The sequence below is a fragment of the Siphateles boraxobius genome, unplaced genomic scaffold, assembly GCF_051911475.1.
Source record: "Siphateles boraxobius isolate OS27281-9 unplaced genomic scaffold, OSU_SipBor_1 5, whole genome shotgun sequence".
Classification (NCBI taxonomy): domain Eukaryota; kingdom Metazoa; phylum Chordata; class Actinopteri; order Cypriniformes; family Leuciscidae; genus Siphateles; species Siphateles boraxobius.
Window position 1 is genome coordinate 34141777 of NW_027509141.1, and position 60781 is coordinate 34202557.

The 60781-nt window shown below is 37.7% G+C and overlaps 2 protein-coding genes and 1 long non-coding RNA gene across 4 annotated transcripts; 2 read left to right on the plus strand and 1 right to left on the minus strand.

The window, feature by feature from the left end:
- The first annotated feature begins 5411 nt into the window (after nt 1-5411).
- On the plus strand, nt 5412-12992 carry errfi1a (ERBB receptor feedback inhibitor 1a). Of its 2 annotated transcripts, none has more exons than XM_077204128.1 (4): nt 5412-5600; nt 9491-9689; nt 9867-9949; nt 10118-12992. In XM_077204128.1, the coding sequence occupies exons 2-4, from the start codon at nt 9541-9543 to the stop codon at nt 11233-11235; spliced, it is 1350 nt and encodes a 449-aa protein (XP_077060243.1). In that variant the 5' UTR covers nt 5412-5600; nt 9491-9540; the 3' UTR covers nt 11236-12992. The 2 variants fall into 2 exon arrangements, with proteins under 2 accessions (XP_077060243.1, XP_077060244.1); XM_077204129.1 differs by having other exon boundaries at nt 5425-5600; nt 9894-9949.
- A 3074-nt stretch (nt 12993-16066) lies between these two features.
- Nucleotides 16067-22774, minus strand: LOC143711407 (uncharacterized). The gene is made up of 11 exons (XM_077202852.1): nt 22619-22774; nt 21346-21416; nt 19981-20732; nt 19488-19609; nt 19065-19126; nt 18777-18979; nt 18399-18564; nt 17006-17164; nt 16851-16912; nt 16636-16726; nt 16067-16444 (listed from the first exon to the last, which is right to left on the minus strand). Coding segments are annotated over exons 1-11 (1845 nt in total). The 3' UTR covers nt 16067-16443.
- Nucleotides 22775-54213: 31439 nt separating this feature from the next.
- Nucleotides 54214-55311, plus strand: LOC143711938 (uncharacterized). Its single transcript, XR_013194939.1, has 2 exons — nt 54214-54365; nt 54982-55311. It is a non-coding gene; the product is annotated as an uncharacterized LOC143711938 (long non-coding RNA).
- The last annotated feature ends 5470 nt before the right edge of the window (nt 55312-60781 follow it).

Here is a 60781-nt window from a genome sequence, read left to right on the forward strand (position 1 = left end):
ACATCATAGAGGAAAAGTTTATAATTTTTTTATCACTTTTTTTCAAATCACATGTTTTAGGTCCTGTAACTTTAAACATTCAAGTGATTTTAAACCATTTGAGTGCAGAAGTAGTCAATTCTGAACCCACACGCTGAATTCTGTTCTCTTTCGCTACTATTTGTGGTTGAATGGACACATGCATGCAAATTATGTCAAAATACCGGTCTGGGAAAGTATCCTCGTAAACACAGTCGCCTATGGCTTAGGTGACCATAAATAATTGAGAATTATTATGCTATCATTATATTGGATCTGTGCATTCAGTCTTAAAGTGACAGCAGCCTTATATACCCACATATTTTAATCATGCAACTAAATACAAGAAAATCATATATATCATATAATCATATAATATATTTAATTTATACAGTCATATTAAGAATATGCAATGTTATTTTACTTTTGATTATTCAATTTCTGTACCTGAATACTGTTTAGAATTACATGAAAAAGATAAATCCCTGTTATTCTATATAAATCACTTTGTTTTATTGTATTTATTTATGCTAGAAATTTGTTTATTATTTTTTATGCAGATTCACTTCCTACAAAATCACCCCAATCATTCTAGAATTATTCATTCTTTCCAAAATAGAGCTATTCATGTCATCTGGTGAAATTGTTTTTATATCGCAATATATTTAGATGAAAAACAAAACATTGCTAAGTCAGTTTTTTTTCAATATTGTGCAGCCCTATTTCAAATCCCCCAGTTCGCCATCTCCAAAAAGCCAAGCCTATGTTGATTCTTGTTTTATTGCGAGCTCTGTCTCGTTCTCTTTTCTCCAGCAGACTCTCCTCTGTGTGGCGTTCGGAGATTTAGCTGCTCCATGTCAACCTTTCTCGCTTGTTGTGACAACTAACCTCTGCCACTCTCACACCATACACGCGTCGAAGCAGCCGGAGTAGCTATTTACGGATATAACGAGACACGCACAGGCAAGGGACGTATGTATGCAATTTCCCGCCAAAAGTATCCAGACAGCTCTAAAATATAAACACTTTTAATAGGCTTACCATAGTGAACCAGGTTAAGACAAAAACATGTTTTGGAAGAAGGATTGATGATGTATTGACTCTTTTAAATGTTGTTAACTGAACAAAAAAAGTTACATGTACCTTTAAGATGTAAACTGAAATATAAAAATAAATAAATCAGACTTTATGCATTTAAAGTTATTTTAAAGCCATGTTTGCCCTTTAAAAATCGCTTTGAATCCAGATCAGTATTCCTTATGCGTCTGCCAACCTTATGTGATGTTATTGTTTAAACATTTCAAGCAGGTGTTCCTTCAAACCTGGTTAATTGACCCTTTCTGCTCCAAAGGTGCATAGCCTGACTTTATAAGGCACTTCCTATGTGTGCATACGATGACATCATATCAACAGTGGACTGTGTGTTCGTGCTATGTGTGTGTGTGTGTGTGTGTGTATGAGAAGCGGGAGTTGGGAGGGATCTGGCTAGGAGGAAAGTTCATGGCCGTGTTTCTATCAACACAAGGCAATCTGAGCTGAGATCAGTTCAGTTCTGTCTACACACCTGACTGCAAAGCGAGGTGCATCGAATGACACAGGAACAGTTGACTTTTATTCATGTGACAATGCATCCGGAAAGCCATTTTGGGATGGACAAACTCTGACTTAGCTTGGTTAATGTATAGACACATTTGCATTGAATGCACATGTGCACTGATTCACAATTAAATACAAACCATTCTGTTATAGACCCGTATGTAGCCTACACTCACAAACTTAACAAGTGCACAGCCAGCGATTCACGCATGCACGTTCACCATTCTGTGAATCACCACTAGCACAATGTCAAAAATCGACAGTTCATTCGCTCTCCTGCTGGCCACAACTGTCCGCTGGAATCTGTGGAATGTTCTTGAAATTATAAGGGGATTAAAGCTAGTCGGCTCATCCACGGCCAAATATCGGATGATAAGCCTGTTGGGTTTGGGGGGCCAAGGCCAGACACGGAGATTTGCAACACTGTAACAAGCACATTTTGTTCCTGCTGCATTCCTGCCTCTCGGCTCTGTTTGTTTAGCACTTTTGAGTTTTTTTTTTTTGTGGCTTTGTGTTTGACCGTATGCAAAGCTTCACACTCAGTATACAAGTTAAAGTAGTCTTATTAGTGAGCTGCCAAATTTTATTTAACACTTTTAAAATTTTGTTGTATTTAGTGGTGGGTTCATACAGACCAAACCAATGCAGCTTGTTAAAAAAAAAAACAACAACATGAAAACATAAACCATGTTTGTCCTAATTTTAGCTTGTATTTAATGTATTCTGTGTTGCATGTTCTCTTATCTCAAGAAGTTTTCATGGTTTTTGAGGATGAGTGAATGTCACTCATCTTGTCCAAGTTGGCCTGTATATTTTAACTGAATTTGTACCACAGTTATTATTGTTATCTAAAACTATTAAAAACATTTCTGTTAATTAAAATAAAGCTGAAATAAAACTTAAATAAATATTTAAAATATTTAAATAAATTATTTGAAAAACTTAAACTAAATGAAAATGAGAAACATTACCTTGACAATAAACTGAAATAAGTTGAAGCACTAAAATTATTAACTGTAAATAAACAAAAACTATAACTAAGGGGCCGTTTACACGACACTTTTTTTTAACCAGAAATTGACATTTTTATATGTGTTTTGGCTGCTCATTTACACGACAACAGTGTTTTGAGGGCCTGAAAATGCAAACTTTTGAAAATGGGATTCAAAGTGCACGTTTTTGAAACCGATACATTATTGTAATAATGTATTATATACATTATAATACATTATTGTCCCCGTGCAAACTAAAAAAACTTGTACATTTGTGAAAGCGGTGACTTCATGCGCATGTGTGTTTTGTCTATAGGCGTGTAGTGTTTCTTTACAAAGTGACATCGTCAACTACTGGCCTGGCTGCAGAATACAGTTTTTTCAATTGTTTTCGCGGATCCGTGTGGACGGGGATCGTTTTGACAACGCTGTCTTTTGTACACGAAAAACGCAAAGAAAAACCCTTTCATCATTGTCACGTAAACATACCACCGCTATCTCATGACAAATTCGTACGAATTTGTACGAGTGATTAAAAAGTGGCTAATTTGTCTAAACACACGTGATGGGTAGGTTTAGGGGCGGGGTCAAGAGCAGGTCATTCGTACAAATTCATACGAATTGGGCAACTCGTAAAATATGTACGATTTAGCAAAAATCTTACTAATTCGTACGTATGAGGTCGTATGAATTCGTACGAATTAGCCACCTCGTAAAATTCGTACGAATTGCCGTGAGATCGGGTTGAACATACCCAAAAACTGGGGGAGGGTTTTTAATTATCTAAATAATAATTAAAAAATTATAATAAAATGACATGAGCACATAAGGAAATTATGAAAAATAATGAAATACTAATTAGCTAAAATTAACATGGAAACTTAAATTATAAAAATGAAAGCTGAGTAATAAAACGAAAATAATACTAATTTCTAACCAACTGCTGTAGTTTTTTATCGGACACAGCTTCTGACATCAACAACAAAAGGTATGAGAACTGTTTTTCCATGTTTGTAAGCCTGTAACATTATCTATCATCTTACCGTGCACAACCGACCTGCACCCCGATTGAAGTCGGCTGTAAACACGCACAAACACTGGAATGACATCTGTTCATCTCATGTCCACATGGGCATCTGGATAAGACTGAATCAGATGTGTATTATATGATATAACAGTTGTTATCTACACCACAGACCATAATGAAGAGACATCACCAATATCCCTCTAGCCTGCAGACAGTACGGGCTCCATCTCGACAGGCAGGTAAATATAATGCAGCAGTAAAACATCGCAGTGTTTGCTGTATGTTCTTTCTTATCAGCAATGGAGCCACCTTTATGTCTGTCTCAATGTCTGTGTGGATTCACCGGGGCCGTGATCCCTTATTTTCTTCATTCTGTGCATTAAATGCCTCTCTTTGCACGTCTCACTGAGGTTCTTTAGCCTTGTATGGTCTTGTCTGTCTGTTCAAACAAGTCTTTTTGACTCCAGGGACTCTAGACTGTCATGTCATGTTAGCAGTCTGTCTGGTTTTAGGTATCTAATGTTTATTTGCTGTGATGTCTGCCTCAAAGCCACATTTTTGATACTTTATGGTTATATCATGTTTTAATATTTCTGATGCACAGGTTTGTTTAAACTATAGCTCTGAAACAAATCCTAAATAATCTATTTTCTGATTCAGTTATTGTGTTTTTAATAATAGAGAGGAAAAGGTGATTTCGATTTTAATAGCTCTTTACTTTAGGAAAAAACAAAGGCAAGTTTCTATTTAAGCAAAAAAGAACATTTGTTAAGGCTAATAGTCTAAACTAAAAAAAAATGGTTTATCTTTTTGGAAATGCATTTTTGTTAACTGTTGTGGATAAGTGGATGCGTGCTGTTTTTTTTTTAAGTGTCATTTTGAATATTTTGATGAGTTTATATAGCATATTGTATTATTTACTGTTGAATATATCATGTATATGATGATCCTTCAGAGATCATTCTAATATTTGCTGCTCAAGAAACATTTATTAATGTTACACTTTTTTTCCAGGACTCTTTGATGAATAGAAAGTTCAAAATAACTGCTTTTATTCAAAATAGAAATCTTTTCTATCAAAATAAGTCTTTACTATCCCGTTTTATCAATTTAACACATCCTTGCTGAATAAAAGTAATAATTTCTTAAAAAAAAAAAAAAAAAGAAAGAAAGAAAAAAATTACTGATCCCAAACTTTTGAACGGGAGTGTATATTGTTACAAAATATTTCTATTTTAAGTAAAAGCTGTTATTTTAAACGTTTTATTCATCAAATAATCCGATAAAAAGTATAGCAGGTTATAAAAAAAATGTAAGCAGCACAACTGTTTTGAACATGGATAATAAATCAGCATATTAGAATGATTTCTGAAGGATCACTGAAGATACTGAAAATTCAGCTTTGCAACACAGAAATATATTATATTTTTAGGTATATTAAAATAGAAAAGCATTATTTTAAATTGTAATAATATTCACAATATTACTGTTTTTTTCACTGTATTGTGATCAAATAAATTCAGGCTTGATGAGCACAATAGACTTTTTCAAAGACATTAAAAACAGTACTGTTTCCAAACTTTGGACCATATATATATATATATATATATATATATATATATATATATATATATATATATATATATATATATTGTCTAAACAAATACATAACACACTGGAAGGGTAACAATGATGCAGAGACATTCACAAAATATAACACCATTGTGCGCACTGTGTCTTTAAATCCCGTCTGAAGGGGCGTGGCTTGTGCGTCCTCTGACTGCAGTGAGTGAGCATTTAAAGCACCGCGCACACTGAGACCCGTTTAACGAAGCTCTCGACCCGCTGTAATGAAAGTTCTCGCGCATCCACAGAGGTACAGTACAGCTTTCAAACGGACCGAACGGGATCATTACGGCATTATGAACATTTAAAACCGGACACCTAGAATCTCCCAGAAGATTAAGGTGAATTTTAATGTGTTTGGTACAGTGTTTGTGGTCTGTCTGTCTCTCTCTCTTGTGTGTGTGTGTGTGTGTGTGTGTGTGTGTGTGTGTGTGTGTGTTGTGTGCGTGCGTGAGTGTTCAGTGTTGATGACGATAGTGACGTGTGTAACGATATTATCAGATTCTGTGACAGACATCCGATAAAGAGTGTGTGTTCAATTAGGAGGGAAGCACAGGAACCGTTCCAAAACAATTTAATTTATTAATTAATTTATTATTTATTTAATTTATATTTTCATTTAATTTTTAGATTTTTAAGCGTTTTTTATTTTAATAACAACAAAACTGATGATTATCAGCCGACAAAAATCCCATTGCTGTGTCATAATATGTGACGTTGAAATACTTGTTGCTTCATCTCGTGGAACATCAGTCTTTTTTCTGAAAGAAATGTGTGAGGTGTGTTTTGTCAGGTGTGATAGAGTTCAAGTGACTCATCCCGCCAGTTTGCGGAAGCGGACAGGTAGATCGGGTATGGTTGCCTGGAAACCGCGGCGGGGTGTGAACGCGCGAGACTGTCTCTCCTTCATACCTTCTTACAGTGTCATATTGGTTGTGTGTCAGGATGCAGATATTTCGCAATTTGTGTCCATGTATAATGACTTTACACTTTATTATTGGACTTCTTTTTGAAATATTTTTTGTTTAAAATAAAGGGACGGAATGGGTGTTTGTGTTCTGAATATGCACACATTACAGTAGATGGGCATTAGAACCGCTTTTGATGTGCTGTGTGTTCATAAGCAGTATTTCCGGTATTTCCATCAGATCCATTGTATGCTAGTCTGTCAAGAACATGTCCACATTTCACTGCAAAATTAAGACATTGTATATTGCATTAAGCCTATTTCGAGAACCATACTATTTTTGCTAACACTTTACATTAAGGTCCCATTAGTTATTGTTATAGAAATGAACAGTGAGCAAAGTATTTATTAATCATTGCTAATAATAACAATACAGCCTATTATTTTTTATTCGTGTTAGCTCTGGTTAATTTAATAATAATAATAATAACAGATACAAATTTTGTTTTTAATAATGTGTTTGTAAATCTTGGAATTAACTAACTAAAATGAATAAATGCTTTAGAATTGTTTTTCATTGTTAGTTCATGTTAACAAATGGAACCTTACTGTAACGTATAAAGTATTTTATTTTCATTCTGACACGATTTTCACAATAATCAAGACATCCAAATACAAAAATGTCTTGTTTTCTGTACTAATTTATTTACTGTAGTGCAAAAAAAAAAAAGAATATTTATTGTATCATTGCAGTATATGTTGAATGTGGCCCTAATGCTGATTTAATTTAAATAAATAAATAATTGTGCTTAATTGTCATGAACATAATGTCACAATCTTAGTAATACTAAAATAAGCTTTGAGTGAAATGTGATGCATTTCTTACTCAATGCAACCAAATATCTCCATAGTCTCAGATTTAAATGCAAAAGAGGGTAGAATTAGTAAATGTGTGTCTGTAAGTGTTTTGAAGGAGGTTTTATGGGGTTTACGCCACAGCGAACAACATTTGGCACGCTTTGTTTACTTAACGTCTGTGCAACACACTGGCATTGTCTTCCCGAAAGCATTGAGAAATGTCTGTGCCGGACACTAGGAGGTCTGTCCGTCTTGCACCTGTTGTGAGAGGAAGCGCTTGTCCCATGGGTTTCTTTATCACAGATCAGGTTGCATTGTGTGCTCATAGTGACCGTATCCAAGGTCCAAAGCTTTCAGGAGGCAGAACTGCATTTATGCACCGGATCAGGGACGGTCAACAGAAATGCACGTCCCTGTTGAACCAATTGACCCGGTTTAAGCACATACCCATTTATGAAGTGGCATTGCATTGCTTTCTTTGACTTATTCTGTGCATCATGTACAAATCTGTATTGGTTATTCTTGAAATGTGTAATATTGATTAAATTGCTAGATCCTGTTAATGCACCAGTTGGATATCACACACAGCCCTGCAGAAATGCATTGCCTTGTAAAACAGCCCTGCAATAAATTGTTCTATAAAAATGCTAATTGCTCTGTAATTGGGTACATGAGTTATTTTATCTCTGGAAGACTGTCGTAATGTTGGTGATTTGATAGCTTGTGAGCGTGATATGTGTTTGTAAGCTAAAACCAGGATGTACCTTGCCTCCAGGTCCATCACTCTTCAAGTTCTCAAGGGTGTAAAGCTGGTTTCTCAAAGAGTGAAAAGTGTTTTATTGGATTCTACTCTAGAAGCAACTGCTGTAGACCATCTCTAGTGTTACACTAAATAGTAATAGTAGATGCAATTTCCTTTAAACATAAGATGTGTTCCCAAGGCATGAAATTTGAGACTTATTTGCATATATAATTTGATATTAGACTTCCTCTGTGAGAATAGCATTTGCACAAGACTCTCAGAATGTCATTGTGCTTGCAGACAAAATTACAGTGCAATATTTCATCTCAACACAGAAAACTGATAAATTGTGCACAACAGTATTTTTTGAGCATGAGTCTTGCAATGAACTGTGAGCTGTTTTGTATGTGTGTGACATTGTGTGAGAGCATTCAGTTTGGCACTATCCTCAAGGCTTTTGGGGCATACATGCCGTTTAGTGCTGTCAAACTGAACGCTTGTCATACCACAGGCTGGGAAGCTCAGCAGAATGTTGCTCAATGTTCTTCTCTGAAAGAGCGCGACTGGAGTGCTGTGCACATGGCTGACTGCATTGCAAAGCGAGGGGAAGTGAGGAGGTGCATTGGATGGGGTGCTGATAGCCCTGGGCTCCATAAACAACTAGACAAAATGTCTCAGTTTTTCCACAACAATAACAAAACCATTGCAATGATCCCTAGGTGATCTCAATTAGGTTTGAGTGTTCGGTAACACTTGAGTTTAGGGTCCAATTCCCATTGCTTATTAGCATGCATATTACTAGGATATTGGCTGATTATTAGTACTTATAAAGCACATATTAATGCTTTATTCTGCATGACCATATTCTACATCCCCTAATCCGTCCCAATACCTTAACTTAACCACCTTACTTACTATTAATAAACAGTAATTAGCAGTTTGAGGCAAAGGTTGTAGTTAATAGTGAGATCGCACTGGAAAATGTCACTGCCCAAAGGTTGCTTTCTCATAGCTTAGGAGAATGAATGGAGCTCTTGGCTGTATTTTTTTTTTTAAGTATCTTCCTGTAGCTAAATCAGTAGAGCAAGGCACTAGCAACACTAAGGTCATAGGTACGATTCCCAGGGAAAGCAAGAACTGATAAAAAGTGTGTACCTTGAATGCAATACAAGTCGGTTTGGATAAAAGCATCTGCCAGATGCATAATTGTAATTGTAAATCTTGGACATTTCTCTTAAAATTCATTAACAGAAATGTAAAATAGACACAAAAAGACAATAGCTGATGTACAGTTAGAGTAGAGAGTTAGGCTATATAATGGAAGTGGGTCAGTTTGATTTAGAAATCTTTGAGTACATATTGAGATCTTTTGAGTTTAAACCATCCATTGGGTTTCCTCTTGAGTTTCAGAAGAGACCTCAACGTGAGAGATTAGTAGGGCATTTTTCATCAGAAAGTCTCAATTTGATCTCCATTTAAGCTCATTGCAGTATAGGAGAAACAAATGAGATGTTAGAAAGATCTCCTTTGAGTTTTGTCCTATTTCAATCATAATCTTAGTGTAAGAGCTCTTGTGAAACTCTAGATAAGATGCATTACAATTTAGGTCCTTTTCTCTTTAAGAAAGAAAATCTGAGAAGCAGGACTAAATACATTTAATTGTATTCCTGTGTAGGAGGTATTACAGAGATTCATGCTCTTGTCCTCTCATGGCTGTGTTTCAGGTACAGGCCAGCAGCTGCCAGCTTGGCGGGAGGAACATTTCCTGGCCTGAATGCGAACCGACTGCAGCTGGAGCATGTCCACTGCAGGCTTGACTGCCCAGGAGATCTGTTTACCCGCGCAAAGCCTTTTCCTGCGGGGCAGCCACTGGCATAGCATGGCCGGAGCTAAGCCCTCTTGGAAATACCATGATCTACACAAGTAAGTGAAAATTTTTCACATGTTTTCAGAGTTGAAAATGTTTTGATTTTATAAGACCCTGGGCATGCACTGCATGACTGAATAGAAAAACAGGAAATGGTCTGCAACTTTTCATGATGTAAATGAACCTTGGATTTGTGCATCAATCTGATTAGCTTTCCTGTTCTTAATTTGCAGCTTATGCTTCACCATTGATTCTTCTAGGGATTTTAACAATCAATCCCAGCAACAGGTGCTGCCGTCATTTTCAGGAGCGGACAGTAAGTAACATAAGTTTCATCATCATTAAAAGTTCACTCAAAAATGACTCGATCTTTACACAGTTGACAGTGGGGTTATTTGTATAGTTTGCATAAAAGAACAATTGATTAATTTCAGTCTTAAAAACTGCTGTATTCTCATTCTCTGACATCTTTCCATTTAAACAGAACTGCAGACTCATCTTCAATCAACAAACAGCCCAGGAGGCCAGCCCTTGCCCCCCAAAAAGCCCAGACCTTGCCAGCTCACCTTGCACACAGACCTTTCTACGTCTAGCCCTGCCAAAAACGACCAAGTGGTTCCCTGCTTTCAACGTCTAACCGTATCTGACCGCATCAGTCCTCCCCAGACGCCCAGCCGAGTCACCAAACCCCTTCCCCCAATTCCCGGTTCAGCTGAGCTTTCCCCCGATCAGGCTGTGGACAGTGAAGTAGAGTTCTTCAACGGAGATGACAATCGCTGCCTGGTTTCCGAACCTTGCTCCAAAAATTCTCCTTTCCGGTACGGAATGCCTAGTAGGAGGAGTTTCAGGGGCTGTGGACAGATTAACTATGCCTACTTTGAAGGTCCAAGTTCCCAGCAGAAGCAACAGTCACAGAAGTTGAGACAGGAGCGGGAAACCCAGCAGAGGGAACAGGAGCTCCGCGACCACCACCAGCAACAGCAGCAGAACTGTCTCAGACAGCAGGAACGTACGCAAAGAAAGCTGCGGCGCTCCCATTCTGGCCCTGCCGGCTGCTTCAACAAACCCACCTCCTTCCGACTATCCAGTCACCACTGGAATACACAAGGTCTGGATAAACCAGAAGTTCCTCCGAGAGTTCCTATTCCCCCACGACCTATCAAAACGGGAGACTACCGGCGCTGGTCAGCCGAAGTCTCATCGGGAGCCAACAGTGACGATGACCGACCTCCCAAAGTTCCCCCTAGAGAACCTTTTTCCGCCTGTAGTTCCCGCACCCCGAGCCCAAAGAGCCTCCCAATGTACCTCAACGGGATCATGCCCCCTACGCAGAGCTTTGCCCCAGATCCCAAATACGTCAGTCGCGGTCTGCAACGACAGAATAGCGAAGGCTCCCCATGCATTCTGCCCGTCATGGAGAATGGCAGGAAAGCCAGCAACACGCACTACTTCCTTTTGCCACAACGCCCACCATACCTGGACAAACATGAGAAGTATTTAACGGACAGCACAGCGTGTCGAGGCACGGATGCCTCCGATTCGAGTTTGGACTGGGACTGTCAAAGCAAAAGGAAAATGACGCACCAAATAGACTTGGTATGAAATAAGCGAGCTATCACCTAGGACACGTTTGTCCGAAGACTTTGTCGCTGCTTTGTTGCAGTTTTGCTGTAGTGCTCGTAAAATTCGAGCGTGTTACTTATGAATTGCAGTTACTGGGATTTCTCTTGTTTTGCTCTCAACCTGAAAACCGTTCTAAGAGTTCTATTAGAGCGAGCTCGGGAATTATGTTTTTTGTTTCATTGTTATGTGAAATGTAAGTGTTGAAATGATGACATGGTGCAGTTGTTGGGTATTAGCTGGTCTGGTACCTCCATACTTCAGTGTTGTAAATTTTCGTAGTCTCATTTTATATTGCATTGATGAAAAATTTTATGTCTTGGAGCGTTCATATGATCATTGGGACATAGGGTCAGTAATGCTTCTGTACGTTTATGTCGTCTACCATATATGAAGTATAAAAACAGCCTGGCTTTTTTTGCGGCCGGCATTTTAAGTGAAGGTTATTCCATCTTTTTGCATTGCATACTGCATGCAAGCATGAAATCTGACACATGCACACTATTTCGCAGCTCTTCTGTTATATTTCTCTCAGCCTTTGTCAGGACACTTTTTTGTGCGATTTTATGTGGCCTGTCTTTATAACTTGTAGTCTTGAGTGTGTGTTACATAGGAGCAGGCTAAGTATTGCTTTTCTGCTCTGAGTTGAGTGTGTGAGTGATACGAGAGCTGAATGTGTTACATTTGCCCAATTTTGGCACTGCTTTTATAAGCTGCTTAAAACGGCAGCTGAAATGTTGCCCTCTGAATGAACGGAGTATTTCTGAACCCTGGCTTCTTGCTAAGGTGTAGTGTGTTCTTTTGTTGCACAAAAAGCAATACTTACAAAACCTGTGAACGTGTTTATCTCCTCTTTTAAAGTGCTGTCTCCACGTGAAGCTGTGAGCCATTGTCTGGAATAGGATTTTTTTGAGTACTACCTCCCATTATAGTTCTAGTTCTTAAATTCCCAACTACGGATTACAAAGACTCAACGAACACAATCTCCCTTGACGCATGCAAGGAAACAATTGCCCCTGATCTGTGTTTCTTTATGTTTTGCCCATTCTCTACAGTCAGTCATTAACACTTCCTCAATGAAAACTCATCTTCGACCGATTTTTAAGAGCTATATGGAGTTAAAGTCCATATGTGTTGATTTTGGCCAAGCTCACACATACTGATCTTCCTGTTACTGTATGTGCATTCCTGTTAGACGTGATTACAATGGGTGTGGGCACCTGAGACTTTGGCTGCTGGCAGCTGGTGAATGAGATGTTTTATTATTCTATATTGTTTCCAGAACCATCATGATAACTCAGTAAATGTAGCAAGTTCCATGCAATTTGAAGAAAAAAGAAAAGAGGAAAGTAAGACTATTAAAAACATGCTGTTTGGAAGCTCTGAGGTCAAGTACAACTTTCCACCTCACAAAGGGATTTGAACTCATTTGATGCCATTATTTTTCTAAAACCAGTTGTTTTACTATTTTCTGTATCAAAAAATGTTTACATTGTTTTTATTTTCCTTATGCAGTCTTACCTAAAAATGAAGGCAAGTTCAAGAAGAAATAGACATCTCTGCTGTGTTGCGTGTATGTGTGTGTATATATAAAAATATATATAAAGCAAAGTGCACTGATAAAACAGTATGTTGTGATGTGTAAAAGTATTTAACATTGTCCTCTTACCCAAACTGAATAGTTCTTAGTGGATTGTATCCTTTAAAGTAATAGAAATAAATACTTATTTATGAATCAAGTTTGTTTTTATCTGATATTCTGCAGTATTTCGTTCTGTGAAGTATGTCGTATCTCTGTGGAACACAGATATAGCTGTTTTGCCTGTTTTATCACATCCACGCCTCTGCGCTCTGCCTCATTGCTACTGGCCTGGCTCCAGACAGGAGGAAGGTGAACTGGTCTTTTGCACTTTAAAACCGATCTTGGATCAGGTCTGTGGTTTAAAGGGATGTGTGTCTTTGGAGCTGCTTTACAGGGCACTATCTAGCAAACCTGGGAATTAGTCACATATACTGGTATTTTCTGCCTTGATGATTGGGGAAAATGCTGTTTCTCTGGTCTTTTTTTTGGCTCTAAAGCCTTGGATGAAACGATAAGCTGCTGAAATAAGCGAACTATAATGTCCATAAACCGATCCATTTAACAAATTTGGCTCGGATAACAGGAAATTAAGTCATGTTTTTCACCTTCTGCTGCATTTACCTTTTTATATTTCAGTTTTCATTTTAATTTATTGCAAGGTTTAGGATTTGTAATTTTAGTCATCTTTAATATTTTTAATAAACTTATTTGTTTTAGTTAGTTGCCATGGCAAGATTTCTATAAGTCTCTTCTTTTATTCCAGCTTTATTTCTAACAAAAATAATTGTAAAAATGTTGTTTTTGTTTACAATAATAACACTTTTGAAGACTTCTAAGGAACATTGAACAGTGTGAAGTTGATGCTGTCTAAGCTTTATAAAACCAAACTAATCTCTGTTACCTTAAATTATATGTTTATCTCTGTAAAAAGCTGCTTTGAAACAATCTACATTGTTAAAAGCGCTATATAAATGAGGATGACTTGACAAACAAAATTCATAGCTAACAACAGGAAATATTATTTTTTATCTTTTTGAAATATGTGCTAAAATATACAGTAATGACACAGAGTAGTAATTTCAGTGATGTAAGTCGATTCACCTCACATGTGAAATGGAAATGACTCTTTGCAAACCAGTAATTCAACTTTTACAGGAAGATAAGCTTCCTGATCAAAAGCAGACAAAAGGGAAGAACTGAAGATGGTTGAACCACATATATTAAGGTCTATAAAAAGCAAGCAACTTGTTTAGATGGCCTTGACTCAAATCTATTTCCTGTCAACCCTATGAAAACATTCACTTGATTCACACACACACACACACACACACGCGCGCGCGCACACGCACACGCACGCACGCACACACACACACGGTTACTTGGTTATCTAAACGAGGACATACCGTATTGTTTTATATACATCTAATTATGATGATTACAGACTAACCCAAGCCCACACCCTTAACCTGTTCCTAAAAGAAAATGGTTTACATTTTTTGAATTTAACACATTTACTCGTCATATAAAACAATGCATTTCATTTCCAGGTCAAAAAAATGTGAATGAGTTCCTTCCTGCGGTCAAAAGAATTAAAGTGATCAGTTACACCCATTTAACAGTGAACACCTTACAAATATATAGCCAGTGACCCAACGCTCACACTCGTGATTATAGTTTATATAAGTTGTGCTATTGAAATGATTGATTAGTGAAATCATCACAAAGTTATGTTAAGTTTTGCAAGAATGATTAACTTCCTAGTCAGTGCTGAGGAAAATCGACTAAATGTGAATTATTTTTAATTCAGTATTCTCTGAATGTCTCATGATGCCATGTACAGTAGGCCTATATAGACTTTAGTTCATATCTCTGTTGTCTTCTGCAATCCTGCAGGTGTGGCCCACTGACAATGAATTGCCCATTTGCATGCAGCCATACAGCGGTGGAGTGGCCAAGTGGTTAAACCTCCTTCCTGGGCTGGCAACTGAAAGGTAGTAGGTTCAAACAATACAATCCATGAACTACCACCATTGTGTCCTGGTCTGGAGCAACACAACTTACCAAGGGGACTGTCCCTGAATTAAAGTGTAACTTTGGATAAAAGCCTTCGTTAAATGACAAGACAGTAAACCAGGGACTGTTAGCAAAATTAGGGAAATGGTTTGTTAAAGTTTAAGAGAATAGGCTACAGTAATATTTACAAGAAAAAGACTCCTTTGATGAGAAGCAGCAGCCAAATGACAGGTGAAGATTAGCTGCCGTGTAATTAAGTCTGCAGCGCCTCCTAGTGATCTTAGAACGACATTGCAACAAACGTCAACAAAAGTCCACTAAAGTCAGCATGATGGCCCACAATAGTCAATATATGCTTTATTTTAAGAATTTCAGTTGCAAACATGTATTCAACACAATTATTTTCTTTATAAATATTAACGTAACAATCTATTAATGTGGTTCTCAATGTAAAGCAATACCCTGCTATCATATCAAAAGGCATATAAATATATGTAAATGTACAACAAAAACAATCAATAAAAACAACAATCAACATAAATAATTAATTACTAGCTACTAATTACAAAATGTAATTAGATTACTATAAACCTACTCATTATACTCTCTATAAATTGCATTATTGCTTTCTAAGTCCCATATCAACATTGAGCAGTTGAACAAATACAAGGATATATATGAAACTGCTCTTTTAATTATTTCAAATAAATAATGTAGAATTGCATGAATAATTCTCGAGCCTACCAAAGTATTTAAAGAGTTACATAAAAATATAGCAAACATTTTTATATTAGACGTTAAATCCACTATTGTTTTATATAGGCCTAGAATTGTATAGTCTATACAATATTTAATGCAATTACATCAGAAGTAACTGTAATTCAATTACAGAAACATGAAGAGTAATCCCTTAAAATACTTTTCAAGGGAAAATAATTCAATTACAGTAATTATTTAGATAATAATGCATTACACCCAACACTGATTATGATTGTTTATTTATGATGATTATTATTAAAAGTCTTTTTTTATTCCCAGAGTATCACCCTCTCATACCAGGATTTGTTTTTCTTTTTATTCTTCTCTGCATAAATCTTTAGCTCACGTTTCCTAATCTAGGTTTAAATGTATCCTTTGGATAAAAGCGTCTGCTAAATGCATGAATATAATACAACGTAAATATCATCAACAAGCGATGAGCAATATGTGTTTTATATATGTGTGTGTGTGTGTGTGTGTGTGTGTGTGTTTGAGCAGGAAGCCCCGCCCCAATCACAGCTCATTGGACCAATTTGCAGATCCTGAAGTATATTAATGACAAACATGGAGAGTGATTGCGTAAAGTTTACAAGAGGATGTTACATGATAAACCATTGAAAGCATGCCCTAGTGAAGCATCACAGAAGTCATAAACATACAAGGTATGTGTGCTTAGTTTTAAGAGCGATAGGATGTGCAAACAGAGAGGATTGTTCTGATTGACCGTGTTTTGTGATTGATTGTGTCGGCGAGGGGGGTGGGGGAATGGGAGTATATATATACATCTGTCATCTCTTTTCATCAGACACCCATCACTTCAGTTGCTCTGGTCTTTATCTGTTGCAAAGAGGAAAAAAAGATTAGAATATTGTGATTAAATAATCAATCAAATAACAACCACAAATACATCAAGACATATCGTGTCATAATGATCTTATCCTAGTTAATTTTGACTGGGGATTTTAGGTTTTGCTATATTTTTTTATCTTCTCATATATCATAAAATGATATAGAATTTCTCATCTTACCACGCAGATGAATGATCATTGTTCGCTCCATAAGACCCGGATTCTGAGTCTTCTGTGGCTGAAAAGTTTTGATGTCCATAGTCTATGGATCCTGCAATAATATAGTTAATATTTTCAATTATAAAATATCACATCATTTCTAATGTTTGAGAGTCTGCACTTCTGCTGGAGAATATCTACTAAAGCATGCATATAGCAATAAAATGACATTATACCTCTTGATGTAAAATCAAAGACGACATCATCAAAAAACGAGAACCTCCTTTTTCTTGACTTTCTGTTGAAATTAGATTATTGAGTTAATTGTTGATTGATTTTTTTTTTTTGGGTCATCTTTGAATGCTTAAGTCACAGAAAAATGTATACAGACCTCTTGGCCCTGTAGAGCACCACAACCATCACAGCTGAAACAATGATAAGTAGAGCAAAAGCTGCTAAACTGCCGAAGAGTACTGCGTAGAAACCAGCGCCTCTGCTGTACAGCTCACACTGAGTTCCATGGTACTTCTCAAAGTATGAACTTTCACACCTGGACATTGGCAAATGAGTAGGAGAGGATGTCATTAAGAAAGTATTTCTTAGGGTACGTTTATACAACAATGACGTAGGCTACTTGAGGGGCCCTTTACATTACACTGTTTTCAACTAAAAAATGGAAAAAAAATTATGCGTTTTGGCCGTTCATTTAGCTACACAAAGGCATTTTGGAAACCTGCAAAAGCAAAATTTTGATAATTTGTTTCAAAGTGCAAGTTTTTGAGAACAATGCTGTTATCGTCTCTGTATAAAATACAAAAATGTGAATTTGTGAAAATGTGACGTCATGTGCATGTGCATTACGTGTTCAGTCTATAGGCTTGTACGAGTACTTGACAACCAACACGACAATGGCAGACTACAGGACTGTGTTTTTGCTACTCAAGATACTGAGTTTATTAACTCTTCTCCAGTGTAGATTTACTGCACCACTACTACGACCAATGGATACTCACTATTTACATAAGCCAAATTCTAACATCGTCAACTAATTCTAATTCTGACCATGTCAACTACTGGCCTGGCATGCATTATACAGCGTTTTTAGTCGTTTTCACAGATCTGTGTGAACGGGGATTTTTTGACAACATTGTCGTCCATACACAAAATGTTTCAAAAACGCAAAAAAGGAAAAACTTTTCAGTTTTTAAGTACATCGCTGTTCCGTAAACATACCCTAAAAACTGAAATGTTTTTCCTTTTTTGCGTTTTTGAAAAGTTTCGCTTTTAAGTTTTTCGTTGTCAAACTGATACCCGTTTTGACAACACACAGGTTCCTGAAGATATTGCATTTTGCAGACATTTCATTTTCGCCCATCATATTAAAATGCGTGATTATTATTTAATTGCTTATTTAAATATGAGGTTAACAAATTTTTTTTACCGAGGTGGTCCTAAAAAAAGTACTAGGTACTATGTACTGTACAGAGCGGAAAACCCCAAAAAGTGAGCCCTACCGAGCACTACCATGGAGTGGAAAAGCACCAAAAGTGATTCAGAATAAGACAAAAACATGGTTTGTTTGGAAGATGGATTCATTGAATTTAAAAATGTAACCCAGCCATTGGGTTTGTTAATATTTGACCCAAAGTTGGGTTGAAACAACCCAGCATTTTTTAGAGTGTACTCTCTTAAAAAATAAAGTTACATAGTGTACCTTTAAATAAATATCCTTTGATTAACTGAAGACTGTGCAGTTTGTAATTATTAGAATTTGAAGCACTTACTTGCACAGTGGTCCTTTTATTTCATTTTGGCATTCACCATGTTGATTGCAGAAGTTGAGATTTTTTTTGCATGATCCCACACATACCCATACTCCATTTTCAATCTCCTCCGTGAAGTTTGCAAAATTCGCAGGGCAGGACACATATGGTTTTAGATCTGAAATATCTACACATCACAGAGATTAAAAACATGATATGCAAATTAAAGATCTCAATAAATGAATGCAAAAGACATCTGGAGCCATATTACAGAAACATTAAAAACAATAGTGGAACAGTAATCCATGTGTCCCTTAAAGGAAGTCTACCTTTTGTGTTTTACTAAAATATGTTAAATGATGATATCTTATCTGTTTTTAAAATAAAAAGGTAACTTACTAAATATTTTAGATTCCTCCAAGGTAATTTGGCCAACTTTGATGGTAACATTACCGAGAGCTGCGCTGAGATTGTCCAGTGAATTTGAGTCATTAAATATTTCTCCCAGTATGCGTTCCAGATTTTCATTTAGAAACATTATTTCTGAGTTGTTGTTGGGATAGTTATATTCTGCAACACTTTCAGCAATGACACTTCCCTCCCTTGAAGAAGTACATGCCACATATTAATATGATTTTGCTTTGCAAATATTTGTAAATGTATGAAATTCAAGATAAATTAACTTACTTTAGCCCAAGAATGCGCACTTCTTTGAAGTTATGTGTTGCTCTTTTGCAAAGGACTGAAAGCTGTTAAAAAAACAAAAATAAGTTTTTTTCCTGCATATAAATATTTATACAATATATTTTGCAAATATGCACAAAAATAACTTATGCAATTAACTAAATTTGTTACAGATTTGAAAAAGAATTTATCTAATTTGATTTCAGACCTGTTCTGTTCTGTTAAATAAATAAAAAATCCAATGCAAATAACGTATATATATATTGACGTTCATATAGATTTTCTTTTATTTATTTTATATGTTTGGCTTTATACTGGCTGAATACTTTTTGGTCCACTGTATTAAGAATTTTTATTTATTTTTTGTACAAAATTTGTGAGCTTTAAATTACTTCAATGAAAATAAAAATGAATTAGAAAATGTACCTCTTGTTTTAAGATGGAAATTATCTTTATTGATTGGGATGAGTTCAAATTTCCATACTCTGGAAGATAGTCCATCAACATTCGAAGAGAGATATTTGCCTTCCTTGTGGGTATTCCTTCAGCTGCAAATAAATAATAGATTTAGAAAGATTAGAAAGACTTAAATATTTGAACATGAGGGACATAAGTGAGCTGCAAATAATTGAAACTATTGTGGTAAATCTTTTGTAATGAAAGACCTTTAAGGACATCAAGTATGTCTATGCGTTGTGTGACATTTTAGCTCTAAAATATTAATCCAGGAACTAACTTTACTGTCAGATGAACAACTTATTGGCTACAAGTATCTTAGGGGCTGATTTTCTTTTGATTCGATACCCACTGTACAGTCAAATAATTATTTACAATGAATGTGGAAAATAAGAAAGGATATAGAGAACACCAACAACAAGTGCAATAATTATAATATGAGAAAAGTATGATAAAAACTTACACAAATTAGCCGTAGAAGAGTCATATGCAAGATTGCAAGAAACTCCATAAGTGGGAGGTTTGCAATCACATTCACATTTCCCAGATGTTACATTGAAGATGCATGGAGATCCATTACACTGACATTGGTCCAGACAGCTTGGAGTTGTTGGAACTGAACTAAAAGTTGTGAATGAAGGAGGTTTTGATGTTGATGTTGAAGTTTTTTGGGTACTCGATTGAGCAGAGGACAATGTTTCAGGTGTGGGGCTTGAATGAGATGTGGTAGAAATGCTAAACGTTTGGGATGTAGCCGTTGATTCTAATGTGGTTGTGCTCATAGGGGACATAGCTGTTGTAAATGATGTTTGAGTTGACTGTTGGCTTGTTGTTTGTTCTACACTAGATGAAGATATTTGGGTTGTAGATGAAGTCAATTCTGATGTGCTTTCTGTTGTAGAAGATGGAGAGGTACCTGCTGTGGATAATGGAGTTTCCAGTGTTGAACCACTTTCACTTGTAGATGATTCTACTGTGGTTGTGCTCATAGGGGACATAGCTGTTGTAAATGTTGAGTAAGCTGTCGTTGTAGATCCTTTTTCTGTGCTAGAAGTTTCTGGAGGGGTTTGTGTCTGCGTGCTTGTTGTTTGTTCTACACTAGCTGAAGATATTTCTGTTGTAGATGAAGTCAATTCAGATGTACTTTCTGCTGTGGAAGATGGTGAAGATGGAGAGGTACCTGTTGTGGATAATGGAGTTTCCAGTGTTGAACCACTTTCACTTGTAGATGATTCTAATGTGGTAGTGCTCATAGGGGACATTGTTGTAAATGATGTTTGAGTTGACTGTTGGCTTGTTGTTTGTTCTACACTAGCTGAAGATATTTCTGTTGTAGATGAAGTCAATTCTGATGTACTTTCTGTTGTAGAAAAAGGTGAAGATGGAGAGGTACCTGTTGTGGATAATGGAGTTTGCAGTGTTGAACCACTTTCACTTGTAGATGATTCTAATGTGGTTGTGCTCATAGGGGACATAGCTGTTGTAAATGATGAGTAAGCTGTCGTTGTAGATCCTTTTTCTGTGCTAGAAGTTTCTGGAGGGGTTTGTGTCTGCGTGCTTGTTGTTTGTTCTACACTGGCTGAAGATATTTTTGTCGTAGATGAAGTCAATTCAGATGTACTTTCTGTTGTAGAAGATGGAGAGGTACCTGTTGTGGATAATGGAGTTTCCAGTGGTGAACCACTTTCACTTGTAGATGATTCTAATGTGGATGTGCTCAAATGGGACAGAGCTGTTGTAAATGATGTTTGAGTTGACTGTTGGCTTGTTGTTTGTTCTACACTGGCTGAAGATATTTCTGTTCTAGATGAAGTCAATTCAGATGTACTTTCTGCTGTGAAAGATGGTGAAGATGGAGAGGTACCTGTTGTGGATAATGGAGTTTCCAGTGTTGAACCACTTTCACTTGTAGATGATTCTAAAGTGGTTGTGCTCATAGGGGACATAGCTGTTGTAAATGATGTTGGAGTTGACTGTTGGCTTGTTGTTTGTTCTACACTAGCTGAAGATATTTCTGTCGTAGATGAAGTCAATTCAGATGTACTTTCTGCTGTGAAAGGCGGTGAAGATGGTGAGGTACCTGTTGTGGATAATAGAGTTTCCAGTGTTGAACCACTTTCACTTGTAGATGATTCTAATGTGGTAGTGCTCATAGGGGACAAAGCTGTTGTAAATGATGTTGGAGTTGACTGTTGGCTTGTTGTTTGTTCTACACTAGCTGAAGATATTTCTGTTGTAGATGAAGTCAATTCAGATGTACTTTCTGTTGTAGAAGATTGAGAGGTACCTGCTGTGGATAATAGAGTTTCCAGTGTTGAACCACTTTCACTTGTAGATGATTCTAAAGTGGTTGTGCTCATAGGGGACATAGCTGTTGTAAATGATGTTGGAGTTGACTGTTGGCTTGTTGTTTGTTCTACACTGGCTGAAGATATTTCGGTTGTAGATGAAGTCGATTCTGATGTACTTTCTGTTGTAGAATTTTGAGAGGTACCTGTTGTGGATAATGGAGTTTCCAGTGTTGAACCACTTTCACTTGTAGATGATTCTAATGTGGTTGTGGTCATAGGGGACATAGCTGTTGTAAATAATGTTTGAGTTGACTCCTGGCTTGTTGTTTGTTCTACACTAGTTGAAGGTATTTCGGTTGTAGATGAAGTCAATTCTGATGTACTTTCTGTTGTAGAAAATGGTGAAGATGGAGAGGTACCTGTTGTGGATAATGGAGTTTCCAGTGTTGAACCACTTTCACTTGTAGATGATTCTAATGTGGTTGTGCTCATAGGGGACATAGTTGTAAATGTTGAGTAAGCTGTCATTGTAGATTCTTTTTCTGTGCTAGAAGTTTCTGGAGTGGTTTGTGTCTGCGTGCTTGTTGTTTGTTCTATACCAGTTGAGAATATTTCGGTTGTAGATGAAGTCAATTCTGATGTACTTTCTGTTGTAGAAGATGGAGAAGATGGAGAGGTACCTGTAGTGGATAATGGAGTTTCCAGTGTTGAACCACTTTCACTTGTAGATGATTCTAATGTCGTTGTGCTCATAGGGGACATTGTTGTAAATGATGTTTGAGTTGACTGTTGGCTTGTTGTTTGTTCTACACTAGATGAAGATATTTCGGTTGTAGATGAAGTCGATTCTGATGTACTTTCTGTTGTAGAAGATGGAGAGGTACCTGTTGTGGATAATGGAGTTTCCAGTGTTGAACCACTTTCACTTGTAGATGATTCTAATGTGGTAGTGCTAATAGGGGACATAGCTGTTGTAAAAGATGATTGAGTTGACTGTTGGCTTGTTGTTTGTTGTACACTAGTTGAAGGTATTTCGGCTGTAGATGAAGTCAATTCTGATGTACTTTCTGTTGTAGAAAATAGTGAAGATGGAGAGGTACCTGTTGTGGATAATGGAGTTTCCAGTGTTGAACCACTTTCACTTGTAGATGATTCTAATGTGGTAGTGCTCATAGGGGACATAGCTGTTGTAAATGATGTTTGAGTTGACTGTTGGCTTGTTGTTTGTTCTACACTGGCTGAAGATATTTCGGTTGTAGATGAAGTCGATTCTGATGTACTTTCTGTTGTAGAATTTTGAGAGGTACCTGTTGTGGATAATGGAGTTTCCAGTGTTGAACCACTTTCAATTGTAGATGATTCTAATGTGGTAGTGCTCATAGGGGACATAGCTGTTGTAAATGATGTTGGAGTTGACTGTTGGCTTGTTGTTTGTTCTACACCAGCTGAAGATATTTCTGTTGTAGATGAAGTCAATTCAGATGTACTTTCTGCTGTGAAAGATGGTGAAGATGGAGAGGTACCTGTTGTTGATAGAGTTTCCAGTGTTGAACCACTTTCACTTGTAGATGATTCTAATGTGGTAGTGCTCATAGGGGACATAGCTGTTGTAAATGATGTTTGAGTTGACTGTTGGCTTGTTGTTTGTTCTACACTGGCTGAAGATATTTCGGTTGTAGATGAAGTCGATTCTGATGTACTTTCTGTTGTAGAATTTTGAGAGGTACCTGTTGTGGATAAAGGAGTTTCCAGTGTTGAACCACTTTCACTTGTAGATGATTCTAATGCGGTTGTGCTCATAGGGGACATAGTTGTAAATGTTGAGTAAGCTGTCATTGTAGATTCTTTTTCTGTGCTAGAAGTTTCTGGAGTGGTTTGTGTCTGCGTGCTTGTTGTTTGTTCTATACCAGTTGAGAATATTTCGGTTGTAGATGAAGTCAATTCTGATGTACTTTCTTTTGTAGAAGATGGAGAAGATGGAGAGGTACCTGTTGTGGATAATGGAGTTTCCAGTGTTGAACCACTTTCACTTGTAGATGATTCTAATGTCGTTGTGCTCATAGGGGACATTGTTGTAAATGATGTTTGAGTTGACTGTTGGTTTGTTGTTTGTTCTACACTAGATGAAGTTATTTCGGTTGTAGATGAAGTCAAGTCTGATGTACTTTCTGTTGTAGAAAATGGTGAAGATGGAGAGGTACCTGTTGTGGATAATGGAGTTTCCAGTGTTGAACCACTTTCACTTGTAGATGATTCTAATGTGGTTGTGCTCATAGGGGACATAGATGTTGTAAATGATGTTGGAGTTGACTGTTGGCTTGTTGTTTGTTCTACACTAGCTGAAGATATTTCTGTTGTAGATGAAGTCAATTCAGATGTACTTTCTGTTGTAGAAGATGGAGAGGTACCTGCTGTGGATAATAGAGTTTCCAGTGTTGAGCCACTTTCACTTGTAGATGATTCTAAAGTGGTTGTGCTCATAGAGGACATAGCTGTTGTAAATGATGTTGGAGTTGACTGTTGGCTTGTTGTTTGTTCTACACTAGCTGAAGATATTTCTGTCGTAGATGAAGTCAATTCAGATGTACTTTCTGCTGTGAAAGATGGTGAAGATGGAGAGGTACCTGTTGTGGATAATAGAGTTTCCAGTGTTGAACCACTTTCACTTGTAGATGATTCTAATGTGGTAGTGCTCATAGGGGACATAGCTGTTGTAAATGATGTTTGAGTTGACTGTTGGCTTGTTGTTTGTTCTACACTGGCTGAAGATATTCCGGTTGTAGATGAACTCGATTCTGATGTACTTTCTGTTGTAGAATTTTGAGAGGTACCTATTGTGGATAATGGAGTTTCCAATGTTGAACCACTTTCACTTGTAGATGATTTTAATGTGGTTGTGCTCATAGGGGACATAGTTGTAAATGTTGAGTAAGCTGTCATTGTAGATTCTTTTTCTGTGCTAGAAGTTTCTGGAGTTGTTTGTGTCTGCGTGCTTGTTGTTTGTTCTATACCAGTTGAAAATATTTCGGTTGTAGATGAAGTCAATTCTGATGTACTTTCTGTTGTAGAAGATGGAGAAGATGGAGAGGTACCTGTTGTGGATAATGGAGTTTCCAGTGTTGAACCACTTTCACTTGTAGATGATTCTAATGTGGTTGTGCTCATAGGGGACATAGCTGTTGTAAATGATGTTTGAGTTGACTCCTGGCTTGTTGTTTGTTCTACACTAGTTGAAGTTATTTCGGTTGTAGATGAAGTCAAGTCTGATGTACTTTCTGTTGTAGAAAATGGTGAAGATGGAGAGGTACCTGTTGTGGATAATGGAGTTTCCAGTGTTGAACCACTTTCACTTGTAGATGATTCTAATGTGGTTGTGCTCATAGGGGGCATAGCTGTTGTAAATGATGTTGGAGTTGACTGTTGGCTTGTTGTTTGTTCTACGCTAGCTGAAGATATTTCTGTTGTAGATGAAGTCAATTCAGATGTACTTTCTTTTGTAGAAGATGGAGAGGTACCTGCTGTGGATAATGGAGTTTCCAGTGTTGAACCTCTTTCACTTGTAGATGATTCTAATATGGCTGTGCTCATAGGGGACATAGCTGTTGTAAATGATGTTGGAGTTGAATGTTGGCTTGTTGTTTGTTCTACGCTAGGTGAAGATGTTTCGGTTGTAGATGAAGTCAAGTCTGATGTACTCTCTGTTGTAGAAAATGGTGAAGACGGAGAGGTGCCTGTTGTGGATAATGGAGTTTCCAGTGTTGAACCACTTTCACTTGTAGATGATTCTAATGTGGTTGTGCTCATAGGGGACATAGCTGTTGTAAATGATGTTGGAGTTGACTGTTGGCTTGTTGTTTGTTCTACACTAGCTGAAGATATTTCTGTTGTAGATGAAGTCAATTCAGATGTACTTTCTGTTGTAGAAGATGGAGAGGTACCTGCTGTGGATAATAGAGTTTCTAGTGTTGAACCTCTTTCACTTGTAGATGATTCTAAAGTGGTTGTGCTCATAGGTGACATAGCTGTTGTAAATGATGTTGGAGTTGATTGTTGGCTTGTTGTGTGTTCTACACTAGCTGAAGATATTTCTGTCGTAGATGAAGTCAATTCAGATGTACTTTCTGCTGTGAAAGTTGGTGAAGATGGAGAGGTACCTGTTGTGGATAATAGAGTTTCCAGTGTTGAACCACTTTCACTTGTAGATGATTCTAATGTGGTAGTGCTCATAGGGGACATAGCTGTTGTAAATGATGTTTGAGTTGACTGTTGGCTTGTTGTTTGTTCTACACTGGCTGAAGATATTTCGGTTGTAGATGAAGTCAATTCTGATGTACTTTCTGTTGTAGAATTTTGAGAGGTACCTGTTGTGGATAATGGAGTTTCCAGTGTTGAACCACTTTCACTTGTAGATGATTCTAATGTGGTTGTGCTCATAGGGAACATAGCTGTTGTAAATGATGTTTGAGCTGACTCCTGGCTTGTTGTTTGTTCTACACTAGTTGAAGGTATTTCGGTTGTAGATGAAGTCAATTCTGATGTACTTTCTGATGTAGAAAATGGTGAAGATGGAGAGGTGCCTGTTGTGGATAATGGAGTTTCCAGTGTTGAACCACTTTCACTTGTAGATGATTCTAATGTGGTTGTGCTCATAGGGGACATAGCTGTTGTAAATGATGTTGGAGTTGACTGTTGGCTTGTTGTTTGTTCTACACTAGCTGAAGATATTTCTGACGAAGATGAAGTCAATTCAGATGTACTTTCTGCTGTGAAAGATGGTGAAGATGGAGAGGTACCTGTTGTGGATAATAGAGTTTCCAGTGTTGAACCACTTTCACTTGTAGATGATTCTAATGTGGTAGTACTCATAGGGGACATAGCTGTTGTAAATGATGTTTGAGTTGACTGTTGGCTTGTTGTTTGTTCTAAACTGGCTGAAGATATTTCTGTTGTAGATGAAGTCAATTCAGATGTACTTTCTGTTGTAGAAGATGGAGAGGTACCTGCTGTGGATAATAGAGTTTCTAGTGTTGAACCTCTTTCACTTGTAGATGATTCTAAAGTGGTTGTGCTCATAGGGGACATAGCTGTTGTAAATGATGTTTGAGTTGACTCCTGGCTTGTTGTTTGTTCTACACTAGCTGAAGATATTTCTGTCGTAGATGAAGTCAATTCAGATGTACTTTCTGCTGTGAAAGATGGTGAAGATGGAGAGGTACCTGTTGTGGATAATAGAGTTTCCAGTGTTGAACCACTTTCACTTGTAGATGATTCTAATGTGGTAGTACTCATAGGGGACATAGCTGTTGTAAATGATGTTTGAGTTGACTGTTGGCTTGTTGTTTGTTCTAAACTGGCTGAAGATATTTCTGTTGTAGATGAAGTCAATTCAGATGTACTTTCTGTTGTAGAAGATGGAGAGGTACCTGCTGTGGATAATAGAGTTTCTAGTGTTGAACCTCTTTGACTTGTAGATGATTCTAAAGTGGTTGTGCTCATAGGTGACATAGCTGTTGTAAATGATGTTGGAGTTGACTGTTGGCTTGTTGTGTGTTCTACACTAGCTGAAGATATTTCTGTCGTAGATGAAGTCAATTCAGATGTACTTTCTGCTGTGAAAGATGGTGAAGATGGAGAGGTACCTGTTGTGGATAATAGAGTTTCCAGTGTTGAACCACTTTCACTTGTAGATGATTCTAATGTGGTAGTGCTCATAGGGGACATAGCTGTTGTAAATGATGTTTGAGTTGACTGTTGGCTTGTTGTTTGTTCTACACTGGCTGAAGATATTTCGGTTGTAGATGAAGTCAATTCTGATGTACTTTCTGTTGTAGAATTTTGAGAGGTACCTGTTGTGGATAATGGAGTTTCCAGTGTTGAACCACTTTCACTTGTAGATGATTCTAATGTGGTTGTGCTCATAGGGGACATAGCTGTTGTAAATGATGTTTGAGCTGACTCCTGGCTTGTTGTTTGTTCTACACTAGTTGAAGGTATTTCGGTTGTAGATGAAGTCAATTCTGATGTACTTTCTGTTGTAGAAAATGGTGAAGATGGAGAGGTGCCTGTTGTGGATAATGGAGTTTCCAGTGTTGAACCACTTTCACTTGTAGATGATTCTAATGTGGTTGTGCTCATAGGGGACATAGCTGTTGTAAATGATGTTGGAGTTGACTGTTGGCTTGTTGTTTGTTCTACACTAGCTGAAGATATTTCTGACGAAGATGAAGTCAATTCAGATGTACTTTCTGCTGTGAAAGATGGTGAAGATGGAGAGGTACCTGTTGTGGATAATAGAGTTTCCAGTGTTGAACCACTTTCACTTGTAGATGATTCTAATGTGGTAGTACTCATAGGGGACATAGCTGTTGTAAATGATGTTTGAGTTGACTGTTGGCTTGTTGTTTGTTCTAAACTGGCTGAAGATATTTCTGTTGTAGATGAAGTCAATTCAGATGTACTTTCTGTTGTAGAAGATGGAGAGGTACCTGCTGTGGATAATAGAGTTTCTAGTGTTGAACCTCTTTCACTTGTAGATGATTCTAAAGTGGTTGTGCTCATAGGGGACATAGCTGTTGTAAATGATGTTTGAGTTGACTCCTGGCTTGTTGTTTGTTCTACACTAGTTGAGAATATTTCGGTTGTAGATGAAGTCAATTCTGATGTACTTTCTGTTGTAGAAGTTCGAGAAGATGGAGAGGTACCTGTAGTGGATAATGGAGTTTCCAGTGTTGAACCACTTTCACTTGTAGATGATTCTAATATGGTAGTGCTCATAGGGGACATAGCTGTTGTAAATGATGTTTGAGTTGACTGTTGGCTTGTTGTTTGTTCTACACTGGCTGAAGATATTTCGGTTGTAGATGAAGTCGATTCTGATGTACTTTCTTTTGTAGAAGATGGAGAGGTACCTGCTGTGGATAATGGAGTTTCCAGTGTTGAACCTCTTTCACTTGTAGATGATTCTAATATGGTTGTGCTCATAGGGGACATAGCTGTTGTAAATGATGTTGGAGTTGAATGTTGGCTTGTTGTTTGTTCTACGCTAGGTGAAGATGTTTCGGTTGTAGATGAAGTCAATTCAGATGTACTTTCTGTTGTAGAAAATGGTGAAGATGGAGAGGTACCTGTTGTGGATAATGGAGTTTCCAGTGTTGAACCACTTTCACTTGTAGATGATTCTAATGTGGTTGTGCTCATAGGGGACATAGCTGTTGTAAATGATGTTTGAGTTGACTCCTGGCTTGTTGTTTGTTCTACACTAGTTGAAGTTATTTCAGTTTTAGATGAAGTCGATTCTGATGTACTTTCTGTTGTAGAAGATTGAGAGGTACCTGTTGTGGATAATGGAGTTTCCAGTGTTGAACCACTTTCACTTGTAGATGATTCTAATGTGGTTGTGCTCATAGGGGACATAGCTGTTGTAAATGATGTTTGAGTTGACTCCTGGCTTGTTGTTTGTTCTACACTAGTTGAAGTTATTTCGGTTGTAGATGAAGTCAAGTCTGATGTACTCTCTGTTGTAGAAAATGGTGAAGATGGAGAGGTGCCTGTTGTGGATAATGGAGTTTCCAGTGTTGAACCACTTTCACTTGTAGATGATTCTAATGTGGTTGTGCTCATAGGGGACATAGCTGTTGTAAATGATGTTGGAGTTGACTGTTGGCTTGTTGTTTGTTCTACACTAGCTGAAGATATTTCTGACGAAGATGAAGTAAATTCGGATGTACTTTCTGCTGTGAAAGATGGTGAAGATGGAGAGGTACCTGTTGTGGATAATAGAGTTTCCAGTGTTGAACCACTTTCACTTGTAGATGATTCTAATATGGTAGTGCTCATAGGGGACATAGCTGTTGTAAATGATATTTGAGTTGACTGTTGGCTTGTTGTTTGTTCTACACTAGTTGAAGTTATTTCGGTTGTAGATGAAGTCAATTCTGATGTACTTTCTGTTGTAGAATTTTGAGAGGTACCTGTTGTGGATAATGGAGTTTCCAGTGTTGAACCACTTTCACTTGTAGATGATTCTAATGTGGTTGTGCTCATAGGGGACATAGCTGTTGTAAATGATGTTTGAGCTGACTCCTGGCTTGTTGTTTGTTCTACACTAGTTGAAGGTATTTCGGTTGTAGATGAAGTCAATTCTGATGTACTTTCTGTTGTAGAAAATGGTGAAGATGGAGAGGTGCCTGTTGTGGATAATGGAGTTTCCAGTGTTGAACCACTTTCACTTGTAGATGATTCTAATGTGGTTGTGCTCATAGGGGACATAGCTGTTGTAAATGATGTTGGAGTTGACTGTTGGCTTGTTGTTTGTTCTACACTAGCTGAAGATATTTCTGACGAAGATGAAGTCAATTCAGATGTACTTTCTGCTGTGAAAGATGGTGAAGATGGAGAGGTACCTGTTGTGGATAATAGAGTTTCCAGTGTTGAACCACTTTCACTTGTAGATGATTCTAATGTGGTAGTACTCATAGGGGACATAGCTGTTGTAAATGATGTTTGAGTTGACTGTTGGCTTGTTGTTTGTTCTAAACTGGCTGAAGATATTTCTGTTGTAGATGAAGTCAATTCAGATGTACTTTCTGTTGTAGAAGATGGAGAGGTACCTGCTGTGGATAATAGAGTTTCTAGTGTTGAACCTCTTTCACTTGTAGATGATTCTAAAGTGGTTGTGCTCATAGGGGACATAGCTGTTGTAAATGATGTTTGAGTTGACTCCTGGCTTGTTGTTTGTTCTACACTAGTTGAGAATATTTTGGTTGTAGATGAAGTCAATTCTGGTGTACTTTCTGTTGTAGAAGTTCGAGAAGATGGAGAGGTACCTGTAGTGGGTAATGGAGTTTCCAGTGTTGAACCACTTTCACTTGTAGATGATTCTAATATGGTAGTGCTCATAGGGGACATAGCTGTTGTAAATGATGTTTGAGTTGACTGTTGGCTTGTTGTTTGTTCTACACTGGCTGAAGATATTTCGGTTGTAGATGAAGTCGATTCTGATGTACTTTCTTTTGTAGAAGATGGAGAGGTACCTGCTGTGGATAATGGAGTTTCCAGTGTTGAACCTCTTTCACTTGTAGATGATTCTAATATGGTTGTGCTCATAGGGGACATAGCTGTTGTAAATGATGTTGGAGTTGAATGTTGGCTTGTTGTTTGTTCTACGCTAGGTGAAGATGTTTCGGTTGTAGATGAAGTCAATTCAGATGTACTTTCTGTTGTAGAAAATGGTGAAGATGGAGAGGTACCTGTTGTGGATAATGGAGTTTCCAGTGTTGAACCACTTTCACTTGTAGATGATTCTAATGTGGTTGTGCTCATAGGGGACATAGCTGTTGTAAATGATGTTTGAGTTGACTCCTGGCTTGTTGTTTGTTCTACACTAGTTGGAGTTATTTCAGTTGTAGATGAAGTCGATTCTGATGTACTTTCTGTTGTAGAAGATTGAGAGGTACCTGTTGTGGATAATGGAGTTTCCAGTGTTGAACCACTTTCACTTGTAGATGATTCTAATGTGGTTGTGCTCATAGGGGACATAGCTGTTGTAAATGATGTTTGAGTTGACTCCTGGCTTGTTGTTTGTTCTACACTAGTTGAAGTTATTTCGGTTGTAGATGAAGTCAAGTCTGATGTACTCTCTGCTGTAGAAAATGGTGAAGATGGAGAGGTGCCTGTTGTGGATAATGGAGTTTCCAGTGTTGAACCACTTTCACTTGTAGATGATTCTAATGTGGTTGTGCTCATAGGGGACATAGCTGTTGTAAATGATGTTGGAGTTGACTGTTGGCTTGTTGTTTGTTCTACACTAGCTGAAGATATTTCTGACGAAGATGAAGTAAATTCGGATGTACTTTCTGCTGTGAAAGACGGTGAAGATGGAGAGGTACCTGCTGTGGATAATAGAGTTTCCAGTGTTGAACCACTTTCACTTGTAGATGATTCTAATATGGTAGTGCTCATAGGGGACATAGCTGTTGTAAATGATGTTTGAGTTGACTGTTGGCTTGTTGTTTGTTCTACACTGGCTGAAGATATTTCGGTTGTAGATGAAGTCAATTCTGATGTACTTTCTGTTGTAGAATTTTGAGAGGTACCTGTTGTGGATAATGGAGTTTCCAGTGTTGAACCACTTTCACTTGTAGATGATTCTAATGTGGTTGTGCTCATAGGGGACATAGCTGTTGTAAATGATGTTGGAGTTGACTGTTGGCTTGTTGTTTGTTCTACACTAGCTGAAGATATTTCTGACGAAGATGAAGTCAATTCAGATGTACTTTCTGCTGTGAAAGATGGTGAAGATGGAGAGGTACCTGTTGTGGATAATAGAGTTTCCAGTGTTGAACCACTTTCACTTGTAGATGATTCTAATGTGGTAGTACTCATAGGGGACATAGCTGTTGTAAATGATGTTTGAGTTGACTGTTGGCTTGTTGTTTGTTCTAAACTGGCTGAAGATATTTCTGTTGTAGATGAAGTCAATTCAGATGTACTTTCTGTTGTAGAAGATGGAGAGGTACCTGCTGTGGATAATAGAGTTTCTAGTGTTGAACCTCTTTCACTTGTAGATGATTCTAAAGTGGTTGTGCTCATAGGGGACATAGCTGTTGTAAATGATGTTTGAGTTGACTCCTGGCTTGTTGTTTGTTCTACACTAGTTGAGAATATTTCGGTTGTAGATGAAGTCAATTCTGATGTACTTTCTGTTGTAGAAGTTCGAGAAGATGGAGAGGTACCTGTAGTGGATAATGGAGTTTCCAGTGTTGAACCACTTTCACTTGTAGATGATTCTAATATGGTAGTGCTCATAGGGGACATAGCAGTTGTAAATGATGTTTGAGTTGACTGTTGGCTTGTTGTTTGTTCTACACTGGCTGAAGATATTTCGGTTGTAGATGAAGTCGATTCTGATGTACTTTCTTTTGTAGAAGATGGAGAGGTACCTGCTGTGGATAATGGAGTTTCCAGTGTTGAACCTCTTTCACTTGTAGATGATTCTAATATGGTTGTGCTCATAGGGGACATAGCTGTTGTAAATGATGTTGGAGTTGAATGTTGGCTTGTTGTTTGTTCTACGCTAGGTGAAGATGTTTCGGTTGTAGATGAAGTCAATTCAGATGTACTTTCTGTTGTAGAAAATGGTGAAGATGGAGAGGTACCTGTTGTGGATAATGGAGTTTCCAGTGTTGAACCACTTTCACTTGTAGATGATTCTAATGTGGTTGTGCTCATAGGGGACATAGCTGTTGTAAATGATGTTTGAGTTGACTCCTGGCTTGTTGTTTGTTCTACACTAGTTGAAGTTATTTCAGTTGTAGATGAAGTCGATTCTGATGTACTTTCTGTTGTAGAAGATTGAGAGGTACCTGTTGTGGATAATGGAGTTTCCAGTGTTGAACCACTTTCACTTGTAGATGATTCTAATGTGGTTGTGCTCATAGGGGACATAGCTGTTGTAAATGATGTTTGAGTTGACTCCTGGCTTGTTGTTTGTTCTACACTAGTTGAAGTTATTTCGGTTGTAGATGAAGTCAAGTCTGATGTACTCTCTGTTGTAGAAAATGGTGAAGATGGAGAGGTGCCTGTTGTGGATAATGGAGTTTCCAGTGTTGAACCACTTTCACTTGTAGATGATTCTAATGTGGTTGTGCTCATAGGGGACATAGCTGTTGTAAATGATGTTGGAGTTGACTGTTGGCTTGTTGTTTGTTCTACACTAGCTGAAGATATTTCTGACGAAGATGAAGTCAATTCAGATGTACTTTCTGCTGTGAAAGATGGTGAAGATGGAGAGGTACCTGTTGTGGATAATAGAGTTTCCAGTGTTGAACCACTTTCACTTGTAGATGATTCTAATGTGGTAGTACTCATAGGGGACATAGCTGTTGTAAATGATGTTTGAGTTGACTGTTGGCTTGTTGTTTGTTCTAAACTGGCTGAAGATATTTCTGTTGTAGATGAAGTCAATTCAGATGTACTTTCTGTTGTAGAAGATGGAGAGGTACCTGCTGTGGATAATAGAGTTTCTAGTGTTGAACCTCTTTCACTTGTAGATGATTCTAAAGTGGTTGTGCTCATAGGTGACATAGCTGTTGTAAATGATGTTGGAGTTGACTGTTGGCTTGTTGTGTGTTCTACACTAGCTGAAGATATTTCTGTTGTAGATGAAGTCAATTCAGATGTACTTTCTGTTGTAGAAGTTCGAGAAGATGGAGAGGTACCTGTAGTGGATAATGGAGTTTCCAGTGTTGAACCACTTTCACTTGTAGATGATTCTAATATGGTAGTGCTCATAGGGGACATAGCTGTTGTAAATGATGTTTGAGTTGACCTTTGGCTTGTTGTTTGTTCTACACTGGCTGAAGATATTTCGGTTGTAGATGAAGTCGATTCTGATGTACTTTCTTTTGTAGAAGATGGAGAGGTACCTGCTGTGGATAATGGAGTTTCCAGTGTTGAACCTCTTTCACTTGTAGATGATTCTAATATGGTTGTGCTCATAGGGGACATAGCTGTTGTAAATGATGTTGGAGTTGAATGTTGGCTTGTTGTTTGTTCTACGCTAGGTGAAGATGTTTCGGTTGTAGATGAAGTCAATTCAGATGTACTTTCTGTTGTAGAAAATGGTGAAGATGGAGAGGTACCTGTTGTGGATAATGGAGTTTCCAGTGTTGAACCACTTTCACTTGTAGATGATTCTAATGTGGTTGTGCTCATAGGGGACATAGCTGTTGTAAATGATGTTTGAGTTGACTCCTGGCTTGTTGTTTGTTCTACACTAGTTGAAGTTATTTCAGTTGTAGATGAAGTCGATTCTGATGTACTTTCTGTTGTAGAAGATTGAGAGGTACCTGTTGTGGATAATGGAGTTTCCAGTGTTGAACCACTTTCACTTGTAGATGATTCTAATGTGGTTGTGCTCATAGGGGACATAGCTGTTGTAAATGATGTTTGAGTTGACTCCTGGCTTGTTGTTTGTTCTACACTAGTTGAAGTTATTTCGGTTGTAGATGAAGTCAAGTCTGATGTACTCTCTGTTGTAGAAAATGGTGAAGATGGAGAGGTGCCTGTTGTGGATAATGGAGTTTCCAGTGTTGAACCACTTTCACTTGTAGATGATTCTAATGTGGTTGTGCTCATAGGGGACATAGCTGTTGTAAATGATGTTGGAGTTGACTGTTGGCTTGTTGTTTGTTCTACACTAGCTGAAGATATTTCTGACGAAGATGAAGTAAATTCGGATGTACTTTCTGCTGTGAAAGATGGTGAAGATGGAGAGGTACCTGTTGTGGATAATAGAGTTTCCAGTGTTGAACCACTTTCACTTGTAGATGATTCTAATATGGTAGTGCTCATAGGGGACATAGCTGTTGTAAATGATATTTGAGTTGACTGTTGGCTTGTTGTTTGTTCTACACTAGTTGAAGTTATTTCGGTTGTAGATGAAGTCGATTCTGATGTACTTTCTGTTGTAGAAAATTGAGAGGTACCTGTTGTGGATAATGGAGTTTCCAGTGTTGAACCACTTTCACTTGTAGATGATTCTAATGTGGTTGTGCTCATAGGGGACATAGCTGTTGTAAATGATGTTTGAGTTGACTCCTGGCTTGTTGTTTGTTCTACACTAGTTGAAGTTATTTCGGTTGTAGATGAAGTCAAGTCTGATGTACTTTCTGTTGTAGAAAATGGTGAAGATGGAGAGGTACCTGTTGTGGATAATGGAGTTTCCAGTGTTGAACCACTTTCACTTGTAGATGATTCTAATGTGGTTGTGCTCATAGGGGACATAGCTGTTGTAAATGATGTTGGAGTTGACTGTTGGCTTGTTGTTTGTTCTACACTAGCTGAAGATATTTCTGACGAAGATGAAGTAAATTCGGATGTACTTTCTGCTGTGAAAGACGGTGAAGATGGAGAGGTACCTGCTGTGGATAATAGAGTTTCCAGTGTTGAACCACTTTCACTTGTAGATGATTCTAATATGGTAGTGCTCATAGGGGACATAGCTGTTGTAAATGATGTTTGAGTTGACTGTTGGCTTGTTGTTTGTTCTACACTGGCTGAAGATATTTCGGTTGTAGATGAAGTCAATTCTGATGTACTTTCTGTTGTAGAATTTTGAGAGGTACCTGTTGTGGATAATGGAGTTTCCAGTGTTGAACCACTTTCACTTGTAGATGATTCTAATGTGGTTGTGCTCATAGGGGACATAGCTGTTGTAAATGATGTTGGAGTTGACTGTTGGCTTGTTGTTTGTTCTACACTAGCTGAAGATATTTCTGACGAAGATGAAGTCAATTCAGATGTACTTTCTGCTGTGAAAGATGGTGAAGATGGAGAGGTACCTGCTGTGGATAATAGAGTTTCCAGTGTTGAACCACTTTCACTTGTAGATGATTCTAATGTGGTAGTACTCATAGGGGACATAGCTGTTGTAAATGATGTTTGAGTTGACTGTTGGCTTGTTGTTTGTTCTAAACTGGCTGAAGATATTTCTGTTGTAGATGAAGTCAATTCAGATGTACTTTCTGTTGTAGAAGATGGAGAGGTACCTGCTGTGGATAATAGAGTTTCTAGTGTTGAACCTCTTTCACTTGTAGATGATTCTAAAGTGGTTGTGCTCATAGGGGACATAGCTGTTGTAAATGATGTTTGAGTTGACTCCTGGCTTGTTGTTTGTTCTACACTAGTTGAGAATATTTCGGTTGTAGATGAAGTCAATTCTGATGTACTTTCTGTTGTAGAAGTTCGAGAAGATGGAGAGGTACCTGTAGTGGATAATGGAGTTTCCAGTGTTGAACCACTTTCACTTGTAGATGATTCTAATATGGTAGTGCTCATAGGGGACATAGCAGTTGTAAATGATGTTTGAGTTGACTGTTGGCTTGTTGTTTGTTCTACACTGGCTGAAGATATTTCGGTTGTAGATGAAGTCGATTCTGATGTACTTTCTTTTGTAGAAGATGGAGAGGTACCTGCTGTGGATAATGGAGTTTCCAGTGTTGAACCTCTTTCACTTGTAGATGATTCTAATATGGTTGTGCTCATAGGGGACATAGCTGTTGTAAATGATGTTGGAGTTGAATGTTGGCTTGTTGTTTGTTCTACGCTAGGTGAAGATGTTTCGGTTGTAGATGAAGTCAATTCAGATGTACTTTCTGTTGTAGAAAATGGTGAAGATGGAGAGGTACCTGTTGTGGATAATGGAGTTTCCAGTGTTGAACCACTTTCACTTGTAGATGATTCTAATGTGGTTGTGCTCATAGGGGACATAGCTGTTGTAAATGATGTTTGAGTTGACTCCTGGCTTGTTGTTTGTTCTACACTAGTTGAAGTTATTTCAGTTGTAGATGAAGTCGATTCTGATGTACTTTCTGTTGTAGAAGATTGAGAGGTACCTGTTGTGGATAATGGAGTTTCCAGTGTTGAACCACTTTCACTTGTAGATGATTCTAATGTGGTTGTGCTCATAGGGGACATAGCTGTTGTAAATGATGTTTGAGTTGACTCCTGGCTTGTTGTTTGTTCTACACTAGTTGAAGTTATTTCGGTTGTAGATGAAGTCAAGTCTGATGTACTCTCTGTTGTAGAAAATGGTGAAGATGGAGAGGTGCCTGTTGTGGATAATGGAGTTTCCAGTGTTGAACCACTTTCACTTGTAGATGATTCTAATGTGGTTGTGCTCATAGGGGACAAAGCTGTTGTAAATGATGTTGGAGTTGACTGTTGGCTTGTTGTTTGTTCTACACTAGCTGAAGATATTTCTGACGAAGATGAAGTCAATTCAGATGTACTTTCTGCTGTGAAAGATGGTGAAGATGGAGAGGTACCTGTTGTGGATAATAGAGTTTCCAGTGTTGAACCACTTTCACTTGTAGATGATTCTAATGTGGTAGTACTCATAGGGGACATAGCTGTTGTAAATGATGTTTGAGTTGACTGTTGGCTTGTTGTTTGTTCTAAACTGGCTGAAGATATTTCTGTTGTAGATGAAGTCAATTCAGATGTACTTTCTGTTGTAGAAGATGGAGAGGTACCTGCTGTGGATAATAGAGTTTCTAGTGTTGAACCTCTTTCACTTGTAGATGATTCTAAAGTGGTTGTGCTCATAGGTGACATAGCTGTTGTAAATGATGTTGGAGTTGACTGTTGGCTTGTTGTGTGTTCTACACTAGCTGAAGATATTTCTGTCGTAGATGAAGTCAATTCAGATGTACTTTCTGCTGTGAAAGATGGTGAAGATATAGAGGTACCTGTTGTGGATAATAGAGTTTCCAGTGTTGAACCACTTTCACTTGTAGATGATTCTAATGTGGTAGTGCTCATAGGGGACATAGCTGTTGTAAATGATGTTTGAGTTGACTGTTGGCTTGTTGTTTGTTCTACACTAGTTGAAGGTATTTCGGTTGTAGATGAAGTCAATTCTGATGTACTTTCTGTTGTAGAAAATGGTGAAGATGGAGAGGTACCTGTTGTGGATAATGGAGTTTCCAGTGTTGAACCACTTTCACTTGTAGATGATTCTAATGTGGTTGTGCTCATAGGGGACATAGTTGTAAATGTTGAGTAAGCTGTCATTGTAGATTCTTTTTCTGTGCTAGAAGTTTCTGGAGTGGTTTGTGTCTGCGTGCTTGTTGTTTGTTCTATACCAGTTGAGAATATTTCGGTTGTAGATGAAGTCAATTCTGATGTACTTTCTGTTGTAGAAGTTCGAGAAGATGGAGAGGTACCTGTAGTGGATAATGGAGTTTCCAGTGTTGAACCACTTTCACTTGTAGATGATTCTAATATGGTAGTGCTCATAGGGGACATAGCTGTTGTAAATGATGTTTGAGTTGACTGTTGGCTTGTTGTTTGTTCTACACTGGGTGAAGATATTTCGGTTGTAGATGAAGTCGATTCTGATGTACTTTCTGTTGTAGAATTTTGAGAGGTACCTGTTGTGGATAATGGAGTTTCCAGTGTTGAACCACTTTCACTTGTAAATGATTCTAATGTGGTTGTGCTCATAGGGGACATAGCTGTTGTAAATGATGTTTGAGCTGACTCCTGGCTTGTTGTTTGTTCTACACTAGTTGAAGGTATTTCGGTTGTAGATGAAGTCAATTCTGATGTACTTTCTGTTGTAGAAAATGGTGAAGATGGAGAGGTGCCTGTTGTGGATAATGGAGTTTCCAGTGTTGAACCACTTTCACTTGTAGATGATTCTAATGTGGTTGTGCTCATTGGGGACATAGCTGTTGTAAATGATGTTGGATTTGACTGTTGGCTTGTTGTTTGTTCTACACTAGCTGAAGATATTTCTGTCGTAGATGAAGTCAATTCAGATGTACTTTCCGCTGTGAAAGATGGTGAAGATGGAGAGGTACCTGTTGTGGATAATAGAGTTTCCAGTGTTGAACCACTTTCACTTGTAGATGATTCTAATATGGTAGTGCTCATAGGGGACATAGCTGTTGTAAATGATGTTTGAGTTGACTGTTGGCTTGTTGTTTGTTCTACACTGGCTGAAGATATTTCGGTTGTAGATGAAGTCGATTCTGATGTACTTTCTGTTGTAGAAGATTGAGAGGTACCTGTTGTGGATAATGGAGTTTCCAGTGTTGAACCACTTTCACTTGTAGATGATTCTAATGTGGTTGTGCTCATAGGGGACATAGCTGTTGTAAATGATGTTTGAGTTGTCTCCTGGCTTGATGTTTGTTCTACACTAGTTGAAGTTATTTTGGTTGTAGATGAAGTCAAGTCTGGTGTACTTTCTGTTGTAGAAGATGGAGAGGTACCTGTTGTGGATAATGGAGTTTCCAGTGTTGAACCACTTTCACTTGTAGATGATTCTAATGTGGTTGTGCTCATAGGGGACATAGCTGTTGTAAATGATGTTGGAGTTGACTGTTGGCTTGTTGTTTGTTCTAAGCTAGCTGAAGATATTTCTGTTGTAGATGAAGTCAATTCAGATGTACGTTCTTTTGTAGAAGATGGAGAGGTACCTGCTGTGGATAATAGAGTTTCCAGTGTTGAACCACTTTCACTTGTAGATGATTCTAATGTGGTTGTGCTCATTGGGGACATAGCTGTTGTAAATGATGTTGGAGTTGACTGTTGGCTTGTTGTTTGTTCTACACTAGCTGAAGATATTTCTGTCGTAGATGAAGTCAATTCAGATGTACTTTCTGCTGTGATAGATGGTGAAGATGGAGAGGTACCTGTTGTAGATAATAGAGTTTCCAGTGTTGAACCACTTTCACTTGTAGATGATTCTAATGTGGTAGTGCTCATAGGGGACATAGCTGTTGTAAATGATGTTTGAGTTGACTGTTGGCTTGTTGTTTGTTCTACACTGGCTGAAGATATTTCGGTTGTAGATGAAGTCGATTCTGATGTACTTTCTGTTGTAGAAGATGGAGAGGTACCTGTTGTGGATAATGATGTTTGAGTTGAATGTTGGCTTGTTGTTTGTTCTACACTGGCTGAAGATATTTCGGTTGTAGACGAAGTCGATTCTGATGTACTTTTTGTTGTAGAAGATGGAGAGGTACCTGTTGTGGATAATGGAGTTTCCAGTGTTGAACCACTTTCACTTGTAGATGATTCTAATGTGCTAGTGCTCATAGGGGACATAGCTGTTGTAAAAGATGTTTGAGTTGACTGTTGGCTTGTTGTTTGTTCTACACTACTTGAAGGTATTTCGGTTGTAGATGAAGTCAATTCTGATGTACTTTCTGTTGTAGAAAAGGGTGAAGATGGAGAGGTACCTGTTGTGGATAATGGAGTTTCCAGTGTTGAACCACTTTCATTTGTAGATGATTCTAATGTGGTTGTGCTCATAGGGGACATAGCTGTTGTAAATGATGTTTGAGTTGACTCCTGGCTTGTTGTTTGTTCTACACTAGTTGAAGTTATTTTGGTTGTAGATGAAGTCGATTCTGATGTACTTTCTGTTGTAGAAGATTGAGAGTTACCTGTTGTGGATAATGGAGTTTCCAGTGTTGAACCACTTTCACTTGTAGATGATTCTAATGTGGTTGTGCTCATAGGGGACATAGCTGTTGTAAATGATGTTTGAGTTGACTCCTGGCTTGTTTTTTGTTCTACACTAGTTGAAGTTATTTCGGTTGTAGATGAAGTCAAGTCTGATGTACTTTCTGTTGTAGAAAATGGTGAAGATGGAGAGGTACCTGTTGTGGATAATGGAGTTTCCAGTGTTGAACCACTTTCACTTGTAGATGATTCTAAAGTGGTTGTGCTCATAGGGGACATAGCTGTTGTAAATGATGTTGGAGTTGACTGTTGTCTTGTTGTTTGTTCTACACTAGCTGAAGATATTTCTGTCGTAGATGAAGTCAATTCAGAAGTACTTTCTGCTGTGAAAGATGGTGAAGATGGAGAGGTACCTGTTGTGGATAATAGAGTTTCCAGTGTTGAAACACTTTCACTTGTAGATGATTCTAATGTGGTAGTGCTCATAGGGGACATAGCTGTTGTAAATGATGTTTGAGTTGACTGTTGGCTTGTTGTTTGTTCTACACTGGCTGAAGATATTTCGGTTGTAGATGAAGTCGATTCTGATGTACTTTCTGTTGTAGAAGATGGAGAGGTACCTGTTGTGGATAATGGAGTTTCCAGTGTTGAACCACTTTCACTTGTAGATGATTCTAATGTGGTAGTGCTCATAGGGGACATAGCTGTTGTAAAAGATGTTTGAGTTGACTGTTGGCTTGTTGTTTGTTCTACACTACTTGAAGGTATTTCGGTTGTAGATGAAGTCAATTCTGATGTACTTTCTGTTGTAGAAAATGGTGAAGATGGAGAGGTACCTGTTGTGGATAATGGAGTTTCCAGTGTTGAACCACTTTCATTTGTAGATGATTCTAATGTGGTTGTGCTCATAGGGGACATAGCTGTTGTAAATGATGTTTGTGTTGACTCCTGGCTTGTTGTTTGTTCTACACTAGTTGAAGTTATTTCGGTTGTAGATGAAGTCGATTCTGATGTACTTTCTGTTGTAGAAAATTGAGAGTTACCTGTTGTGGATAATGGAGTTTCCAGTGTTGAACCACTTTCACTTGTAGATGATTCTAATGTGGTTGTGCTCATGGGGGACATAGCTGTTGTAAATGATGTTTGAGTTGACTCCTGGCTTGTTGTTTGTTCTACACTAGTTGAAGTTATTTCGGTTGTAGATGAAGTCAAGTCTGATGTACTTTCTGTTGTAGAAAATGGTGAAGATGGAGAGGTACCTGTTGTGGATAATGGAGTTTCCAGTGTTGAACCACTTTCACTTGTAGATGATTCTAATGTGGTTGTGCTCATAGGGGACATAGCTGTTGTAAATGATGTTGGAGTTGACTGTTGGCTTGTTGTTTGTTCTACGCTAGCTGAAGATATTTCTGTTGTAGATGAAGTCAATTCAGATGTACTTTCTTTTGTAGAAGATGGAGAGGTACCTGCTGTGGATAATGGAGTTTCCAGTGTTGAACCTCGTTCACTTGTAGATGATTCTAATGTGGTTGTGCTCATAGGGGACATAGCTGTTGTAAATGATGTTTGAGTTGACTGTTGGCTTGTTGTTTGTTCTACACTGGCTGAAGATATTTCGGTTGTAGATGAAGTCGATTCTGATGTACTTTCTGTTTTAGAAGATGGAGAGGTACCTGTTGTGGATAATGGAGTTTCCAGTGTTGAACCACTTTCACTTGTAGATGATTCTAATGTGGTAGTGCTCATAGGGGACATAGCTGTTGTAAAAGATGTTTGAGTTGACTGTTGGCTTGTTGTTTGTTCTACACTACTTGAAGGTATTTCGGTTGTAGATGAAGTCAATTCTGATGTACTTTCTGTTGTAGAAAATGGTGAAGATGGAGAGGTACCTGTTGTGGATAATGGAGTTTCCAGTGTTGAACCACTTTCACTTGTAGATGATTCTAATGTGGTTGTGCTCATAGGGGACATAGCTGTTGTAAATGATGTTTGAGTTGACTCCTGGCTTGTTGTTTGTTCTACACTAGTTGAAGTTATTTCGGTTGTAGATGAAGTCAAGTCTGATGTACTTTCTGTTGACTGTTGGCTTGTTGTTTGTTCTACGCTAGCTGAAGATATTTCTGTTGTAGATGAAGTCAATTCAGATGTATTTTCTGTTGTAGAAGATGGAGAGGTACCTGCTGTGGATAATAGAGTTCCCAGTGTTGAACCTGTTAATGAAGATGATTATTTGCAATTACTCTGTCAAGATTGATGTCTGTTTTGCTTTGTAGTACTTTTATGTAACCCAAATAGTAATGCTGCATGAAAATGTATTGGAAATTATATACAAAAATTAATACCAATTATGCATGTATACTTGACCTTATAAAAGTAGTAGATGTTTATATTAAGTAACTTAGAGTAGAGCATGTATGTATTAGATAAGAATTGCTTTTAAGAAAAAATTAATGCTGTAGATAAGGTATATTTTACAGACGAAGATACGGAGAACCAAGAGAAAAAGAGCTAAGAAGAGAGAGGGCAGGCTACGTCGGAAACACCTTAAAAGGGTCATGGAAGAATTGGCAGCTCTCCAGTTGATGACAACAGAAGAGAGTTTGACTTCGGCAGTGAACTGTTTGAGTATAAAAGACTGATGAGAAGACTGGACAAGCAGATACTGATTCAGCGGTATCTCTCGACGCAAGAAAACCAGCTGATTGTACCTTTGATTTATACCTTGCTTTATATTGTAACTTTGCTATTAGTTTTTGTTTAACTTTTATTTTTGGAATATTAATAAATAAATATTATACTAATTGCAAGCAATTGTCTACCAGTTTTGTTGTTAATAAACCTTGAGCAAGAACTAAACCACAGAGGAGTCTTCTGAACAAGTTGTAAGTACCATTTGAATGCTTATGATTTAGGTCAGATTTGACTTGCTCTACCTAACCTGAGGATAATAAATAATAAGGTTAAAGGTGTAAGGTTAAAGCACACACCGTAAAACATGGCGCCCAACGTGGGGCTTTAATTGTTCAATTACTGGCCAGAATTGAACAGTTAAGCGCCTGCTAAATAGCGTGTGCGTGGATATGCTTAAGGATAAGAAGGAACGATAAATCACCAAATAAAAGGCGACTAGAGAAACATAGTCAGGAAGAGATAATCTAGAAAAGATTATTTAAAGAAAACCCAGAAAGGGTTAAATGTGCACATAAGAAATAAGGTAAAGAGTTACCAAAGAGGCTAAGCTATGGCAGCAAAAGCCCAGAAAAAATCCAGCAATATTTTTATACAAGCATATACATGGGGTGATTCTCGTGTACTAGGATGGCAAAAGATAGCCATACAGGCAGAGACATCAGTCCAAGAGATGGAACCAGGGGAAATACTCCTGTGGCTTCCGTCCAAAGAAGGACTGAAAGCAGGAAAATTTGAGGAAAGTGAAGTAGGTCTAGCAGTATTGCAATGGATGCAAGAATTAGGGAAAAAATCAAAACTGTAAAATACAATTACAGTGTAAAACCCCAGAAGCGGAAAATATAATAAAAACTATTAGCAAACGAGATGAAAGCAAAATAGAGATTTTTGATATGGTAGGTAAAGCTCTAAAAAGAGAAAAAGGAGCAATACCAGACATGGAAAAAGTCAAGAAATATCAGCTTGGTGTGAATGACTTTGAACAAACGGAAGAAATCCGCTTGACAATACCGGTAAATGAAGAAGATGACCGGGAAAGTGTTGTTACAATTGCCAATCAATACACACCTACCCCAGAATCATACTAGCTAGAGATAGGCAGAATAAGACTGCTTATTAGAGACAGTTTAATTGAGAGAACAGCAGGGGGTGTTGTAATATTAAATGGAAATAAACAAATGACAGCTGGATCTGGAACAGCAGGTGCAATTTTTAGTAAACTAGGTATTCAAGCAATACAGGAGATAGAAAATATGAGAGCTATACTGGGACCCCAAAATGCGGCAACAGTGAGAGTAACCACTGGGCTTCCTCAGTGGAGTTACGTGACGCATACGGTAATGACAGATTGCAGGGAAGAGCTGTGTAGTGCGGAACGCTCCTGGCTGGAAGCCAGGACAATAACAGCAGCAGTAATAAGAGAAACACTAAATAGAAAAGAAAATCGAATACATATGACTTTGATGGGAACCGGGCAGTTTAAACATCCAGTAACGTCAGTAATAGAAGGAATAATATCGGGAATTACAGATATGTCTCAAGAAGGTCAGTTAACCATAAATTTGTTAATGACTAATATAAATCAAGAAGAACTAGAAAATATTCTTGAGAAAAGGGAGGAGGAGAACCAGCCAGGACCCTCTCAGCCATCGGCTCCTCAATGGAATGTACCTGTAGGGGTTAGAGAAGTACAACAGGGTGAGACAGATTCCGAAGTTGAATCTGAAGTGTCGGAGTTTGCATACGACTCAGACATATCAGACTCTTCATTATACTGGGTAGATAGTGAAAGCAGCGAAACAGAAAATATTACCAAAGAAACTAGGCTGCGGAATAAGAGAGGAAAACAGATTGAGTCAAAACGAGTGTCACACCGAATAGAAAATGACTGGCCTGAAGTTAGTGTAAGAGGGACTAAATACAAAAATCCTACCAGTGAGAAACGAGGTAGAACATTGACAAAAAACTGGGACCGGAAAATTGTCAAACATAGAAGCTTGACTTACGGAAAAATGAGGTCAGCAAGCCGCTCCCCGTCTGCCCAGAGAATCGCTCGGACAGAAGGATGGTCTAAAACAGGGAAGCAAACATTGTTTCAAGAAGGATATGAATATAATAGGAAAATAGTTAAAGAACTAGACCAAGTGGTTATGTCACTGAAATCGGAAATTAAAAGTCTGCAAAGAGAGATGGAAAAATTAAAAACTAGGAAAACAATAAAAAGAAATGAAAGGTCTAAGGAGGCGGAAGACTGGGAGAGAGAAGTTACAGAGCCTAGAAAAACAGTTAGAATTAGACCAGCAACTCCTGGATTTACAACTCCGTCCACACAATTAGGATTTATACCTCATCAAGAGGTTGAGGAAAATCAGACTAGCGTACAAGCAAAGCTGCTGGAATTACAGTTTACAGAAGCAGTAAGGAAGCAAGTAGGAAATAAAAAATTGCATGAAGACCCGAGTGCATATGCAGACCGGATAATGAAAGCAGCAGAAAACGCACAACTGAGTCGGGATGCCGCTACGAGGCTTGTGCAAACCTGTACTGGTCATCCTATCTCAGCTGAAGCATTAGGGAAAATGAGGAATCTAACAGGTATGGAAGATAAATTTAAAGAATGGGAAAAAAACCCTTATTAATGCCCAAAAAGAGCAAATTCCTTTATTAGGAATTTGGTTATCTATTGAACAGGAGATTCCTAATGCTGAAAAAATTCCACTATTAAGACAAGTAGGTAGGAGAATTCCAGGCGGACATGGGCTGGTTACCTTGTTAAACAATGCGACCAGGGAAAAGATACAAGAAAAATTAGCTGAATATGATCTTAGTTCTAGGCACGTAAAAGCAATAAAGCAAATGTCGCCGCAAAATAAACAAAATCAAGGACTACAGATCAAAAAGAAATTTAAAAATAATAGATTTCAGCTAAATAAGCATGAGGGGTTTAAAAAGAATGACGCAGGATTCCAGAGCGAAACGTATGTATTTCCAGAGGAAAATACATACGTTTTCTGGAAATAGGCAGATTTTTAACACCGCAAGGAAAGTAATACACGAAAAACCAACGGGAAAAAGGAGCTTGGGAACTCCACGAAAGACAGGCTTTATTCCAGCAGAAAAGTGGGAAGATATGACTCCCGCAGAAAGAGTTAAAGTAATAGAAGACCGTAAGAACAAAACAGAAAACTCAACAAAAAAAAATCGGAGTAATAAGGTAATTAAGAAGACAGAGAAAAATTCTCAACCTAAAAAGGAGAGAATAGACAAAGCTGTTAAGAAGGAGAGGATTGACTCTGACACAGAATGAAGTTTAGCCGGTCAGCTGAAAAAGAGACTTTGTAGCCCCAGAGTAAAGGAGGAAAATGAAAATGTATATATTGATATTCAGGGAACAAATTATTTAATTGATACGGGGGCTGAAATCTCAATTTCAGCTGAGCCATTAGAAGAAAACGGTACAATTCATGTACAAACATATGACGGACAAGTAAAAATGGAAAAGACAGGGGAAAGATATGGAATTGCTATGATTAAAGGTTCTGAAAATGTATTAGCCGCAAAAGACCTGAAAAAGATTTTAAGATTGAAAGAGGTGAATTATGAGCAAGAATTATAAAGAATAGAAACAGAAATGAAGGGTTCACAGTGGGCAAAGAAGCAGTTAATGTCAGAATTAAGGAAAACCCCATATGGGAGAAGTAAAAATGACTGCGGGAAAGTAAGTGATAAATTTGCACATGTTATTGAGGGAGGAATCCATAAACCCCAAAGACAATACCCGATTAATAAAAAAGGAATAGCAGAACTAATACAAACAATACTAGAGTTAGAGGAGCAAGGAATTATTAGGGAGGTAAAGGGAGCCATTACCAATAGCCCAATACAGTTAGTGCCAAACCTGATAAAACATTTAGATTGGTCACGAATTTTAAAGCTTTAAATAGAGTAACGAAGCCGGATAGGCGTTATTTGATTAATGCACGAGACACAGTTGAAAAAATAAGAGAAGGTCGATTTTTCTCATAAATCGATTTATCGAATGGGTTTTGGTCCATACCTCTAGCAAAGGAAAGTCAAGAAAAAACTGCATTTACTGTGAACAATAAACATTATGTTTATCAAAGATTACCGCAAGGCTATTCAAATTCCTCAGTAGTATTTCAAGCATTTATGCAAGAAATTCTGAAAGATTTAGAGATTGAAATCTACATCGACGATGTGTTGATAGTTTCTAACGAAGAAGAAGAACACGTAAAAACTGTGAAAGAAGTATTGAAACGACTTGCGGAAGCAGGTTTGAGAATAAATATAAAAAAGACCCAACTAATGACTAATATGGTTGAATTTTTGGGTTTTGGGATTTCTGCAGGAAATCGAGGGGTTACTCAGTCTATGAAAGACCGAGTAAACCAACTTGAGACACCGAAAACAGTTAGACAAGTCCAGCAAACAATGGGATTAATGGGATATGTAAGAGACTTAATCCCTCGCTTTAGCCAAATGGCAAAACCCATCCATAAAACCATAAAAGGTGGACGTTTAAATTGGACCGAACAAGCAGAGGAAGCTTTGCACGAACTAAAAGCAGCTATTTTAAATTCAGGACAGATGGAAGGAAGAGATGATGAGAAAAATTTAGAAGCTGATTTGGAAACAGACGAGATAGGTTATGAATTAATAGTGAGGAATGAAAAAAGTAACATACCTATTAGGTCTGGAAGTTGGGAAAATCCAGAAAGTAAATTCACTTGTGTTGAAAAGCAGCTTGCAGCTCTTAGCAAAAGATACTCTGAGTTGAAAGGACTGGCACGGGGCCAGAAAATAATTATTAACACAAAAACAGCAGTATTGGCTCATCTTTCCAAAAATAAAGTTAAAGATGCTCGTGCGCAAAATATTAGATGGCAGCGATGGGAAAGTATGCTCCTAGATCCAGATTTAATAATTAGGCATAAGGAGTTAAAAAAATGTCAGAAAAAGAAAGTGGACTTATATAAAAACACAGTAGTTTACACTGATGGTTCTAAAACGACCACAGACAAAGAGGCTCACTGGGCTTTCATTGTGAAGCAAGGCAATAAGGTCAGGATGTCAGAAAAGGGAGTCACGCAAGGTACGGCTCAGTACGCTGAGTTAATGGGGGTTGCAAAAGCACTCCAAACACTGAGAAACCTTGGAATTTCACAGGCTATAATAGTTACGGATAGCAATTATGTTGCAACAGGAATAAATGAAAATTTACAAACTTGGAAAGAAAATGGTTATACCAAATCGAAACGCAAGCCAATTGAACACGCAACACTATGGCAAGAAATTCAGGAAATGATAGGCGATTTTGACCTTACAGTTATCCATCAACCAGGACATTCCAAGGAAGACCGTGAGCTCGCAAGAGGTAATAATGAAGCTGACAAGCTACCACGCATGAGACGGATAGTGATAATTAAAGAAACAGAAGAGAACGTATTACAGAAAATACATGACCAAATTAGACATCCAAGTGTAAATTTGGTCAGTAAAGTTATGACAGATAATAAGATACATATTTCTAATTGGAGACATAAGTATAGGGATATAAGATTCAACTGTGAAAGCTGCATGCGAAAAGGCTATAATAAGACAATAAGAAGTGATTATGGAACTATTACCCCAAATAGAATAAATCAAGAATGGTCTTTAGATATTGCGGGACCACTAAACCCTAGGTCTAAAGCAGGTAATAAATACTTATTAGTGGCAGTGGATGGATTTACAGGGCGAATTTGGGCAAAACCTTTAAAAGAAACAAAAGCAAATGCAATAATTAAATCCATCGAAGAGTTAATGATTGCTTGGGGCCGTCCTGAGAGTGTACGTGTTGATAATGGTACATATTTTGTTGGAAAACAGTTTGAAGATTTTCTAACTGGGAAACATTTAGTTTTAACAAAGGCCTTGAGATATGCTCCGGAAAGCAATGGTATCGCGGAAAGGGAAGTGGGCAGTCTCAAGAGCTGGATCAGAGCCAACTGCAATAATGACAAATGGGACCAACATATTGAAGAACTAATGTGATATGTTAATCTTACAGAGATCAAACGAAAGACTGCATTAAAGGAATAGCAACGAGAAGACTGTTGCCAAGTAGGAGACGACGTCTGGATCAGGTTGGACATCAAAAATACAAATAAACCATTTAAAGATTTAATTACTAAGAAAGATAAAATAATTAAGATAATTGATAAACATACAGTTGAATTAGCTGAAAATGGCTACTGGAATAAGAGGAATTTGGTCCTGGGTAAGAAATGAAAAGAAAAAAAGATAAATTAAACAAGAAAATTTTCAACAAGATAAAGAAGAGCTGTTCAAGTTAGTGGAAATACATAATCAAAGAGGTATTATTAGAATTGAGACTAATCTAATGACAAAATGTGAAGCTAACTATATAGCAACAAATGTTGACCATGAAAAAGCCAGACAAACAGGCAGGTTAAGTAAACCTGTTATAATAAAATGTGATAAAGCATTTTTTGGGGGAATTTGTGTTATTTGTGGTAGTTTTGGAGAATATATCTGGTGGGATGGGCCAGCTAAATGTAAACCCAACTCCAGGAAGGATTGAAAGATAGTAAACCACAAACGATGCCAAAGGTGACGAAATATCAATATTTCAAAAGTCCAGGGGCAATAAAAGCAGCAATGTGTGTAATCTGCGAAGATTGCAGAATTAGTTTCCCTAAACTTGAAGTGATAATGACTCAAAGATTTGGAGAAAGACAAGATGCTTGTGAATGTTTGTTTATGTCTTAAAGACATAAAAACACGTAACTTGCTGGTATACGGTAGACACAAAATTTGGGCTTGCCTAGTAAAGGCAAGGTTGACGGTGCAGGGGTGTACCTGGATAACACAAATTATCAGAAACAGCTGGGTAATTCTGGCGTCGATTATTTATGGTCATACCGTATTAAGAGAAATATGGATGATGTTCAAAGCAAGTGGTTGCTACTTGACCCTAGAGATCTGGGGAGAGAGTTAGAGAGCCTGAAAACTTGCTTTGATGAAAAAGGCACAATGTTTCGACCAGATAAAGGGATTGGAATTATCTGGTCGATAGGTACTATTGCTAAAACAATATTAGAAAGTAATAGTACAGGAACACAAATATCATCACCAAGACTTGATTTTCCGAGAAGGGGAGAGTGTGATGAAACAAATAGTAATATGCGTTGCCAATTTGGACAATTGGATGAAGAACGATGCTCTAATAAAATCATATTAAAAGAATGCAGAGTTCTGTGTGTTCCGATTGGCTTCTGGAGACAAGACAGCCTGAAAGCAGCTGCCTTATCTTCTGACAGGAAGCCAATTATGGAGGGGGAGACCTCGATTCTGCCAGCACACAGGCACACACTAATATTTAAAGTTAAAATAAATATGACCACAACCTCAGAACCGCAAATTCTTGCATGTGCTGTCGATATGTGCTGTCGATATAGAATTGGCACAAAATTGAAAATTGAGTATATTTGCAAAAGGTTCTGGAAGGGAAGGGGTGTGATCTAACCTCTTTATTGTTATTATTATTATTATTGTTTTGTTATGTTTTGTTTTGTTTTTTTAGGCATAATGCAATTACAAGATGGAGATGAAAGAGAAGAGTGGGCAAGGAAATTACAACGATGGAGAAAACCCTGTTTGCCCAGACCTTTTCTGGTAGTATTGTTAGCAACAGGGACAGTAATTTTGGCAGGAATTTGGCCTTTAATTGATTTCACTACACAGTTGATTGTTGTTGATGAGATTACTGTAAGAGAAGTGTCAAACTGTACTATAATAACCAAATTCTTTTTAAGCCCATGTGAAAGGAAAACATTGGAAGAATGTAGCCGATGTGAGGAAATAGTAAAAAATTATACGGTGGGGGCGAATACCATAGTAAAATGTAGGATAAGGACAAACATATTCAACATTACACAAAGAAAGAGAGTTTGGATTTGGCACAAGATACAAGGAATAGAATATATTGGACCTGGAGAAAAGCATGGATGTTACCGGGAACATCAAACTGACATTATTATGGAAAATAAAGAACCTCAGATTATTCCAACACCACTCCCTCCAATTAAAAAGGGGGCACAACGTGAAAAAGGGAGGTTATACAACCCTAAAAGAACATTCCAAAGAAATTGTGAAAAATATTATACTAGAAACAAGTATACTATGTATGAAACGTCGAAAAAGATGTGGGATCCATTTTCATGGATAAAATGGTATAATGAAACTACCAGATTAGGGGAAACTACTGAAGGAATTAGTAGATACTCTGAAGGACTGAGAACCCTTTACCAAATTAGCATTATAACAGATAAATTTTGGGAAGACTGTCCAGAAAAGGATTTAAATAAATGTGACGGGACTCAATACAATTGGGAGTTACACACTCTTTGGAGATTGAGGGCTTTAGATGCTTATAGGACAATGATTGGGAACCAAAATTGTGTAGAAAGGGGAAAAGAATATATTACTAGTATATGCCCCTGTGACCACATTTCTGGAAAATGGAATTGTGGGACGAATTATATGGCAAGAGCTGGAATGACTTGGGAAAAAGAAGATAAAAATAAACACTGGTTGGCATTTTGAAGGAACTCAAAAGGTCAAACGTGGCAAGGCTTACGAAGAGCAATAATGGAAAGAAACAGTGAATTGTAGAAAAATGTAATTACTGAAAACGGGACTGAGACTGATCAAATGGTAATACAATTCAGATTGTGGGATTTATTTGGAGATATCGGAACTAATATTTTGGAGAGTATGACTGTGAAAAGTATGAAAGCTCAAAAGATTAAAGTACATGACAAGGAAACTCATAATGGAATGGGAATAAAATATAAAAATACCTGGTTAGCCGGTTATTATCCCTTGCCTATAGTTAGAATGCGATATATAAATGATAGTAGAATAGTTTGGGCTATTCCTCCAGAAATTCCTGAATACCATAATAAAAAGACTGTGCCAACGCCAAAATACAAGATGACGGTTAATGTCAGTGGCATACTGGATGACCAAGAAGAACTGACGGTTGATAGAAGTCTATGGACTGTTTATTATTTTGAAGGAAAAAGAAAATTTGTGTACGCAGGGTGGGCTTATCTAAACACAACTATAGACAGTAACCTTAGAAGATTGGATATTAAACAGGGAATTAATAGGATGTTAGCTTATGGAGTCACATCTTATGAACCTATATATATGGATAATAAAATGAATTATGATGAAGAAGATAAAGGTAAATGCATGCCCCCCTACCCATTATATTGGGCCGTAGCTAGACTACAATATGCTGAAACAAATTCAGGATACAGACAATTGACTACACAGGACTGGAAACACTTAGGCGGTAAAGTATTTCAAGGATGGAAAATAGTTGGGAAGAAGGTTAAGGAGACTGTTGATACTATAGTTACGGCAGGGAAAAATATTGTTACCTCTACATTTAATGCAATACAGTGGATAATCGACCACTGGTATATTATATTAATAATTGGGGCTATTATAGGTATTTTGATTCTATTAGAAATTACAGGCCTTGGAGGTGTATTAAGAGCTATATTGAAAGGCTTTTGTTGTGAATTCATTCAGCTTATCGTGCAGGTGTCTGGGCTTGGGAGTAATACTGATAAAGAAGACAAATAAGCTCTTATTGTGAAGCGGAAGCATCGAGAGGCCTTGACTGAATCTAGAACCCCACTGTTCAGGGGGGTAGATGTAGTATAAGTCTCATATGGTTGGTTTACATGTCTTATTCAGTCACCAGACATACTACAGTTGAGAAATATACAGGATAGATTACAATGGCTAGCAACGAAAGCACTGCCTCAACCAGCACTGAGACCTTTGCTGGGATCAGTGAAACCCTTTGGGAGATTCTGATAAATATTATTATTCCATTATTCTAATGACTACTAAAAAATAAAAATAAAAAATAAATAAATAAATAAAAAGGAACTTGCACCAACAAATAGAAAGAGGTTATTTGATGTAGTACCTATACAATATGCCGTGATGGAATTTGAAAATTATGATTTCATATTGTGTATGGTCCTAAAAGGGTTAGAGATTTAAATGTACATATTTAATTATAAACCCTGAATGTATTATTTTAACAGGCAAAATACTTGTTTTTATAAACATATTTAAGATGTAACTTTGTGAAAGTTAAGAATTGATGAAAAGGGAACACGATTTGGATATAATATATTTAATGTTAAACATGTTATGTTTAATGTAATGAACTCAGGAGAGCTCCAGGGGGAGACCTTTTGACAAGACGATTTAATTACTGGGTTGTTATTGAAGACGACAAATGCATGAGATGCCGTCACCCAATGATGGACCAAAGAGTGAACTTTGTAATGGGCGATTTATGTCAAGATTGTTATCTAAAGAGTGCATATATTTTGTGGTACAATGATGATGATACAATTGAGTACAATGTCAGATCTTTTGAATTGATTACTGGATTAAGTACAGGTATTTTGGAACAAAGGAAAAATTACTTAAAGATTTTTGACAAAGACTTTAAAGACTGGTACAATGACTTGGATGCGCATAAAGCATGGAAGTCGGGGGACCAGATTTTTGTGCACTGCCTGCATAGTAAATATACACCTGAAGTTGTACGATTGGTTAAATTTGATGAGATGTTTTTTGTTGTAGACAGAGAAATATGTGGATTTTCTGGAGAAAGAGGATCGAGCTCAAACCAAGTCACCTTCACGCCCCAGGGATCCGAAGGACAGACAAGTGGCTCGGGTTTCCAAGGTACTTCGCCTGGAAAACCAGATTCCTTTGCTTGGATTCTGCAAGCCTTGTCTGAGCCAGGGGAGGAGCCGCACGTTCCTGTGTGAGGATCCTAGGGGGTGTTTGATTGGGGTCTGTGTGCATGAGCTTACTGATGGACGGTTTTTAAAATCTAAATTTGGTCAGTTTTTGACTATTCTTTAGCAGAGCACAAAGATTTGGCCTCCGGGTGATGCTGTGACAGGGACAATAATTCATAGAGTACGAATGAAACCTAGAAACACACGAGTTTGGGTGGAACACTTCATGGACGTGTTTCACACTAATATTCTGACAAATGATGGAACTGTGTATATGCTGCTTGCTAAATATGATAAATTTAAAGACCTTGTTGTACCATATCTTAGTTTGAAACTGGAAGCTTAACTTAGTCAGATTAATTGCAAGGAGTGGGTGTTAATGAAGATGATTATTTACAATTACTCTGTCTTGATTGATGTCTGTTTTGCTTTGTAGTACTTTTATGTAACCCAAATAGTAATGCTGCATGAAAATGTATTGGAAATATATACAAAAATTAATACCAATTATGCATGTATAATTGACCTTATAAAAGTAGTAGATGTTTATATAAAGTAACTTAGAGTAGAGCATGTATGTATTAGATAAGAATTGCTTTTAAGAAAAATGTAATGCTGTAGATAAGGTATATTTTACAGACGAAGAAACGGAGAACCAAGAGAAAAAGAGCCAAGAAGAGAGAGGGCAGGCTACGTCGGAAACACCTTAAAAGGGTCATGGAAGAATTGGCAGCTCTCCAGTTGATGACAACAGAAGAGAGTTTGACTTCGGCAGTGAACTGTTTGAGTATAAAAGACTGATGAGAAGACTGGACAAGCAGATACTGATTTAGCGGTATCTCTCGACGCCAGAAAACCAGCTGATTGTACCTTTGATTTATACCTTGCTTTATATTGTAACTTTGCTATTAGTTTTGGTTTAACTTTTATTTTTGGAATATTAATAAATAACTATTATACTAATTGCAAGCAATTGTCTAGCAATTGTGTATTGTTGTTAATAAACCTTGAGCAAGAACTAAACCACAGAGGAGTCTTCTGAACAAGTTGTAAGTACCATTTGAACGCTTATGATTTAGGTCAGATTTGACTTGCTCTACCTAACCTGAGGATAATAAATAATAAGGTTAAAGGTGTAAGGTTAAAGCACACACCGTAAAACAAACAACTTTCACTTGTAGATGATTCTAATGTGGTTGTGCTCATAGGGGACATAGCTGTTGTAAATGATGTTTGAGTTGACTGTTGGCTTGTTGTTTGTTCTACACTAGCTGAAGATATTTCTGTCGTAGATGAAGTCAATTCAGATGTACTTTCTGCTGTGAAAGATGGTGAAGATGGAGAGGTACCTGTTGTGGATAATAGAGTTTCCAGTGTTGAACCACTTTCACTTGTAGATGATTCCAATGTGGTTGTGCTCATAGGGGACATAGCTGTTGTAAATGATAGTTGAGTTGAATCCTGGCTTGTTGTTTGTTCTACACTAGTTGAAGTTATTTCGTTTGTAGATGAAGTCAAGTCTGATGTACTTTCTGTTGTAGAAAATGGTGAAGATGGAGAGGTACCTGTTGTGGATAATGGAGTTTCCAGTGTTGAACCACTTTCACTTGTAGATGATTCTAATGTGGTTGTGCTCATAGGGGACATAGCTGTTGTAAATGATGTTGGAGTTGACTGTTGGCTTGTTGTTTGTTCTACACTAGCTGAAGATATTTCTTTTGTAGATAAAGTCAATTCAGATGTACTTTCTGTTGTAGAAGATGGAGAGGTACCTGCTGTGGATAATAGAGTTTCCAGTGTTGAGCCACTTTCACTTGTAGATGATTCTAAAGTGGTTGTGCTCATAGGGGACATAGCTGTTGAAAATGATGTTGGAGTTGACTGTTGGCTTGTTGTTTGTTCTACACTAGCTGAAGATATTTCTGTCGTAGATGAAGTCAATTCAGATGTACTTTCTGCTGTGAAAGATGGTGAAGATGGAGAGGTACCTGTTGTGGATAATAGAGTTTCCAGTGTTGAACCACTTTCACTTGTAGATGATTCTAATGTGGTAGTGCTCATAGGGGACATAGCTGTTGTAAATGATGTTTGAGTTGACTGTTGGCTTGTTGTTTGTTCTACACTGGCTGAAGATATTTCGGTTGTAGATGAAGTCGATTCTGATGTACTTTCTGTTGTAGAATTTTGAGAGGTACCCATTGTGGATAATGGAGTTTCCAATGTTGAACCACTTTCACTTGTAGATGATTCTAATGTGGTTGTGCTCATAGGGGACATAGTTGTAAATGTTGAGTAAGCTGTCATTGTAGATTCTTTTTCTGTGCTAAAAGTTTCTGGAGTGGTTTGTGTCTGCGTGCTTGTTGTTTGTTCTATACCAGTTGAGAATATTTCGGTTGTAGATGAAGTCAATTCTGATGTACTTTCTGTTGTAGAAGATGGCGAAGATGGAGAGGTACCTGTTGTGGATAATGGAGTTTCCAGTGTTGAACCACTTTCACTTGTAGATGATTCTAATGTCGTTGTGCTCATAGGGGACATTGTTGTAAATGATGTTTGAGTTGACTGTTGGCTTGTTGTTTGTTCTACACTAGATGAAGATATTTCGGTTGTAGATGAAGTCGATTCTGATGTACTTTCTGTTGTAGAAGATGGAGAGGTACCTGTTGTGGATAATGGAGTTTCCAGTGTTGAACCACTTTCACTTGTAGATGATTCTAATGTGGTAGTGCTCATAGGGGACATAGCTGTTGTAAAAGATGTTTGAGTTGACTGTTGGCTTGTTGATTGTTCTACACTAGTTGAAGGTATTTCGGTTGTAGGTGAAGTCAATTCTGATGTACTTTCTGTTGTAGAAAATGGTGAAGATGGAGAGGTACCTGTTGTGGATAATGGAGTTTCCAGTGTTGAACCACTTTCATTTGTAGATGATTCTAATGTGGTTGTGCTCATAGGGGACATAGCTGTTGTAAATGATGTTTGAGTTGACTCCTGGCTTGTTGTTTGTTCTACACTAGTTGAAGATATTTCTGTTGTAGATGAAGTCAATTCAGATGTACTTTCTGTTGTAGAAGATGGAGAGGTAACTGCTGTGGATAATAGAGTTTCCAGTGTTGAACCACTTTCACTTGTAGATGATTCTAATGTGGTTGTGCTCATTGGGGACATAGCTGTTGTAAATGATGTTGGAGTTGACTGTTGGCTTGTTGTTTGTTCTACACTAGCTGAAGATATTTCTGTCGTAGATGAAGTCAATTCAGATGTACTTTCTGCTGTGAAAGATGGTGAAGATGGAGAGGTACCTGTTGTGGATAATAGAGTTTCCAGTGTTGAACCACTTTCACTTGTAGATGATTCTAATATGGTAGTGCTCATAGGGGACATAGCTGTTGTAAATGATGTTTGAGTTGACTCTTGGCTTTTTGTTTGTTCTACACTGGCTGAAGATATTTCGGTTGTAGATGAAGTCAATTCTGGTGTACTTTCGGTTGTAGAAGATTGAGAGGTACCTGTTGTGGATAATGGAGTTTCCAGTGTTGAACCACTTTCACTTGTAGATGATTCTAATGTGGTTGTGCTCATAGGGGACATAGCTGTTGTAAATGATGTTGGAGTTGACTGTTGGCTTGTTTGTTCCCTACTAGTTGAAGGTATTTCGGTTGTAGATGAAGTCGATTCTGATGTACTTTCTGTTGTAGAAGATGGAGAGGTACCTGTTGTGGATAATAGAGTTTCCAGTGTTGAACCACTTTCACTTGTAGATGATTCTAATGTGGTAGTGCTCATAGGGGACATATCTGTTGTAAATGATGTTGGAGTTGACTGTTGGCTTGTTTGTTCTACGCTAGCTGAAGATATTTCTGTTGTAGATAAAGTCAATTCAGATGTACTATCTGTTGTATAAGATGGAGAGGTACCTGCTGTGGATAATAGAGTTTCCAGTGTTGAACCACTTTCACTTGTAGATGATTCTAAAGTGGTTGTGCTCATAGGGGACATAGCTGTTGTAAATGATGTTGGAGTTGACTGTTGGCTTGTTGTTTGTTCTACACTAGCTGAAGATATTTCTGTCGTAGATGAAGTCAATTCAGATGTACTTTCTGCTGTGAAAGATGGTGAAGATGGAGAGGTACCTGTTGTGGATAATAGAGTTTCCAGTGTTGAACCACTTTCACTTGTAGATGATTCTAATGTGGTAGTGCTCATAGGGGACATAGCTGTTGTAAATGATGTTTGAGTTGACTGTTGGCTTGTTGTTTGTTCTACACTGGCTGAAGATATTTCGGTTGTAGATGAAGTCGATTCTGATGTACTTTCTGTTGTAGAATTTTGAGAGGTACCCATTGTGGATAATGGAGTTTCCAATGTTGAACCACTTTCACTTGTAGATGATTCTAATGTGGTTGTGCTCATAGGGGACATAGTTGTAAATGTTGAGTAAGCTGTCATTGTAGATTCTTTTTCTGTGCTAAAAGTTTCTGGAGTGGTTTGTGTCTGCGTGCTTGTTGTTTGTTCTATACCAGTTGAGAATATTTCGGTTGTAGATGAAGTCAATTCTGATGTACTTTCTGTTGTAGAAGATGGAGAAGATGGAGAGGTACCTGTTGTGGATAATGGAGTTTCCAGTGTTGAACCACTTTCACTTGTAGATGATTCTAATGTCGTTGTGCTCATAGGGGACATTGTTGTAAATGATGTTTGAGTTGACTGTTGGCTTGTTGTTTGTTCTACACTAGATGAAGATATTTCGGTTGTAGATGAAGTCGATTCTGATGTACTTTCTGTTGTAGAAGATGGAGAGGTACCTGTTGTGGATAATGGAGTTTCCAGTGTTGAACCACTTTCACTTGTAGATGATTCTAATGTGGTTGTGCTCATTGGGGACATAGCTGTTGTAAATGATGTTGGAGTTGACTGTTGGCTTGTTGTTTGTTCTACACTAGCTGAAGATATTTCTGTCGTAGATGAAGTCAATTCAGATGTACTTTCTGCTGTGAAAGATGGTGAAGATGGAGAGGTACCTGTTGTGGATAATGGAGTTTCCAGTGTTGAACCACTTTCACTTGTAGATGATTCTAATATGGTTGTGCTCATAGGGGACATAGCTGTTGTAAATGATGTTGGAGTTGACTGTTGGCTTGTTTGTTCTACGCTAGCTGAAGATATTTCTGTTGTAGATAAAGTCAATTCAGATGTACTTTCTGTTGTAGAAGATGGAGAGGTACCTGCTGTGGATAATAGAGTTTCCAGTGTTGAACCACTTTCACTTGTAGATGATTCTAAAGTGGTTGTGCTCATAGGGGACATAGCTGTTGTAAATGATGTTTGAGTTGACTGTTGGCTTTTTGTTTGTTCTACACTGGCTGAAGATATTTCTGTTGTAGATGAAGTCAATTCAGATGTACTTTCTGTTGTAGAAGATGGAGAGGTACCTGCTGTGGATAATAGAGTTTCCAGTGTTGAACCACTTTCACTTGTAGATGATTCTAAAGTGGTTGTGCTCATAGGGGACATAGCTGTTGTAAATGATGTTGGAGTTGACTCCTGGCTTGTTGTTTGTTCTACACTAGTTGAAGTTATTTCGGTTGTAGATGAAGTCAATTCTGATGTACTTTCTGTTCTAGAAGATTGAGAGGTACCTGTTGTGGAAAATGGAGTTTCCAGTGTTGAACCACTTTCACTTGTAGATGATTCTAATGTGGTTGTGCTCATAGGGGACATAACTGTTGTAAATGATGTTTGAGTTGACTCCTGGCTTGTTGTTTGCTCTACACTAGTTGAAGTTATTTCGGTTGTAGATGAAGTCAAGTCTGATGTACTTTCTGTTGTAGGAAATGGTGAAGATGGAGAGGTACCTGTTGTGGATAATGGAGTTTCCAGTGTTGAACCATTTTCACTTGTAGATGATTCTAAAGTGGTTGTGCTCATAGGGGACATAGCTGTTGTAAATGATGTTGGAGTTGACTGTTGTCTTGTTGTTTGTTCTACACTAGCTGAAGATATTTCTGTCGTAGATGAAGTCAATTCAGATGTACTTTCTGCTGTGAAAGATGGTGAAGATGGAGAGGTACCCGTTGTGGATAATAGAGTTTGCAGTGTTGAACCACTTTCACTTGTAGATGATTCTACTGTGGTAGTGCTCATAGGGGACATAGCTGTTGTAAATGATGTTTGAGTTGACTGTTGGCTTGTTGTTTGTTCTACACTGGCTGAAGATATTTCGGTTGTAGATGAAGTCGATTCTGATTTACTTTCTGTTGTAGAAGATTGAGAGGTACCTGTTGTGGATAATGGAGTTTCCAGTGTTGAACCACTTTCACTTGTAGATGATTCTAATGTGGTTGTGCTCATAGGGGACATAGCTGTTGTAAATGATGTTTGAGTTGACTCCTGGCTTGTTGTTTGTTCTACACTAGTTGAAGTTATTTCGGTTGTAGATGAA

Excerpts from the sequence above, each read along its gene's own strand:
- errfi1a (XM_077204128.1), top strand. The coding sequence starts at position 9,541 with ATGCGAACCGACTGCAGCTGGAGCATGTCCACTGCAGGCTTGACTGCC. Across the intron at positions 9,690-9,866 it reads AAATACCATGATCTACACAA|CTTATGCTTCACCATTGATT; the intron begins GTAAGTGAAAAT and ends CTTAATTTGCAG. Across the intron at positions 9,950-10,117 it reads GTCATTTTCAGGAGCGGACA|AACTGCAGACTCATCTTCAA; the intron begins GTAAGTAACATA and ends CCATTTAAACAG.
- LOC143711407 (XM_077202852.1), bottom strand. The coding sequence starts at position 22,774 with ATGTCCCCTATTAGCACTACCACATTAGAATCATCTACAAGTGAAAGT. Across the intron at positions 20,733-21,345 it reads ACCATCTTTCACAGCAGAAA|TGGTTCAACACTGGAAACTC; the intron begins GTACATCTGAAT and ends TACAAGTGAAAG. Across the intron at positions 19,127-19,487 it reads TTTCCATCTTAAAACAAGAG|CTTTCAGTCCTTTGCAAAAG; the intron begins GTACATTTTCTA and ends TTTTTTTAACAG.